This window comes from Selaginella moellendorffii, unplaced genomic scaffold (assembly GCF_000143415.4).
Source record: "Selaginella moellendorffii unplaced genomic scaffold, v1.0 SELMOscaffold_31, whole genome shotgun sequence".
Lineage (NCBI taxonomy): Eukaryota > Viridiplantae > Streptophyta > Lycopodiopsida > Selaginellales > Selaginellaceae > Selaginella > Selaginella moellendorffii.
This window is the reverse complement of record NW_003314292.1, coordinates 1,210,411-1,280,283: the sequence shown is the minus strand read 5'-3', so window position 1 is coordinate 1,280,283 and position 69,873 is coordinate 1,210,411. Positions and strand designations below refer to the sequence as shown.

At 42.6% G+C, this 69,873-nt stretch overlaps 6 protein-coding genes and 1 long non-coding RNA gene across 8 annotated transcripts in view; 4 read left to right on the top strand and 3 right to left on the bottom strand.

Annotated features, from left to right (window-relative positions):
• The window catches only part of LOC9649188 (aspartic proteinase-like protein 2), a 2,004-nt gene extending 118 nt beyond the window's left edge, over nucleotides 1–1,886 (bottom strand). The window contains exons 1-9 of the mRNA XM_002976531.2: nucleotides 1,419–1,886; nucleotides 1,235–1,364; nucleotides 942–1,174; nucleotides 673–888; nucleotides 442–616; nucleotides 325–395; nucleotides 166–271; nucleotides 63–120; nucleotides 1–11 (exon numbers count right to left, since the gene is read on the bottom strand). The exon at nucleotides 1–11 is cut by the window's left edge and continues 118 nt beyond it. Coding sequence (XP_002976577.1) covers nucleotides 1–11; nucleotides 63–120; nucleotides 166–271; nucleotides 325–395; nucleotides 442–616; nucleotides 673–888; nucleotides 942–1,174; nucleotides 1,235–1,364; nucleotides 1,419–1,660 — 1,242 coding nt within the window. The 5' untranslated portion in view covers nucleotides 1,661–1,886. The remainder of the gene's footprint in view (nucleotides 12–62; nucleotides 121–165; nucleotides 272–324; nucleotides 396–441; nucleotides 617–672; nucleotides 889–941; nucleotides 1,175–1,234; nucleotides 1,365–1,418) is intronic.
• A 43,769-nt stretch (nucleotides 1,887–45,655) lies between these two features.
• On the top strand, nucleotides 45,656–45,965 carry LOC112348658. The gene is made up of 3 exons (XR_002993127.1): nucleotides 45,656–45,675; nucleotides 45,730–45,812; nucleotides 45,870–45,965. It is a non-coding gene; the product is annotated as an uncharacterized LOC112348658 (long non-coding RNA).
• A 985-nt stretch (nucleotides 45,966–46,950) lies between these two features.
• Nucleotides 46,951–48,120, bottom strand: LOC9649186 (nicotinamidase 1). The gene is made up of 5 exons (XM_002976529.2): nucleotides 47,939–48,120; nucleotides 47,704–47,887; nucleotides 47,506–47,639; nucleotides 47,266–47,448; nucleotides 46,951–47,208 (listed from the first exon to the last, which is right to left on the bottom strand). Exons 1-5 carry the CDS (start codon nucleotides 48,077–48,079, stop codon nucleotides 47,098–47,100), a joined length of 753 nt encoding a protein of 250 aa, XP_002976575.2. The 5' UTR covers nucleotides 48,080–48,120; the 3' UTR covers nucleotides 46,951–47,097.
• Nucleotides 48,121–49,558: 1,438 nt separating this feature from the next.
• LOC9649558 (recQ-mediated genome instability protein 1) lies at nucleotides 49,559–51,483 on the bottom strand. 2 transcript variants are annotated; one of them, XM_024681404.1, is made up of 11 exons: nucleotides 51,365–51,453; nucleotides 51,233–51,282; nucleotides 51,006–51,179; nucleotides 50,800–50,945; nucleotides 50,603–50,757; nucleotides 50,441–50,509; nucleotides 50,247–50,375; nucleotides 50,100–50,194; nucleotides 49,940–50,050; nucleotides 49,771–49,890; nucleotides 49,559–49,723 (listed from the first exon to the last, which is right to left on the bottom strand). In XM_024681404.1, the coding sequence occupies exons 2-11, from the start codon at nucleotides 51,269–51,271 to the stop codon at nucleotides 49,574–49,576; spliced, it is 1,188 nt and encodes a 395-aa protein (XP_024537172.1). In that variant the 5' UTR covers nucleotides 51,272–51,282; nucleotides 51,365–51,453; the 3' UTR covers nucleotides 49,559–49,573. The 2 variants fall into 2 exon arrangements, with proteins under 2 accessions (XP_024537172.1, XP_024537171.1); XM_024681403.1 differs by having other exon boundaries at nucleotides 51,233–51,483.
• Nucleotides 51,484–52,621: 1,138 nt separating this feature from the next.
• Nucleotides 52,622–53,392, top strand: LOC9649185 (calcium-dependent protein kinase 23). The gene has a single exon (XM_024681463.1). It carries the CDS (start codon nucleotides 52,622–52,624, stop codon nucleotides 53,390–53,392), a length of 771 nt encoding a protein of 256 aa, XP_024537231.1.
• A 1,909-nt stretch (nucleotides 53,393–55,301) lies between these two features.
• On the top strand, nucleotides 55,302–56,498 carry LOC112348678 (protease 2-like). Its single transcript, XM_024681666.1, has 5 exons — nucleotides 55,302–55,562; nucleotides 55,627–55,781; nucleotides 55,839–56,061; nucleotides 56,111–56,252; nucleotides 56,311–56,498. Exons 1-5 carry the CDS (start codon nucleotides 55,315–55,317, stop codon nucleotides 56,434–56,436), a joined length of 894 nt encoding a protein of 297 aa, XP_024537434.1. The 5' UTR covers nucleotides 55,302–55,314; the 3' UTR covers nucleotides 56,437–56,498.
• A 275-nt stretch (nucleotides 56,499–56,773) lies between these two features.
• On the top strand, nucleotides 56,774–58,374 carry LOC9649184 (DNA repair protein RadA). Its single transcript, XM_024681667.1, has 9 exons — nucleotides 56,774–56,832; nucleotides 56,903–56,958; nucleotides 57,003–57,068; nucleotides 57,128–57,280; nucleotides 57,532–57,615; nucleotides 57,672–57,710; nucleotides 57,765–57,847; nucleotides 57,904–57,976; nucleotides 58,031–58,374. Exons 2-9 carry the CDS (start codon nucleotides 56,932–56,934, stop codon nucleotides 58,295–58,297), a joined length of 792 nt encoding a protein of 263 aa, XP_024537435.1. The 5' UTR covers nucleotides 56,774–56,832; nucleotides 56,903–56,931; the 3' UTR covers nucleotides 58,298–58,374.
• Nucleotides 58,375–69,873: the final 11,499 nt, after the last annotated feature.

The window sequence follows — 69,873 nt, the reverse complement described above, 5'->3', positions numbered from 1 at the left end:
TAAAACAATCTCTGCAAAGTTTCAATCCTAATCAGAATTAAGTTTCATATGAAAAACTTTACCTCCAAATATTGTCAGGCCATCAGCTGATGACCATGCGTAGCAGTATCCATTGCGCTTCTAAAATATCACTAAGAACTGGCATTAACTAGCAGAATAACGAACCTTTTTATACTCTGCCATCACCAGATAATTGTCTGGTTTTAGTTTCATTGTTGATCCTCCGCTGAAAGTAAGCGTCACATTTGGAAATGATGTTTCCATAGTTAATCTACACAAGAGAGAAACAAATGAGTTTAATTGTTCTTTCCATTCTCATTCTACCCTGATTTAAGGTAGAAGCATTCAAGTCCTTCCAGCTTAGGTCCCAGCTTTGCTGTAGTTAGGCTCTTAATCTGCGCATCATTAAACTCTGATAAAAGAGCCTTCTAGTATACTTACCTCCTGGAAAAGCATTCGGTTTGCTTTAGTCGTGAGAAGTACGAAAGTCGTGCCACTGTCAATGATAACACCAGTGTTATTCGTGCTGTTTCTAACATACGAAAACTCTTTTGGATCGATTGGAAGAACTTTTGAGTTGACCGAAATGCTGAGCAAGTCGACATTGTAGTGAGTCCTGATTGAGTGAATGAAAGCATCAGCAAAGATGGAAAAGATCATATACAATCTTACGTGACGTTTAAGAGGGGAGTGAAAACCATCTCTGTTGTGTTTGGTGCTTCCCCAAACTCGAGTATGCCGCCACCGTGTTTTTCACCCCCTAAGCAATGAGAGAAAACTCTCGACATGTTCCTCTGGGTCGCAATCTGGTTGGGAACAGTCTTAGAAATCAGGCCAAATCCCATGATTCCATCCACAGGCCAGCTTCCAGTAATGTTTGTTGCACACCTGAACAAATGTTGTGTGCTTAAAGAGAGAGAAAGGAAAGAAAAGCAACGAACCCGAAGAAAATGCGTGAAGTCGTAGCATTTCCACCGTGAAGGACGTAGTGCATGTCATCCCTCACGTACGCCCCGACCGAAGCTGACTTGTCCTGGTATGAACTGACGTAGGCACAAGCGCTGTTGTTTCCACTACGGGAACAGACTACTTCCTCCCCAGTGCATAGTGGATCCGAGCATGATGAAACGGAAGAAGTTGACGACGCGGAGAGATTGTAGATTGACAAAGGAGGCTGATCAGTTCAAACGCATTATTAGAACGCATAAACAAAAGCTTTCTTTTTCTAACTTACAATTATGTCCTGTTTTGACAAGCAGGAGCGACATGGCGAGCACTTTACCCAGAGTATGTCGCTCCCGGTATCAACAATGACTTTAAGCTTCTGGACTGGATTTCCAAGTCCTATTTCAGTGTAGTAGAGCCTGACAGTAGAGAAGGAAGATATGAATGAATGGATTTAAGTTCGAGGAGCTTACCCAAGATCAGAGTAGTTTCCTTTGAGAGGGAAGCTTATCCCTTGGAGAAATCTCCCACGCCTGTCATTGTGCTCCACAAGGTGTTGCAAGTGTTGCTTGCTCATGCCAAGGCCGAGCTTCTCATTCTGCTTGCTCGATCCTTCCAATCCAGAGTACCTGTGCTGGAGCTTGAGGATTCCAGCTCCTTCTCCAGCAGCCAGCAGAAGTGCGAGAAGGAAACACAAATTGAGGAAAGAGTTCATCTATAAAGCAAACACAAACAAAAATTCGAAGGCTACTTTGCAGAAAGTGATCGCTTTTCAAGCTCCTGCTTCCACAGTGGCTCACTGAGACGACCTGCTCACGAAGAGGCTTCAACCAAGCCTCCACTTCCCTGTCAGGATGCGCAAGCAGACGTGTGTAATTAGTCTTGCCCTTGGCCAAGTCTGAAGCGATTTGAGGCTGTGCTGATGAGATGATATGCTTCTGCCTGAATTAAGAACTTGTCCAACTGACTAAGTCACTATCACAGTAGTGACGCCGGAAAAAAGTGCCCGGCTTCAACGTGGAGAAGAAAAATTTGGAGAGATTCCTGTATTTTAGTAGTTGTTCAAGCAGCAAACGGGAAACTCCCCGGCTTAAAACGCGTTGTTGTATAGTTAATTTATCTGTTGAAACAAAAAATGGCCCTTGAAAACGTCCTAGCAGTAACTAGACTAGCCTGACTCGGAGAGACCTCAAGAGACAATAGAGTCCTGCTATGGAAAAAGAACCAAAGATTTCTTCTTAAGGTTCGAACTGCAGACCTTCAGTGTGTGAGACCATCATCTGCAAAAAATGGAGGTCATCTTGGGCATCAAGTTAAATGCTGCGCATCACCACAAGCCCAAGAGCTCCTGCCCTGGGCATTCTCCTCCGGACATCGATTTCGCCTGAAGGTAAGGTGACGTTCTGTTTGCGATCGATGATTGTCTCACGTCCATGAGCTGTAGAAAATGGAAAGGTTTTTGGGTAAAACTGCGCCCTTCTTTCTTGATGCATATTTTTGCTGAAAACGAGAAAATTCTTTTGCAGAACGAACTTCTTGATTTTTCAGAGTAAACACAGGTCAAGTCGTCTTTCCACCAAAAGTCCTTGTTCTTTTGGACTACGAGGGCTGCCATGTAACAAGGTTCCTTTGAACTTCGAAAGAACATTGAAGATTTCCACTTCAAGATGGACGGCTTGGTGAGTTACATCTAGAAGTCTTTGGAGGTATCGGTGTAGGTCCGATTTTCCGTTCTAACTTGGCAAGAAAACGGGATGGAGACTACGTACATGGTCTGCCTCTCTTCTGGGCAAGGGCAGCTGTGGCACGACTTTGAGTTCCAGATTCGTGCAGTATATTGGGAGTATACAATGCGACTTCCATGGAAGGTTGCTTATGTGAGAGTGGAATGACAACGCTTTATAGTCAATTTCGAGGAGGTCTCGAGGAGCTATCTCTGGTAGTCCCTCGGACGGCCATTTCAGCGATGCAAGAACCGTGACTTTAGAAGATGTACAGTGGAGACTTGCTCGAATTCATCGTAAGCATGTAGTTCTCAAGTTTTTTAGTGTGTATATTAACTTAGGTGGAAGAAGTGGTCACCAGATACTCCAGTTGCTACTATTGTCGACCAGGAGCTCTTGAGGTACCGAGTCATTTTTGTGGTTGGCACTTGTACAAGTCAATCGGATAAAAAGGCACACTTATCAGCCGGCTTTCACCATACCAGGCGAGGTTTACAGGCCCAGCTCACGTCCAGATCCCTGTAAATGTGTTCAGAGTTCGGCTGGGATCAATAAAGGCATGGTTTTGGTCAGATCAAAACTTGTAAGCCAGCACCATGCTGGAGATTGCGTCCATGAGCCATGAGCAAGAAAGAGACACAAGTCTTAGATTACTTATAACCTTGAATGCCAATCTTGATTAGTAAACAAAAGTGTATAAATCAATTGGGATATTCCTACGACAAGTCCAATTTAGGCTTACAATTAGAACAGGGTTATGCCTTTCTTATTAAAACGTTTAATAGTGTTTAACAATATTCATGTAGATTACAATAGCTCTAGGATAATAATCTTGAAGGCAACATGGTGCCTTTGAGCTTCTGAGAGCATCCCATAGTCAGCTAGTGGCAACACAATAATTATGAAAAAGTGATCTTGAATCTAAAAGTGTTCTTAAGAACCTTCAGTAAATCTAATCAATAGAAGAGTGTTTTGGTTTTTTTCTTGCAAAAGTGTGTGATAGTGGGGGAGTTCAGGGCAATTGTGCCTTGGAGCCTCCATCCTATGATGGCTTGTAGCTGACCAATAGAAACACAATGGCCTTAAGTGGTCCCTTTCCCTCCAAATGCACTTCATCATCCTCCCTTATGCAAGATTATTCCTGTGCAACACAACAAGGAATCAAGGCTCCCAGCTCAATTGATTAGTCTTTTAGCTATTAAGTGAGTTGATTATACTTGAATTTATGCAGCCTCACTTAATGCCATTAACAGTGAGTTTGTGGTAGAGTGGTTGAAGCCTCCAGACCTACACAGAATGATAAAAGGGCAGCAAGCAACCATGCAAAGTCGTTAAAATTCTACATATAAGAAATAACCAAACTAAACACTTCTAGGACACCAACACATCATGCTTTATGATTACCATACATCCTTCTACAAGGCCAAAGGTGGGATTTGAGAAAAGAAGTGTGTGGAATGCTGCAGAAAAAGATATTTACCTTAGGAGGTAAATGTGGAGTTTAGGCGGCCAAATTTGAACTTGAAGATTCCCAAGGCAAGCAAGATTATAGAATCAATAGATCAGAAGGAAGTTAAGGAGGATGTTGTAGTTGAAAAGTTGCAAGAAGAGGTCCAAGGGTCTGATCATGAACCCCAGTTAGAGGATTAAGGTTGAGTTTATCAAGATGGACCACCAGATGGTGGCCCTCTGTAAAATGGTGGCAAAATCAGGGTTAAACACTTGACAATCTAAATGTAAGTGACTACCCTTAATGATAGAATAATTCATTTACTAATATTGTTATGAGTAGAAGGTCAAAACTAGTAGTATGGAACCGAAAAAGAAGATTTACAGTTGCATTCTGTATAAGCTCAAAAGCAACATGCATCACTACACGTGATCTTGGGCTTTAAGATTCAAGGTGATTTGAATTAAGATTTGATCCAGGAATGCCCAAATTGGGGCCTTTCTAGCATCCAAAAACTTGACATATGTGCCTCAAGCAATCACAAAGGATGGTCAAAGGGAGAAATTCAAACATTCAAGTATATATAATACCTTATAGTGGCTATAAAGTCTTATAAAGGAAGAAGAAGAAGCTCCTTAAGTTGCATTTGCAAAAAGAGGTTATAAAATATGAGCAGGTGAGTGGTAAAATAAAAAAAAAATAAAAAACTTTTCCACAAGATTGCCAAGGGGGCTTATGGTCAAAATAGGACTAAGAATGGTAATAAATTAGAGTATGTAGGGGTTAAGGAGAGACTATAGAGAAAAACACTCTCTAAAAATTATATGTCTAAACCATCATATAGGTAATGGAGTTTGAGCTTAGAAATGTTCTTCAGAGATAAAGATTCCTTACAAGAGTAAACAAGTGAAATCTATGAACAAGACTGTGTGATTGCAACGCATATAGATAAAAAAAACAGATGATGATATAGGCATCTTAGGTGGTGGCAGTTGTACTATCGAAATAATTTTGTCCACCTTTTCACCATGAGGTTTTTCCAAAATATATATGGCAGATAGAAGAATGGATTTAGGGTGGAGGCCCTTTGAGGATCTAAGGGATATGTGGCTTAAGGAGTGTTGGCATATGGTGTTGTGATGAAATGGTTGGCAAGAAAATAAAGTGATACCCTTATATTAAGAATTAAGGAATTATAACTAGTAAGGTGAATTTCTCTATAGAGTAGAGTTGAAGGGAACCATTCCCTATAGTAGGTAGTAAAGTAGGAGCAAATGAGAGCAAAATCTATTGAACTAGCTGGACTAAAGGGCATTAATTATTATGGAGTCTAAGAGTAACAAAAGGATCACAAAAATTTAGAGTTGGATGGAAAATGTATATGTATCTTAAGAGGAGAGGGATATTTGTTACAAATGTAATTACGGGTATCAAAAATTACTTATTGGCAAATCCTTTTGGATATTTTTTCTTTACTGCCATGACTGCAGGAGGTTGGTATTGTTCCTTGGGTATGGATTTTGTTACCTCGTACTTTATGATGTCAGCTTGCTCTTGGGCTCATAGGATGGATTTGAGGTGTTCCATTTGCATGAGTTGCGCTTGGGCTCGTGAGTGAGGCACATTAGCAACTGAAAGCTATACTTTGAGTTGGTTTTCACGTGTGTACGTGCATAAGGACGGAATTCTTAAGTGCTATTAGTTAAGCATCCTTAACCTGGTTAAAGAAACTCAATTTGCTAGCTTACACTTACTAGTGTTGGGAACCCCCATAATATTGAGCTTAGTCCCTCAATATTCGCTATATGATAGCTTATTATGTTTGCCAAGAAACTCTCGCTATTATACTCTATATATTGGTCCCGTTTGGTCCTATGGCTATTTATGGAAAGTGTTTAGATTTCCAAGTTAGACATATTTATAGAATGTAGGGCTTGTCTTAAACATGATGGTGTTATTCCCGTGTCCAAATTTGTAATCTAATGCCATTCCATATTTAGTAATTTTTTGTGATGATCCCGAGTAATATCATGGCTGCACAACAGGAGTTTTTGCAGCTGGTTTCTCAGGTTTGGATTAGTAATTTGCCACTGGAAATGTAGAGTTTTTCAGGTTCAAAATGTGAGACACAAAATCCCTAGGCCCCAAAGTGGAGCTGGAAATGGTGCCACGTGGTAGTGGCCGAAGTGAAAGCCAAACGAGCGTAACACGTTTGGACTAAAAGCTCCGACTTGAAAGGTCGAGAGTGGGAGTGGAACTCCGAACAAAGTGCTCGAGGAACAAGCACGAAGCGAGCAATAAGCGAGGCTCCAAAAAGGGACCCAAAAAGGACCAACACATGACACGTGGAAGTATCCGAGATGGAGTCCGAGACGGACCCTAGTTGGAGTCCGAGATGGACCCGAAGTGGAGTCCGATATGGAGTCCGAAGTGGGGTCCGAGATGGAGTCCGATATGGAGTCCGAGATGGACCCAAAGTGGAGTCCGATATGGAGTCCGAAGTGGAGTCCGAGATGGAGTCCGAGATGGACCCGAGATGGAGTCCGAGATGGAGTCCGAGATGGACCCGAGATGGAGTCCGAGATGGAGTCCGAGGTGGACCGAGATGGAGTCCGAGATGGACCAGAGATGGAGTCCGAGATGGACCGAGACGGAGTCCGAGATGGACCCGAGATGGAGTCCGAGATGGACCGAGACGGAGTCCGAGATGGAGTCCGAGACGGAGTCCGAGATGGAGTCCGAGATGGAGCCCGAGATGGACCGAGACGGAGCCCGAGATGGAGTTCGAGATGGAGTCCGAGAAGGACCTGAGATGGAGTTTGAGGTCGAGACCGAGACCGAGACTAGGACCGAGACCGAGACCGAGACCGGGACCGAGACTGGGACCGAGACCAAGACCGAGGCCAAGGCTGAGACCGAGCCCGAGCCCGAGTCCGAGTCCGAGTCCAAGTCCGAGTCCGAGTCCGAGTTCGAGTCTGAGAGGGTGAAAGCCCAAAGCATTCGTCTCCCAGACCCTGGGGGGTTTGGTGAGCTCCAAAAGTATAGTAAGGGGGGAGGATTGCAGTGGAGCCAGTTTGGCCAGGAAAGGCCAGTTTGGCCCAGGAAGGCCAGACCCAGTGTTGGGTGATGAACTGACCACTGGGAAGTCCAAAACTAGAGTGAACACGGACCGACAAGTGGGGTAGCTTGGTGAAGTGTTCAAGAGCCGGCTTTAGTTCCCCCGGGAGATCGACTGGCCGATGCTCCCAGTCCAAGTGTGGGTGGCACTACCTACTTGGATACTAGGCGTGGCTTAACGGAACCTCGCTCTAAGCCCATGGCTAGAGCACCTAAAGGCGAAAGGCAGGGAGAGTACCCAGGTGGCTCGCGTGAGGCCACGGTGTTCCGAAATGTTGTCCCAAAGGCCTAAACTATGGAAAGGAAGAGGAGCAGTCCTCTGGGGTAGTGACCAAGGACACAGTCGTGTGGTGAGGAAGTCCCAGAGGACCATGGGACTTAGGGGTCAGGCCTGTGGGCCTCAATCCAGTGGCAGTGTTGGCAAACACGGCCAGGGGCAGAAAGGGACTTGGTAGGAACTGACAAAGGGACTTTGGGGAAGACAATTCCCCAGGTCTGTAGGCATTCTAAGGATGCTAAGGAGTGGATCTAAGATGACCACTTGGCCCAGTCTTGGAGAGATGGGATGGTGATGCAAGTGGTATTAGACCACTAGTGTAGCAAAGGTGAATGGGCATGGCCTTAGCGTAACGGGCCGAGATGTCAGTGGTACCTTTGGGTGTCGGTCTTGGGACCGGACACGTGGAGCACTTGGACCAGGTGCAAGTGTTGAGTGGCATGGATGCCATTCTTGGGGCTAGCAAGTCCCAAGTCCTGAATTGGACTGATGGAGGTTGTGAATGAGACTCCTCCAAGTGTTCGGAGGTGCGGTTAAGTGACTAAAGTAGAATGGAAAATTTAGTCGTTTACAACTTGGTATCAGAGCTGTTCCTTAGTCCGACTTTTATTGGTGCTCAAGTATATCACCATTGATGTTGGCATCGAAAGGTCCTAGAAGTGGGCCTATCTTTGAGGAGTAGCATGTCGAGAGGACATGGCTCTCCACTCAAGTTCATGCGTGAACTTGGGCACGATGTGGTGGATAGAAAAGGGCCAATAATGGAACGACTTTGGGATCTTGGGAACAGTATGTGGTTTTCCTCGGAGAGTTGAGGATGTGATCCAGACGAGCGTTTAACTTAGCAAATTGGCTAATGTAGTTGTGGTAAACAACTATAGTTGGGATCACGGGAAAGATAAAGACTCCAAAACAATAAAGGAGTCACAAGATTATCCTCACATAGTTGAGGTTGGTGCTCATGAATGTGAGACCAAAAGTAATGACCATGGGAGGTCAAATACAGAAGAGGACCCAAGTCCTTGAAATGGTAGTCGGGGCTACCTTTAATAAATGTTGGAAAAACCCAAGGAATTGGGGGGTGTACTTAGAGATGAGTTGGTATTTTCATCACATGGACAAGTAGTCCTAAGGGGCAAAGGTTGCCCCAGAGAACAAAATCAAGTGTCAGAGTAACACTTGTGAAAATAATCCTTGTGAGTGAGAACATGAATGCAAGAAGTGTATTCCAGTGAGCTAGTGCCCGACAAGTAGGACCTTACGGGTCTGTGGATTAACCAAGTCCAAAACTGCTGGATGACTCAAGTAGAGTCAAGGAATGGTCCTAAAGGACTGATGGAAGCATTTGGACTGAAGTGTGTGGTACCCCACAAAGGATGGGGGGGATCATAGGATTCAAGGATGAGAATAGAGGGTATCTCATCAATGGCAGAATGTGCCATACTAAAGTTGTGGGAAAGATATTCCCAGAAGAAAGCAACTTTGGCCCAGATTTGGGTGCAAACTCTATGGTGTGGTGCTAACGGATAGTTAGCATGAGGAACAACTATATTGGTCTTGGCAAAGACTTAGACACAAAGAAGAAGTGTCATAGAGGTAAGCACGTGGAGCCGATGGTGTGGAGACACCAAATGTGCCAAGGTGTGATACCTTGAGGCTATGTTGGTGGGTTCATGAGAACCCCTTGCCAAAGGAATCCCAATGGAAATGGGAATGGCATAGCCTAAGCTGCAGAGCATGCAGTTGGAGTGTGGTGACCCAGATAATGATGGAGGTGTGGAAGCACCAGCAATGAGTTGTAGGACTTGACAACTATGAGGCAACTAAGCAAGAGGTGCAAAATAATTGGTTAAACGGGTAGAAGGTAGCTACCCAAGCCTTCTTAATGGCATAAGGAAGTTGGATATACCCTTACGGGGGATAAGTTGCTTATGTTGCGATATAGTAAGTCAATGTCATGAAAGGAAATACTCATTGTCAAGGAAGCCGTCATTGGGACACCCGAACACTCTAGAACACCAGGAGGTGGTGTTTGATGTCGCGAGGGCAATAGATAAGGCCCAAGGGACTAAGTCCCTAATGAATGATGGATAGAAGGTGCTATCCAAATGTCCAAGGTGGCGGAGACAGGAGAAGACTATCTACTCGAATTGGACAAAGCCAAAAATGGAATTTTGGCAAGGCTAGCAATGGGCATGTAAGGGCCCATAACCAACAACGTAATCCCGGTGTGTGGGATTATAGGGTGAGCATACCTGGATTGAGGAACCACTCCCTAAGCTATCGGGTAGGTTCGTTCCTAAGAATACTTGCTAAGGCATGATAGAAAGTGCAAAACTATCCTCCTAATCGGGAGGAGAATGACCGAAGGAAAGGTGTGAAGCCAAAAGCAAATAGTAAGGGGATAGAACCAAACCATAGGAATCGAAGGGCATAACCAAAGGTAGTTATGCCAGCTGGGAGTGGAGAATCAAGTGGGGGCTCAAGGGTGTTGCCGCTAGCAACCGTGATGCCATGGAGAGTCTAAAATATGGAATTGTCCATGTTAGACTATATGGTAATTGGAAAGCTTGCAAAAAGGGAGGCCTTAGCAAGCTAAGGGACAAGGTTCCTTCAAGGTTCCCAAAGATGATTCTAGGTAGCTTAGTACCTAGAAAGGCCAAGTGTAAATGGTTCAAAGCACGCGCGAAATCAGAGTGGTGCAGCAGAAGCGTGGTCTTGAAGCTTGCCATGAGGCAAGGCTATCAAGGTTAGGGAAGTAGTTCCCGAGTGTTCAAAGAAAGGGCTTTGAACGAAAGTCGATGATCAAGGGCTTTCACGCTTGTGCAGGAACCATATTACAGTGAACAAATACCCTAGTTGAAGGTGATAACTTCAAAAAGGGTGGGCCATGGGGCCAAGCATGGAGGAGTCCATGCATGATCACAGACTTGTCAAGTGAGAGGACTTGGCAATGTGGAGGAACTAGGTTCCTAAGCTGTGATCTGTAGCGCGCTTTGAGTATAAGTTGGTGCATCGGCGTGGGGAGTCACGCCAGGCATCCTGGGTGATGCCATCCGTAGATGCATATACGGAGGTTGGGTTCGAGTCCCGACCCTCTAGTGCTTGGGTTCGAGTCCTAACTCACTAGGGCGTGGTGATGGTTTGGAATATGAGGACACTCATTTTTCGGTGGTCATGGACTCTCAGTGTGGAGACTGGTTTGGGCACACCGCCAAGCGAGGGATGCCTCAGAGTCGTGATGCACGGTTAGATTGCTTAGAGTGAAAGCTCGGCATATCTAACTTGAACACTTTGGTGCAAAGGGCACCAAGGACGTGGTGAATGAGATGGGGACACCCAGTCTCAGTTGCTATGGATCCTTGGCCGGAAGGGCTAGCTTGGGCGCACCGCCAAGTGTGGGGGATGCCCCCGGGGTCATAGTCAACAACTTAGTAAGGTCTGGAAGACCTAATTCCTATTGGTAGACCTATTAAGGGGTCAAGATGAGATCACTAGGTGATCTTATGGCTAAATAAGGACAAGGTCTTTGTTTGGGTTAAGGAATATGATTCTTAGTTCAAAGTGTTGATTTGAACTATTGATAAAGGTGTGGCTTGGTCAAGGTGACTAAGTGGGAAGGACACCTAAGGGAAATGAACTACTACAATACAATGGTATTATGAGTTCAAGAAAATAGTCTCCAGAGACAGGCCCATGGGAGGGTCACAAGGTTGGGCTAGGTAGAGAGCCTAGAACAGTTGGGGAGACTTACTAGGGGTGAACACCCTAGTCTGGGCAAAGCAGATCCTTTGCTATGGAACCAAAAGAATACCTCCAAGAGGGAGGTAATGATCCTATGTTACTTGGTGCAACAATCCAAGGATAGGAATAAAAGACGAGTGCCCAAGATAGGGCCGTGGAATCCATTGGATAAAATCCAAGTGGCAAAGTTAGCCAAGGAACACTAATGTGTTTGATGCTAACGGATTGCGGAAAAAGAAGTGGACTTCCAAGGACGGATTCCCAAGTGCTCCAATTTGGCAAAGAAAAGGCTCCAAGTGAGGGAGCAACTAAGGAGCCAAAAGATAGGGCCGTGGACAGCCCTAGCACAAATAATGATAAATGGAACATAATGCCAATGGTGGCACAAAAATAGAAAAGTTGATGAGGGTGCCCTCGAGTAGAGAACTTCTTAGGGGGGGAAATGGAGTTGCATAAAATGTGCAAGGCAAGGTGTCGGAGACACCTAGGAAATTGACTTCAAGAAGTCAAAAGTAAACGTTCGAATGTGCAAAGGTAGATCAATGGGATCTGTGACTACTCAAGAATGAGTAGTGGAATTGAGTTAGAGAGGGTGTCTCTAACGGGTTTAGCAAGAACTGAACCAATAAAAAGGAGCAACCCACCCCAGGTGGTCAAGTGAGTCTCTAAGTTGGAGAGACTATCCTCCTTAGAGGATGGGCAAGGCATGGTGAGCCTTCAATGTCAAACCATTGACAAATATTGGTTAGGTGCCAAAGATGGAAATGGTAACACATGCGGGTGTTACTTTATAAAATGGTTTACCATTCGATGAGGACATCGAACTTCGTCTATAGGTGGTGGAGTTGTGAGACACAAAATCCCTAGACCCCAAAGTGGAGCTGGAAATGGTGCCACGTGGTAGTGGCCGAAGTGAAAGCCAAACGAGCGTAACACGTTTGGACTAAAAGCTCCGACTTGAAAGGTCGAGAGTGGGAGTGGAACTCTGAACAAAGTGCTCGAGGAACAAGCACGAAGCGAGCAATAAGCGAGGCTCCAAAAAGGGACCCAAAAAGGACCAACACATGACACGTGGAAGTATCCGAGATGGAGTCCGAGACGGACCCTAGTTGGAGTCCGAGATGGACCCGAAGTGGAGTCCGATATGGAGTCCGAAGTGGGGTCCGAGATGGAGTCCGATATGGAGTTCGAGATGGACCCGAAGTGGAGTCTGATATGGAGTCCGAAGTGGAGTCCGAGATGGAGTCCGAGATGGACCCGAGATGGAGTCCGAGATGGAGTCCGAGGTGGACCGAGATGGAGTCCGAGATGGACCGAGACGGAGTCCGAGATGGACCCGAGATGGACCGAGACGGAGTCCGAGATGGACCCCAGATGGAGTCCGAGATGGACCGAGACGGAGTCCGAGATGGAGTCCGAGATGGAGCCCGAGATGGACCGAGACGGAGCCCGAGATGGAGTTCGAGATGGAGTCCGAGAAGGACCTGAGATGGAGTTCGAGGTCGAGACCGAGACCGAGACCGGGACCGAGACCGAGACCGAGATTGGGACCGAGACTGGGACCGAGACCAAGACCGAGGCCAAGGCTGAGACCGAGCCCGAGCCCGAGTCCGAGTCTGAGTCCGAGTCTGAGTCCGAGTCCGAGTCCGAGTCCGAGTTTGAGTCTGAGAGGGTGAAAGCCCAAAGCGTTCGTCTCCCAGACCCTAGGGGGTTTGGTGAGCTCCAAAAGTATAGTAAGGGGGGAGGATTGCAGTGGAGCCAGTTTGGCCAGGAAAGGCCAGTTTGGCCCAGGAAGGCCAAACCCAGTGTTGGGTGATGAACTGACCACTGGGAATTCCAAAACTAGAGTGAACACGGACCGACAAGCGGGGTAGCTTGGTGAAGTGTTCAAGAGCCGGCTTTAGTTGCCCCGGGAGATTGACTGGCCGATGCTCCCAGTCCAAGTGTGGGTGGCACTACCTACTTGGATACCAGGCGTGGCTCAACAGAACCTCGCTCTAAGCCCATGGCTAGAGCACCTAAAGGCGAAAGGCGGGGAGAGTACCCAAGTGGCTCGCGTGAGGCCACAGTGTTCCGAAATGTTGTCCCAAAGGCCTAGACTGTGGAAAGGAAGAGGAGAAGTCCTCTGGGGTAGTGACCAAGGACACAGTCGTGTGGTGAGGAAGTCCCAGAGGACCATGGGACTTAGGGGTCGGGCCTGTGGGCCTCGATCCAGTGACAGTGTTGGCAAACACGGCCAGGGGCAGAAAGGGACTTGGTAGGAACTGACAAAGGGACTTTGGGGAAGGCAATTCCCCAGGTCTGTGGGCATCCTAAGGATGCTAAGGAGTGGATCTAGGATGACCACTTGTGGACAGATGGCCCAGTCTTGGAGAGACGGGATGGTGATGCAAGTGGTATTGGACCACTAGTGTAGCAAAGGTGAATGGGCATGGCCTTAGCGTAACGGGCCGAGATGTCAGTGGTACCTTTAGGTGTCGGTCTTGGGACCGGACACGTGGAGCACTTGGACCAGGTGCAAGTGTTGAGTGGCATGGATGCCATTCTTGGGGCTAGCAAGTCCCAAGTCCTGAATTGGACTAATGGAGGTTGTGAATGAGACTCCTCCAAGTGTTCAGAGGTGTGGTTAAGTGACTAAAGTAGAATGGAAAATTTAGTCGTTTACACAAAAATTGTACCAGAGCATACAAATGTAGGGGACAATGGTGTCCCAAATCCTGTGAGACAACAGCTCCTCCAGTGCCTTCAAAGATTGTAGGGGGTTCCAAATGTATAGTAGGGATAGGGATAGTGGGTGGCTGACCAACCTAATACATAGTCTAACTCTTGCTTGCACCTTTGTCCTTATTCTATATTTGGCTTGGGTCTAAGCCTAAACTCTATACCATGCTAGCTAGTAGAGTATGTATATCTTTGCTTTAGGCAATTGGTATGTTGAAATAACACAAGACTGAATTTGGCTCTGTTTTGCATGTTAGTTCTAGCATTGAGATGTTAGATACTTTAGGACTATTTCTATGTTATTGTTCCTTCGCTCCTTGGGCTGTACGTTCAAGAGTCGTTTTGTACTTTGCTTCCTTCACTCCTAGGCTCTATGCTCAAGAGTTTGGCTCCGTCCCTTCGTTTAGCAACTCAAAACCCTGAAACTTGGGTTCTACTCCATTGTCCTTGGACACGTGGCATGTGGCATGTGGTATGGGGAGGGTTAAAGTTTCACTTTGTGGTTATTCTACAGTAAACCACCAATGGTAGAGGTAGTTTTTCAGGATGGTGGATTATTCCTTTAATGATAATTATGCATCTCTCTAGTGATGAAATGATTGATGATCTTTCATGATGGTTAATTATTATCTTGATAACTTTTGGCTTTCTGTATTACCACATGTTCCTTGTGGTTTACTCTAGATTAGTATTTTAGGTTTGAGATATTGATTGGATATTCCTAATGTTTATTTAAGCAACTTAAGTTCTTTAGTATTGTTAACCAAGATCTATTCAGATTAACTAATTTGATAGTTATCTATTGATTTTTGGGTTTGGGCTAGTATAGGTAGATTGGCTTTAGCACTTTATGTACATAGTAAAATATTTAGTTATGAGGTAGCTACTGTTGACTAATCGCATCACCTACCTCTTTTCAATGTTCTTTATTCTGTTAAAAAGGGTGTGACTATGTAAACTACTCTAACTGCCTATTTACAATAGTTTATTTAAACTTTATTGACAAGTTTAGTTTGTTTTCTTAAAAGGGTTGGGGCCTGTAGCTTCTCTCTTTATTTCATTTGCAAGTAGTATATCATCTTTTGTAAGCTAGGTGACACCCAGAATAGCAAAGGTGACTAATTCCATTAGTCATTTTTTTGTCGGTGACGGTCAGAAGGTGTTTGATGTAAGCGACTAAATTTTTTATTCTACTTTAGTCATTTAACCACACTTCCAACCACTTAGAAGAGTTTCACTCACCATCTTCATAAGTCCTATTCTGAACTTGGGGACTTTTTTGGCTCTAAAAATGACATCCATACCACTCAACCTTTACACTTAGTCCAAGTGCTCCACGTGTCCAATTCTATAACCAATACCTAAAGGTACTACCGACATATCAGCCCGTTACACTAAGGCCATGCCCATTCACCTTTGTCACACCAGTAATCTAACACCACCTACATCACAATCCCATCTCTCAAGATTGGGCTATCCATTTCTAAGTGGTCATCCCAGATCCACTCTTTAGCATGCTTAGGATGCCCATAGATATAGAGAATAGCCTTCCCTAATATCTCTTTTTTGGTCCCCACCAAGTCCCTTTTTGTCTATGGCTGTGTTCGCCAACATTACTACTAGTTCAAGGCTCACAGGCCTGACCACTAAGTCTTTCTATCCTTTGGGACTTCCTCACCATATGACTGTATCCCTATGTGAGCCTCATTAGTACTCTCCCCACCTTCCGCCTTTGGGTGTTTTAGCCATGGGACTAGAGCAAGATTCTGTTGAGCCACGCCAAGTATCCAAGTAGGTAGTGCCACCCACGCTTGGACTGAGAGCATCGACCATTTGATCTCACAGAGGAGCTAGAGCCGGCTCTTGAACACTTCACTAAGTTACCCCGCTTGTTTATCTGTATTCACTCTAGCTTTGGACTCCTTAGTGGATATATCATCACCCAACATGTGGGCATAGCCTTCCTGAGTCACACTAGCCTTTCCTAGCCAAACTGGCTCCACTAGGGTCCAAGCCCCATACTCTCTCTACTATACTTTTAAAACCCCTGCACCCCCCCTTGCCCCCTAGGGAATGATTGCTTTGGGCTTTCACCCAATGTGCCTGCGGGGAGTGTAGCCGAACCTTAAGTCCAGTCTAACCCGGGGAGGGAGAGATTTGGGAATCTATAGATGGATGGCTAACACTCCATGGCTCGTGCAGTGAGTAGCTGAAACCAAGTAAGACCAAGTAGGAGCTGGTACAATAGGCGGGAACCTTGGCGAGGGAACTTAGCACAAGCCAAGGCAGTGTTGGTCGGATAGACGAGGTAAGCTGGCAAATTGGAAAGGAAAAATTTATGGCTTACAATTTGGTATCGGAGCCTTTTCCTCAGTTCTAGCGAAGGATAGAGGCGGATTGCTGGGAGATGGCAAAGGCAGGCGTAAGCGAACCCAGGCGGAGATGGAACCTCCGCCAGAGCTGGAGCCTCCGGTCGAACAAGAGGCTATGGATGAGGAATCCTTGCATGAGGAGGACTCCAGTGAGGAAACTTCCAAACAGGAGTCCAGTGGCGAGGTTTGGTCATCCAAGGCTCGATTGGACGTTCTAGAAGGACAATTGGCACAGACCAATGCTCTGCTAGAGACTCTCGTACGCAAGCTAAAGCATGACGAGAAGTGAAAGAAAAAGCGAAAGACTGCAAATGCTGGCAGCGTAGAAGGTGCGGATCCTTCGGCAGGGACTAAGGCAAAACTAGACAAGGTCGAACAGACCAAAGTGGAATCAGTCCCTCAAGTAGTTCCCAAGTACAAACCAAAGCCCCCACCGGTCTTCAAGGGAGTGAACAACTATAAGGTGGTGGAGGATTGGTTTTATGATATGGAGGACTACTTCCGAGCGTTGCGGTTACTGAGCTCGAAGAAGGTCCCATGTGCAAAACCATACTTGGCAGATAATGCTAAGTCTTGGTGGAGAACGACAAAGGCCAACGAAGGACCGGTGGCCACTTGGGAAATGATGAAGGCAAGGATCTGTGCGACTTACGTTCCTCCAAATGCTACTCTGCATCTAAAGGACGAGCTGAGTAGGCTGAAGCAGACTGGAACCATTTAGGAGTATGTGAATGGGTTTATAGCAAAGAGGATACTTGTCACGGACATGGGGGATATGGATGCGTTCCATGCCTTCATATTAGGTTTGCAAACCTGGCTCGCGGTGAGGTGATGTGGTGGAACCCGACCAACTATAAAGAAGTGTTGGATGTGGCCATAAAGGTGCATTTCAACAATAACCTATGAAAGGGGAACACGACGGGGTTGGGGTCCACGTTTAGCAAAGGGGCCAAACTAAGGGGAACGTATAGCCGAGGGAAATTCAAGAAGAGTTTCTCTAAGAATGAGTCCTCTGGGTTCCGAAAAGGCAAATCCGGTGGCCAACGATGGAGCACGTGAGGGAGTCAAGTGAAAAGAGACAAACCCACGGATAAGAAGGTCAAGTCGTATAGCAGTGCGGGAAACAACGTATGCTACAACTGCGGTGAAGCGGGACACTTTTCGAGGGAATGTCCTTACCCGAAGAAGGCCAGAGCCAATATGGCCATTAAGTCGAGTGAAGTCCAAACTGAGGTATGTGATCTAGTCCCTAACTTTACACGAGCAACTTTGGTAGAGAGTCGTTCGCGACATCTACTAGCCCTCCGAGGGAAGCTCGGAGGTAGCTTTGTTAAGATCCTTATTGACACGGGTGCTTCAGATAATTTTGTGGCTGCAGACATAGTCCGGCAAGCTAGACTAACAGTGCAGTGGCTAGGCGAACCAAGGACTATAGAGTTTGTTCAAGGTAGCCAAAGCACCGATGAGGTACTTCGACAAGCGAGAGTCGAAGTAGGGACTTGGAAAGTAGATATGGATTCACCATGTTGGACATGGCGGGATTTGATGTGATCTTCGGAATGGATTGGTTCAATCGATTCGTGGTAGCCCTGCATGGACAAGGTAGGAACCTTGTGGTACTAGCGAATGCCTAAGGAAGAAGATCTAGGGTGGAGGCCCAAGATCTAAAGGTAGGGCAAAGCAAGGCCAAAGAATCCTGCTTAAACCTGGTGTCCACGAGAGGACAACTCACTAAAGGAACTAAGGCAGCCTTTTTGTGCTTACTCTCGGTGAAGAGTGACAAAAAGACAGGAACGGAAGAAGTACTTTTAGTGATCCAGCGAGTGTTGGACCAATTCCAGGATACCATGCCGGAGGAGCTACCGGCGGGGTTGCCCCCCACACGACCGATAGAACATAAGATTGAGCTGGTCGAGGGTGCTGAGGCGGTGGTTTTTCCCCCCTATTGTTTGAACGAAAAAGAACTCAAGGAGCTCAAATGCCAACTAGAGGAATTGGTGGACAAAAGGTATGTTAGGTTGAGCAAGTCACCGTATGGGGCGCCGGTGTTATTTGTGAAAAATAAAGATGGATCTATGCGCATGTGCATAGACTACCGGTTTCTCAACAAGTATACAAAGAAGAACAAGTACCCTTTGCCAAGAATTGAGGACCTATTCGATAGGTTGGGAAAGGCAAAATACTTCTCGAGGATTGACCTCAGGTCAGGATACTACCAGATAAGGGTAGCAGAGGAAGATGTCGAGAAGACAACCTGTCGAATGAGGTATGGGAGCTTTGAGTTTTTGGTGATGCCCTTCGAGCTATGCAATGCACCGACAACATTTTCGGCGCTGATGAACCACACCTTTGTACCCTATCTGGATCACTTCGTGGTTGTTTATATCGACGACATCCTGATCTATAGCAAGACACTAGAGGAGCATGCCGAACACTTGGCGAAGGTGTTTGAGAAACTAAAGGAACACAAACTGTATGCTAAAGAGAGCAAATGTGACTTTTCTCAACAAAAGGTAAAGTTTCTTGGGCATGTGGTGGGCCAGGACGGGCTCAAGGTGGACCCAGAGAAGGTCCAAGTGATCCAGGAATGGGAGCGACTATCGAATGTACATGAGTTGAGGGCGTTCTTGGGGCTATGCAACTACTACCGAAAGTTTATCAGACACTATTTGAGAGTAGCCCTGCCCTTAACGAACCAAATAGGAAAAGGGAAGATGGTATGGATAGTAGAATGTGAGGCGGCATTCGTCCACCTCAAAGGGAAGTTGAGGAAGGCTCCTGTGTGGCATTACCAGACTTTGGTAAGGACTTTGAGGTAGAAACATATGCTTCGGACTTTGCGTTGGGTGCAGTTTTGAAGCAAGACAACCATCCAGTAGCGTTCTTCTCGAAGAAGTTGGACAAGGCTCAATGGAAGTGGCCTGCCCACGAGAAGGAATTGTTTGTGGTGGTCAAGGCGCTCAAGGAGTGGCGACACTACCTTGGGAGACACTTCAAGGTTTACACGGACAATGTGGCAACGAAACACTTCTTGTCACAGCCCGACCTGAGAGGGAAACAAGGTCGGTGGGCCAATGCCTTGGCCGAGTTTGATTGCGAGATTCTGTACAAGCCTGGGAAGAGCAACATCGTGGCGGATGTGCTAAGTCGAAAAGCGAGCTTGAGGTTGGTGATATCCAGCGCAACAGCGACCTTCTAGGACAATGTGTGGACAGCATATGAGAACGATGGTTTAGCACAAGAAGTGTTGCTGAGGAATCTAGAGGCACGGGAAGCTCACCAGAGAGGTGAGCTACCAATGGAAGAGAAAACGGGCTATGCAGAACGCAACAAACTCATCTATTACAAACAAACGAGGGTGTATGTTTCAGAAGGGGAACTAAGGAAGGTATCCTTAGAAGAGTGTCATGACAGACCTCTTGCGGGACACGGCGGAGTGCCCAAGACGATGGGCTTACTCAAGAGGGAGTACCATTGGCCAGATATAGCTAAGGACATCCAAGACTATGTAAAGACATGTCCAACATGTCAGCAGGTCAAAGCCGTGACTAAGGCTAGTGGGGGCTTATTGCAAAGCATCCCAATTCCAGATCGTCCATGGAAATGTCTTACGATGGACTTCATCACGGGACTTCCCCCAAGCCAGGGGTTTGATGCGATATTCATGGTGGTGGACCGATTTTCGAAAATGGCACATTTCATACCCACCACAACGGAAGTGGATGTGGAAGGTGTGGCGAAGCTGTTCTTCGAACAAGTGGTTCGAGTGTAGGGAAGGCCGGAAGAGATCATCTCAGATCGAGATAAGATCTTCACTAGTAGGTTCTGGAGGACTCTCCTGGAACAGTATCGCACCAAGTTGAAATTCAGCACAGCCTATCACCCACAGACAGGTATGGGGTATTAAGTCAAGTTTGGTGGCACTAACACTTCTTAACAGATGGATAAACGGAAAGGGTGAATAGGCAGCTGGAGGATTATTTGCGATGCTATGTCTCGGGAGACCAGACCGATTGGGTAAGTCATTTGGGACTTGCGGAAATGTGTTATAACAAATCACCACATTCGAGTATCGGGGTGAGTCCATGGGAAGTCATCAATGGGCGAGCTATTGAAGGTCTTGTGGAACTCGGCGTGGCCGAGTATCATGGAGAGCTACCCACAGTGGAGGCATTCACGGCGAAAAGACTCAACATTTGGAATCTAGTGAGGGATTCCTTGGAATGGGCTCAACAAAGGTAAACCAAGTACGCAAACCAGAAGCACCGGGACGTAGAGTTCCAAGCTAGGGAGAAGGTGTGGCTGAACACCAAGAACCTCAGGCTACCAAGTGGGATCAGCCGAAAGTTGACCCAAAGGGAAAAACGCATGTATTCCTGTAAATGAATTGATCTTGAGTTCCTTAAGTAGGTTCGTGGGGCCTTACGAGATTGAGGCACGAATCGGTAAAGTGGCTTACCGACTCCGACTTCCTCGAGAGATGGAAAAGATGCACCCAGTGTTCCACGTGAACTTACTCAAGCTGTACTTTGAGGATCTACTTCGCAAGGACCAAGTAAGACCTTTACCTAAGGTTATCCAAGGGGAAGAGGAATACGAAGTCGAGGCCATCCTCAATGTGCGCAAGAGCAAGCGACAAGGACGCAAGGTGAGAGAGTTCCATGTGAAGTGGAAAGGATTTCCACATTGCGAAGCAACATGGGAACTAGAGGAGAACCTAGCAAACGCGCGAGATCTAGTAGAGGAATTTCTGCAAGGCAGAACTCTATGTACTTATGCAAAGTTCAATTAAAGTATCAATTTGTGAAGTTGAGCAATGGTATATGTTGGGACCTGAAGGCAAGCTAAAGGTAAGCTAATTAGCATGGGTTAGCTAGGTCGACCAGGCATAGGGCACTACGTTCGACTCCCCGCAGGGATGTCGAATCCATAAACGTATTCTACGGAGGTTGGGTTCGAGTCCCAACCCCCTAGTAAAGCAAGGCTGGGTTCAAGTCCCGACCCCATACTAGGGCGTGGTGAGGTGAGGGGTATAGGGACACCTATACTCCGTTATCATGGGCTTTTGGCCGGGGAGGCTGACTTAGGCACACCGCTAAGTGGGGGGATGCCCCCGGAGACATGGTCAACAAGTCGTAGGATAAAAAGAGACGTTCGATGTGGGCATCGAACTTCTTCTATAGGTGGTGGAGTTGTAAGAAACTGACTCCCCGAAGTGTTGTAGGCTAAAGGATCCCCGAAAGCATGATCGAAATGACAAAGAGTTCATCAGATGGGACCAAGTCGAAGATCGAGTCCAAGACCGACTCTGAGACCGAGTTCGAGATAGAGTCCAGGATCGAGCCGAGGCTGAATCGGAGACCAAGTTCGAGACCTAGTTTGAGACAGAGTCCAAGATCCAAATCGGGTCCAAGACCGAGTCCGAGGTCGAGTTCGAAGTCAAGTCCGAGATCGGGTCCGAGATCAAGTCCGAGACTGAGTCCAAAGTCGGGTCCGAGATCGAATCTGAGACTAAGTCCAAATACTAATACAGGTCAAGGGGTGAAAGCCCAAAGCGTGCATCTCCCGGGGGGGGGGCTGTAGAGGGTTCCAAAAGTATAGTAGGGATAGTGAGGTCTAGGAACCAGTCTTGAAGGAACTCTCTAGTGGGGCTTCCAAACCGACTTGAGGTTGAGATTGGGGCCGAGGGGCCTTGGGTGGGAGTGAGCATGGGCTTGGGTGGTGCCGGAGGGGCCACCCAGGGAAGTGCTTAAGAGCAGCTCCCACTCCCGAAAGGGAAACCAACTGCAGTGCTCCCGGCTCATGTGGAGTAGTGCCCCACTTGAGTACCTTGTGGCTCATTGGTCCTCGCCCTTCCTAGGGGCTTGGGCCTTCCCTTCGGGATGGAAGTGGGGGGGTAGAGGTACCCATACCGGGCCGTTAGGCCACAATGTTTCGCCCCGACGTCCCGAAGCAAGTGTTGCACCCAAGGCTTGGGATTTAGAGGGTCCCATGATCAAGTCTTGTTGTACCAAGGGGTGTTAGGAACCTGGAGGCTTGGTATGCTTGGCTGCTTGTGCCTGCGGGGAGTGTAGCCGAACCTTAAGTCCAGTCTAACCCGGGGAGGGGGATTGGGAGAGATTTGGGAATCTGTAGATGGATGGCTAACACTCCGTGGCTCGTGTAGTGAGTAGCTAAAACCAAGTAGGACCAAGTAGGAGCTGGTACAATAGGTGGGAACCTTGGCGAGGGAACTTAGCACAAGCCAAGGCAGTGTTGGTCGGATAGATGAGGTAAGCTGGCAAATTGGAAAGGAAAAATTTGTGGCTTACAACATGATCACAAAGTTGTCAAATAAGAGAACTTACCAAGCCTCCAGGTTCCTAACACCCCTTGGTATAACAAGACTTGATCATGGGACCCTCTAAATCCCAAGCCTTGGGTGCAACACTTGCTTCGGGACATCGGGGCGAAACAACGTGGCCTAATGGCCCGGTATGGGTACCTCTACCCCCCCACTTCCATCCCGAAGGGAAGGCCCAAGCCCCTAGGAAGGGCGAGGACCAATGAGCCACAAGGTACTCAAGTGGGGCACCACTCCACATGAGTTGGGAGCACCGCAGTCGGTTTCCCTTTCGGGAGTGGGAGCTGCTCTTGAGCACTTCCCTGGGTGGCCCCTCTGGCACCACCCAAGCCCATGCTCACTCCCACCCAAGGCCCCTCGGCCCCAATCTCAACCTCAAGTCGGTTTGGAAGCCCCACTGGTTCCTAGACCTCACTATGGTTTGGAAGCCCCCCCCCCCCCCCCCCGGGAGACGCATGCTTTGGGCTTTCACCCCTTGACCCGTATTAGTATTTGGACTTAGTCTCAGATTCGATCTCGGACTCGATCTCGGACCCGACTTCGGACTCGGTCTCGGACTCAATCTCGGACTCGATCTCGGACCTGATCTCGGACTCAACTTCGGACTCGACCTCGGACTCGGTCTCAGACCCGATTTGGATCTCGGACTCTATCTCGAACTCGGTCTCGAACTCGGTCTCCAATTCGGCCTCGGCTCGATCCCGGACTCTATCTCGAACTCGGTCTCAGAGTCGGTCTTGGACTCGATCTTCGACTCGGTCCCGTCCGATGAACTCTTTGTCATTTCGGTCATGCTTTTAGGGATCCTTTAGCCTACGACACTTCGGGGAGTCGGTTGATTACACATGCATGGACTCCTCAATGTTTGGCCCCATGGGCCACCCTTTTTGAAGTTAGCACTTACCACTAAATTATTTGTTCCCCCGACTTGCCATATTCACCTAGCAAGTCATCCAACCACTGTAACATGGTTTCATGCATAAGCGTGAAAGTCCTTAACCATCAACTTTCATTCAAAGCCTTCTCTTTGAACACTCGAGAACTACTTCCCTTACTTTGATACCCTCGCCTCATGGCAAGCTTCAAGACCACGCTTTTGCTATGCCACTTTGATTTCACGCGCTTTACGAACCATTGACATTTGGCTTTCTAGGTACTTATCTACTTAGAATTGTCTTTGGGAACCTTCAAGGAACTCTGTTCCTTAGCTTGTTAAGGCCTCTCCTTTTTGCAAGCTTTCTAATTACCATATGGTCTAACATGGATAATTCCATAATTTAGACTCTCCATAACATCATGGTTGCTAATAACAACCCACTCAAACACCCATTTGATGCTCCACTCCTAACTTGCATAGCCACCCTTGATTATGCCCTTCGATTCCTATGGTTTGGTTCTATCCTTTTACTATTTGTTTTTTGGCCTCATACGTTTCCTTCGGTTATTCTCCTCTAGATCAGGAGGATAATTTTGCACTTTCTACCATGCCTTAGCAAGTATTCATAAGGATGAACCTACCCAATAACCTAGGGAGTGGTTCCTCAATCTGGGTATGCTCACCTTGTAATCCCACATACCAGGATTAACGTTGCTACTTTTGGGTCTTTATATGCCCATCATTAGCCTTGCCAAAATCCCTTTTTGGCTTTGTCTAATTTGGGTAAACGAACTTCTCCGGTCTCTGCAACTTTAGATGTTTGGATAGCACCTCCTATCTATCATTCGTTAGAGACTTAATTCTTTAGACCTTATCTAATGCCCTCACGACACCAAACACCACTTCTTGGTGTTTTAGAGTGTTTGGGTGTTCCAATGATGGCCTTTTTTGACAATGAGCATTCTTTTTATGACATTGCCTTACTATATTGCAATCCCCATAAGGGTATATCTAACTTCTTCATCCTAATAAAAAGTCTTAGGTAGTTACCTTTTACCAATTCAATCAATTATTTTGCACCTTTTGTTTAGTTGCCTTATAGTTGTCAAGTCTTACAACTCATTGCTACCACACTCTAACCACATGCCTTCCAGTTTAGGCTATGCCATTCCCATTTCCATTAGAATTCCTTTAGGAAGGGGTTCTCATGAACCCACCAACTTGACCTTAAGGCATCACGCCTTTGCATATTCGGTGTCTCTATACTATCAGTTCCATGAGCCTACCTTTATGATATTCCTTATTTGTGTCTACGTCTTTGCTAAAACTAATACAGTCATTTCTCACGCCAACTATCCATTAGCACTGCACCATATAGTTTACACACAACTTTGTGTCAAAGTTGCTTTCTTTTGAGAACTTTTTTCCCATAACTTTAGTATGGCACATTTCGCCATCAATGAGATACCCACTGTTCTCACACTTGGATTTTATGATCCTCCCCATCCTTTGTGGGGTACAACACACTTCAGTCCAAATGCTTTCACCAGTCCTCTAGGACTATTCTTTGACTCCACTCAAATCATTTAGCTTTTTGGACTTTACTAATCTAATGACCTATAAGGTCCCATTTTTGAGGTGTCAGCTTGTTAGAATACAACTTCTTGTATTCATGTCCTACCTATAAGAACCATTCTTGCAAATGTTACTTCGACTCTTGATTATTCGTTATTCAATATGGGCTAGTTTTGCCCCTTTGGACTATTTGTCCATGTGATGAGAATACCAACTTATCTTTTAAGTACACCGATCCCTTGGGTTGTTCTAGCATTTATTAAGGGTAGCCTTGGCTACTATTTCAAGGACTTGTGTCCTCTTCTATATTTAACCTCCCATGGTCCTTAATTTTAGTCTTCAATTTATGAGCACCAACCTCAACTATATGAGAATAATCTTGTGACTCCTTTATTATTTTGGAGGCTCTATCTTTCTTGTGATCCCAAATATAGTTGTTTACCACAACTACATTAGCCAATTTGTTGAGTCAAACGCTCATCTGGATCACATCCTCAATTCTCTGAGGAAAACCTTATATTATTCCCAAAATCCCAAAGTCATTCCCTTATTGGCCCTTCTCTATCCACCACCTTGCCTACAAGTTCACACATGAACTGTAGTGTAGAGCCTTGTCCTCCCAACCTGCTACTTCTCAAGGATAGGCCCACTCCTCAGACCTTCCAATGCCAATACAAGTGGCAATATACTTGAGCACCAATAAAAGTCGAACTAAGGAACAGCTTTAATACCAAATTGTAAGCAACTAATTTTTCCATTTTACTTTAGTCATTTCACCACACCTTAGACCACTTGGAGGAGTCTCATTCACAACCTCTATAAGTCCAATTCAGGACTTGGGGCTTGCTAGCCCCGAGAATGGCATCCATGCCACTCAACCTTTGCACTTGGTCCAAATGCTCCACCTGTCGAATCCCTTAACTGACACTCAAAGGTACCACCAACATATCAGCCTATTATGCTAAGGCCATGCCCATTCACCTTTGCCGCACTAGTGGTCCAATACCACTTGCATCACAATCCTATCTTTCCAAGACTTGGCTATCTATCCATGAGTGGTCATCCCAAATCCATTCCTTAGCATCCTTAGGATGCCCACAGACATGAAGAACAACCTTCTCCTATATCCCTTTTTCAGTCCTTATTAAATCCCTTTTTGTCCATGGCCGTGTTCGCTAACACTGCCACTGGAACAAGGCCCGTAGGCCCAACCTCTAAGTCCTACTGTCCTCTAGGACTTCCTCACCATGTGACCATATCTTTAGTCACTGCACTAAAGGATTGCTCCTCTTCCTTTTCACAGTTTAGGACTTTGGGACAATATTTCGGAATACCATGGCCTTACGCGAGCCTCATGGGTACTCTCCCCTCCTTATGCCTGTGGGTGCTCTAGCCATGGGCTTAGAGCGAGGTTCAATTGAGCCACACTAGGTATCCAAGTAGGTAGTGCCACCCATGCTTGGACTGGGAGCATCAACCATTCGATCTCCTAGGGGAATTAGAACCGGCTCTTGAACACTTCACCAAGCTACCCCGCTTGTCAATTTAAATTTACTCTAGCCTTGGACTTTCTAGTGGTTATTTCATCACCCAACACCTGGGTATAGTCTTCTTGGGCCAAACTAGCCTTTCTTGGCCAAATTGGCTCCACTAGGATCCAACCCCCACATCCTCCCTACTATACTTTTGGAACCCCTTGCAACCCCTCTCGGGGACGATCACTTTGGGCTTTCACCGAACAGCCTATATTCCTATTCAGACTCGGACTCGAACTCAGACTTAGACTCGGTCTCGGTCTCGGTCTCGGTCTCGGTCTCGTCTTGGTCTCAATCTTGGTTCCATCTCGGACTCTATCTCGGGTCCATCTCAGACTCCATCTCAGGCTCCATCTCGGCTCCATCTTAGATCCATCTCGAACTCCATCTCGGACTCCATCTCAGATCCATCTCGGGTCCATCTCGGGTCCATCTCGAACTCCATCTTGGGCTCTATCTCGGCTCCATCTCAGGTCTATCTTGGACTCCATCTCGGATCCATCTTGGGTCCATCTCAAACTCTATCTCAGACTCCATCTCGGGCTCCATCTCGGATCCATCTCGGGTCCATCTTGAACTCCATCTCAGACTCCATCTCGGATCTATCTCGGACTCCATCTCGGATCTATCTTGGACTCCATCTCAGACTCCATCTCAGGTCTATCTCGGACTCCTCCCACATGTCATGTGTTGGTCCTCTTGTCCCTTTTCTAGAGACTCACTTGTTGCTCTCTTCATGCTCATTCTTCGAGCACTTCATTGGGAGTTCCACTCCCGCTTTCGACTTTTTAAGTCAGAGTTTTTAGTTCAAATGCGTTATGCTCGTTTGGCTTTCGCTTTGGCCAATACCACATGACACCCTTTTGGCTCCACTTTGGGGCTTAGGGATTTGTGTTTCACATGTTGGTCCTCTTGTGTTCCTTTTCTAGAAACTCACTTATTGCTCCCTTCGTGCTCATTCCTTGAGCACTTCGTTGAGAGTTCCACTTCTGCTCTTGACCTTTAAGTCGGAGCTTTTAGTCCCAACACGTTACGCTCATTTAGCTTCTGCTTCAGCCACTAGAGTTCCTCACTGAGGCAAGGTGTGTCTTTGACAACATGCAGCTTCATGACGCCGTGTCCTGGAACTCCATGATCCTGGGATATGCAGAGGCTAGAGAGCACGAGATGGCTTTGAAGCTGTATCAACGCATGCAAAAAAAAGCAGCAGCAGTAGTAGTAGATGAAACTGAAAATGAAACAAACATAGAATGAAAGCAAGTTTAAGGAACAGCCAAGTAAACAAAAGCAAAAAAAGAGAGAGAAAGAGAAAAAAAAGAACTCATTTTCTTTCAGTAAGCATCTTTATGCAGTCAAGAAAAAAAAAAGCATTGTAGCACACTTTATCTCTTTCCCCTTAAGTCAATTGGAAAAAGGGCAATTGCTTGATGAAAGAGCCCTTAGTGACTATTTTATCTCTATTTATCCCCCAAGGTTCCAAGGATCCACGGTGATAGTATATCCAAACTTTATCCCATGATCACATGCGTTACACTCATCCCCCTTCAGAGATGTCAATGTCTTCATTGATTATTGATTAACAACCCCTACTAAGCCAAGGGGAACCAGATGTCAATGTCCTCATTTATCCCCCAAGGGAACTTGCAGGGAAGCGTGGTGGATTGTAAGTAACCAAAGAGAACGACTTGAGAGATGATCTATGGGGTTCAAATATAGAGGGAAAAGGCACATGAATAAGAATGCACCCCCTTTTCCAATCGATTAAAGGTTTTGGGATACTTAGGGTTAATGTTTTCATTGACTATTGACTAACAACCCCTATTAAGCCAAGGGGAACCACTACTAAGCCAAGGGGAACCAGATGTTAATGTCCTCATTTATCCCCCAAGGTTTCAAGGATCCACAGTAACAGTATATCTAAACTTTATCCCATGATCACATGCGCTATACTCATCCCCCCTTCAGAGACGTCAATGTCTTCATTGATTATTGACTAACAACCCCTACTAAGCTAAGGGGAACCAGATGTCAATGTCCTCATTGACCCCTACTAAGCCAAGGGGAACCACTACTAAGCCAAAGGGAACCAACATCTCTATTTCCGCACTGAATCTACCAATCCTTCCATAATATTAGACTAGCTATTCCAACACCTCTATTTCCACACTACCCCTATTAAGCCAAGGGGAACCAGATGTCAATGTCCTCATTTATCCCCCAAGGTTCCAAGGATCTACAGTGACAGTATATCCAAAATTTATCCCATGATCACATATGCTATACTCATCCCCCCTTCAGAAATGTCAATGTCTTCATTGACTATTGACTAATAACCCCTATTAAGCCAAGGGGAACCAGATGTCAATGTCCTCATTGACCCCTACTAAGCCAAGGGGAACCACTACTAAACCAAGGGGAACCAACACCTCTATTTCTGCACTGAATCTACCAATCCTTCCATGATATTAGACCAGCTATTCCAACACCTCTATTTCCACACTGAATCTACCAATCCTTCCATAATATTAGACTAACTATTCCATGTGAGGTAATTAGTCATTTACCCGTACCGCAGTCCCATGGTGGATACCTTTGTCCATGGATACTCCACACAAGAGGAAGTGGATACCTTTGTCCGTGGATGCCCACACAAGAGGAAGTGGATACCTTTGTCCGTGGATGCCCACACCATGGGATACTTGGTGGATACCTTTGTCCGTGGATGCCCACACAAGAGGAAGTGGATACCTTTGTCCCTGGATACTCCACACAAGAGGAAGTGGATACCTTTGTCCCTGGATGCCCACACCATGGGATACTTGGTGGATACCTTTGTCCATGGATACTCCACACAAGAGGAAGTGGATACCTTTGTCCGTGGATGCCCACACCATGGGATACTTTTGTCATGGATGCCCACTACGTACAATTTCAAATTTAGGGGTAGGAATATACCTTATTCAAGGGTATATTATATTTTTAAGTAGCTACTAATCAATGGGAATCAAACCCATGCCATTTGCTCCGATACCAACTGTAGCACACCTTATCTCTCTCCCCTTAAGCCAACTGGAAAAGGGGCAATTGCTTGATAAGAGAGCCCTTAGTGGCTATTTTATCCCTATTTATCCCCCAAAGTTCCAAAGATCCATGGTGACAATATATCTAAATCTCATCCCATGATCACATGCGCTACAAGCATCAAAAGAAAGAAAGAAAAACGAGAAATAAAATGTACTCCATCATATGAAAAGTAAATGCACACTCTCTACTGCTGCTCTTCTGTTGTTGAAGTGAGAGGAATAGATAAAATATAAAGAAGTATGAGACAAAGAAGAGAAGTCTCAAAGTCACATTTAACATAATTGCGTTGCAACCAATCCATATCAAGGATGAAGTCAAAAGTTTGACTCAGCACCACCCGCAATGACTGTAACCCAAGGTCGAGATTGTCTGTATGCACAACTAGATCCGCTTCATCCCGTGCATATGCATGTGTACAGCTATTGCCATAAAGAATAAAAACTGGCTCTGCCACACAACGCAAGTGTAGATGGTAATGTGTAGCAATATGTCAAGCAATAGAAGATAAACTCGAACCTATATCAACCAATACGGAGAGAATGATATGAGATCTCTTATTATAAAAACGAACTTGGAAAGTAAATATTGGATGAACTGGTGTTGAGTGAACCCCTTAATAATACTCCCGAAAGAAAGATTGAGGAGTCACTAATTTACTCGCGCAAGGTCCCTTTGTTACTCGCGCCACTCCTCATTTCCCAAATGCATCTCGGTGTCTAGATCTTCCACTATAGCAGCATCAACAGAACGTTGTTGACACCAAAGTCTCCACTTAGGAAATGGAGGAACCATTGCAAAGCCTTTGCACCCAAATATATACCCACTCGGAGGTTGCTAATCCGGAAAATGCTGACAACACTAATAAGTGTGACTAACTTCATTACACGCTCAGCAGCCACAACATTCTTAGCTTGATTCGCTCTAACATATTTGATTCCTCATGAAACAAGAGGTTTTGAAAACAAATGCCAAATTGCATCACCAACTTAGATGACCCCTAACGAAAATGATGCAATTGTTGGAAGGCATTATTACAATCATTGGCATATTTGAATGGACGTTTGAAAACATCCAGGAGAACATTCTAATCCCTATGAGTGATTGTGTTTAAACCATTGTACCACTGTAACACTGTCCCTTGGAAACACGTGGGGAACTCATGCAAATATCAAACATCATTCCAAGAATGATATGTGGCAATCACCATGAAGTGATCAAACCAATGGTACACATCATCCCTAAGATTCCCACGAAAGAACTTTGGCTAAACATGAGGATTGACACTAAGAGCAAGAGGAGTTGTACCACATGCCATGAATGCCACGATCAACTGAGTTTTGTTGTTCAATTGCAATCACATAGCATCAAGTAATTGCACCAAATGCTGCTCCAGAGTCAAAAGAGGAGGAGATTGCTACTCTGCCATGAAAATGAATGAATAGGAAAAAGCAAAAGAAGATAAATGAAAAAAAGTTAGGGAGATCTAGATAATGCAAAAGTTAGATTTAAACCAAAATCCTAAAAAGAAAGAACAAAAGAAAGAAAATGGAAAAAACTAAATCTAAATGATGCAAAAGTTAAATTTAAATCAAAATCCCAAATCCAAACACTCATTAGGGACAATCAAAACTACCTTTCATCTCCACTAATGTGAATGTATGAAATATAGAAAGGGAATACAAAAAATGTGCATATCAATTAACCCAAAAACCTTAGTTTATATATAGAAGTCAACAGCTACTATGCTAATATTAATATACAACATTATAACCATACACTTGGACCACACATCATATATATATTACCTTGCTTGGGAATTATAATAGCATAGCATATAGATTGTTCAATTGGGCATGAATCTATTTACCATTTTCTAGTGGTATTAGCCATGAAGGTTTACCCTAACCTTTGCATTATTTTATTTTAAATGTCTTTTAAACCATTATCATATATGACTTATTTCTATCCTCTCAAGATAAAATTATCCCTTCAAAATATTCTCGACTGGAAAAGGAGGTCTGTTGCTCCAACATGATACATACCAATCATAATCCAAAAATGCAAGGAGGTCTGTTGTAGCTACCTAGGCTCTCCAGGTGGGTTCGTCCTTTATCACAAAGTGAACCTACAATTTTAACAGAATAACAAAGGCATGTCTAAGCCAGGTTACCTCAATGGACGCTTCAGCACTTTTGAGTGCCTTTTGTACGCATTCTACAGCAATATGTGCAGCTTTATCCACAGGAAACCTGAAACACAATGCAAACTCAGTATATACAAGAGGTAAGGTGTGAGTACAAACCCGCCAGATCCACACGAGATAGCTGGGAGTGCTATATGCTTAACGCCCTCCTTGCAAGCAAATGTTATAGCGTTCCTGTAATCATGTACTGCTAAATTTGCAATTGGCCCCTTTCATTTGTAATCCTTTTGACTGGGACAATCCAGCAAAAGCACAATGTATCAAATTTTCTACACGCTCTGACATACCCGTAAGTGAGACCAAGTTGTCTGGCAGCTTCCGTCTCCCTGTCTTTGGAGTATCTTGTGCCTAGAGTAGCAATGATTTTAGATGCTGGCAGTCCCTCTGAAGGGCTGAGAAACAAGTCAGTTCAAAAGTTCAAAAATAAGGAAAGACAGTTACATGATCTCCAAGGCAGTAAACCTCGAACCAGTAGTAGCAAACATATTTCTGAAAAAAGAAAAGTCAAAAGCTCTAAACACCCCTTTGCCTTACCCTGGTGTATCTGACCTCCAACAGGAATTACGATAGCATCATTCTTTCCGTTCACAAACCACTCTAGTATGTCTCCACTTTTAATCACAAACTTGCAAGAGCCGACTTTACGAACAAGCTTGAGAAAATCAAAAAAAAAGAAGAGAGGTAAATTTGAAGCATTATTACCTTGAGGTCCATCACCCTTATGCAGGGGTCCCTGGGACGTTGGGGCTCGCGAGAGGTAACAGGTTTGGGTACTTGAGGGTTCCCATTGACTGAGAACAGTAACATCGTTATATAGCTATAATTAGTTTACTGTACGTACCTAGGGGGCGCAAACCATGGGGTCTAACACCATATAACTCTACCATCTCTTCCTCGTCTTCAGTCTCATCTTCGTCTTCAGACTCAGATTCATAGGGAGGCTCAGAATATATATCGATTGGGCCTTCCTCTTTGTCCCTTGCGGCACTGTGTAGCTGTCCACTCCCCTCAAGAGTCATTCCAGAGGCCACTTTCTGTCGCAGCAGCTCTGCAACAGGAACTACTGCAAATGTCCTGCATTCATCGGTCCCTACATCGAGCTTCCTCGAGGCCCTGTACTAGTTCGCACGTTACAAGCTCGTTTGCGGATCAAAAGTATACAATACTCACAGCTGAAAACGCTAGTATAATCGCTATCCATGTGACACTCTAGGTGTCTTGATGCAACAATAAGATAGGAGTCTGCTGTAGTCAGCCGCTCCTGCGTGCACAGGCTTCCAGAATAACAAATTTCAACGAAAGGGTGAGTACCTTGTGGTAGTAAAAAGGTAGACTGCTGCTTTGCGGGGGACTAGCATTTTTGAGACGGTAGAGAGAACTTGGACGGGTCAGCCTCTCGTCCTTCCCACTTCGGCACAGTATCACCGTCGCAAGGGCCTCGCCAAACACATACACATGTGCGTCTCCAAGCACCACCACCAAGGACCTGGTTTGTGCACACCAATCCTATAACCAAAACCAAACCAAACATTCACAGCAACAGCAATAATCAGACAAGAAGAGAGATTACCACATACCCAGCAATCTGATGTTCCCACCAGAGCCCGCAGCTCGTAATTCATGCTGCAAAAGAACCGCCCATCTTTTTAAAAAGTACAACGCACATATTCTTACTTTCGGAATGCGAGCTCCAGAGCTTGTGGCGTACGGCACGTTGACAGCTCCAGAGATCCATGAGTCGATATCGGCGTAACTTGAGAAGTTCGAGATGTACAGAATACAGGTGCGTATCTCTTACGTCCGGGTAAGCTGCATGGAAAGTTACCACAACGCGCTCCTGCACTCTCCCTATCTCTGCCAAGCACACCACACAACTAGTCATATCCTGGGCCGGCTCGACCATCACTGCCTCCATCGCCAGCTCTATAGCCCTAACCCAACATAAGGGTTTTCGATCAGGACATATTTTGGGAACTTCCAAAGGCGCGGTTGAAGGATGCAAGCAGCTGTACGGAAATTTGTTTCTCCGTTCATGCGATTTATTTTCTTTCTCGTCCAGGCAACACTCTGCAGGACTTTCAAGCAGTCCAGAAGAAAGAATAGTGTATACACCCTTCGTCCCTGAAGCCTTCGAGGTACTTGCTTGATCACGTAAATCAAGTTCCTGATTTCCAGCTTCTTATCTCATATAGTTACACGGCTGCTGAGCTAAACCTTACTTCAGTCGAGAAGATCGTACATCAAACAGCCCACCTTCCATAGCAACAGCAAATACCAGGCCTTGTTGATCATACGCCATAGACGGCCTTCCCCGGACTGTAAGGAGATCCTTGCTTTCCAGCCGCAGAGGTTATCAAAGGGCGTGCTATTGGAGAAATGCTTACAGTCACGTACGTAAATCTTGCTGGCCACAAACTTTGCGTGCTTTCCAGCCATCCAGGAATCGAACGGCAATCAATCGCGAAAGCCACCAGTACCAGAGGACGCATCAGAATGTGCAAAGATTTCTTGCAGCAGTGCTTTCACTTGAAAGACCGACTGCGAGCCAAGTACAATCCCAGTCCCGTGCTAGGCTGGCGAAACCTTGCGCGTTCGTTGGGTACACAAAACTGACAAGAACACAGCGATTTCGCTAAAGAAACTCTGCAAAATTGCAGAGTAAAATACATCGCTTCCAAGTGGTTCTCTCTGACAATCTTACTCTCGTTCTCCACAACCGATCAGGAGTGATTTCCATCTCAAGTTCTTGAACAAGTACATGAAGTAGGCGAGGCACTACCTTGGATGTAAGTTCTGCCCAAGTAAAAGAACGTTAAAAGTGGAGAATATTTATGGAGTGACTTATGGCAACAATCAGATTGAATTGAGATGGATCCACTCCAGTGACCAAGTTCAAGACCAAAATTGAAGTTTGAAACCAAGTCCAAAACCAAGAATGAGTTTGAGGGTGAAAGCCCAAAGCAATCATCTCTAAAACCTAGGTTGTGGGATTAATATTTGATGAACATTCTTCCATTTGTCCAAATAAAGTTTGCCAAACATTTAGGCCATGTAATGGGATTATTTATTTTAAGAAAGAGATGACTTTTACTTGTACATGGCTTTAGCATAATAGGTTAATATGTCAATAGTGTTTTTGAGTGTCAGTTATAAGATTGGATATGTGGAGCATTTAACCCCAAGTCTAGAATAAAATTTATGAAGGTTGTGAGTGAGATTTTTCCAAGTGGTTGAATGTGTGGTTAAATGATTAAAGTAAAATGAAAAATTTAATCACTTACAGAATGTTGCCATAATGGACTTTCAAATTACTTATACACTCCATGATCTTGCCACTCCACTTGTACCTATATGTGAGGCTTGACGCTGTGATGCCAGGTTTTACTCAAACAAATGCACTTGAGACTTGCAAGACAGATGCATTCTATACTTCGTGATGGCAAAAGTTCTTATGCTGAAATACTGCTCTAGGATATTTTTGTTAATGTCTTTGGAGGCTTTAGTTTGGAAGAGCCTGCCACAGATATTGCTGTTGCCGTCGCTATTGCCAGCGGGTACTTTCTCTCAACTAGCTGGGCATACCAACTCATGAGCTTCGTCTTGCTTGCAGCTATATAGAAAGGCCGGTTCCTCGGGACACAGTCTTCGTTGGTGAGCTAGGACTCGGGGGAGAGCTGCACTTTGTAAGTTCTTACGTGGTTTCTCACTTTTCAATGCTGGAAATTCTGTCCATGCAGGTAGCTCAACTCAAAAGGCGACTGTTTGAGGCATCCAAGCTGGGTTTCAAGAAATGCATCGTCCCACAAGAGCTTGCCCCAGCAGCGAAAGAGTGGAGCCACGGTTCATCTGGATGCGTTTTCGGAAGAAGACGGGGTGTGTGGTGAGGCCCAAGTCGGTCAGGACACTCTTGACGATGATCTTGCTAATGGGTATAAGCTTTTGCATCGTAAAATTTTTATCTCACAGGTGTACATATAATTTAGCAGCTTATACGAATTTTAAATGTTCCAAGGCTAGATCTAGCAATATGATTGGCGGTCTTGATTGTTCTCTTAGCCTCAACAAGCATCACCCAGAAGAGGGTGGAGGGGCTGTGATTGTCTCCTACCTTGGACAGTGCTCGTGTGATCCCTTCCTTGTCGTGCAGAGCTAGAACATTGCAATGCTGGAGTGGCTGCTTGGAACCAGTGGCATGTAGAGGATTGAGCCACAAGAAGAAGAGTGAATCTTTCATTGGAAATGGAGCTTGATCCAAGGAGAGGCAGGTGAGGACAATCCATCCTTCACCGACTTTAAAGCAACAAGGAATATGCTTGTTATTAATAATGTAAAGTACATTAGATTCATATAAAAATAAGATATTAAAGATAACATTATTTTAATTAAGATTGTAGTTACAATTATTCCTCCACATTATTTTCTTAAAATCATTTTTATAAAATGTTACTATTAATTGTCCGGTGCAGTTTGAGCAAAATACATTATTTTTCCATATATTATTATTATTATTATCTATTATAATTCCCCCAGTTGAAGGTGAAGATAACAAAATATATTTGATCTTTCTGATATACTTTTGTTTATTTCAATATTATCAATAACTAAATTACAATGTTCTAATATAGCTCGAAATTTATTATTAAAAAAACTATTACTATTTATTATATGTATGCCATAAAAATTTAGAGGACCGTTAATTAGTTGTGCTCAATATGGCCAACATTGTGAAGAAAAAGCATCAATTTTAGCATCTAAAATATTAAGAGATGGATTATTATCATCAGGTAAATCTTTTGGATAACCTTTATCAGAATATGGCTCATGAGGATCTCTTACAGAATTTATTCCAAGTGCATTAAAATCAATAGAAAAATATCTATATACAGTTCCCATTCCTAGACCATGTAATCTTGCATGATATTATACTTAGCATTTCTAAGAAGGTTCCTCTAACATAGTCACCAGAAAACTAATAATATGAGGAAGTCCAGGTGGAGCTTCAAACCCTGATAAGGGCCACAAAGAGGTGACAAAACCAAGCACATCCGCTGCATGTCTTGCTTATCCACAACAATGTCAATGCCCTTCAATGGCTCCTTGGCCAGATCCTTGAGATCATGGTGTAGTCAAACTTTCCATGACGGCGTTGCGGATTGCAGTTAATAAAATTTCTAAAACCTAAAGGAGTGATATGAACCCTAATCATAATTTGTTGAAAGCCAAACGTAATAAAATCTTAAAGAATAAATTCAGCATTATTAACTATCATTGGTCAATAGTTTCAATTAATCATCTAAGCTGATATATAATTTTATAATATGTCAATTACTAAAATGACCAAACATTCTAGATTCAATTCACTCACATTAGTGGAGATGAAAAATAGCTTTGATTGTCCATGAGAAGTGCTTAGATTTGTGTTTGTTTAATTTAGATCACTGTTTTTGTAAGTCTTCTATTTCTTCTATTTTTTTCTTTTTTTAATTAATTTTCATGGAAGAGTAATATATTCCTCATTTGCAGCAATATAACTTTATATAAAACACAAATCTCTATATCCTAAAGTAGAGCTGCTGACCAGTCAAAACAATTTACAGCCAACCTGGCTTTGGGTTTTCACACTCCCATTGCCCAGATCATTTTTCAGTTTGACATGATAGCCATATTTCATGGTATTTATTACGAAAGTCATATGAACTTAATAGAATTTCTCAAAATAAGTCTCTGATAGCAACTGTTCAAGTTCCTAATTTTTGCTGCAAGACCTTAGTGTCACGAGAAGCTCATTGGTGTTGCACAATTTTTTCTCTTTGTTGAATGATAGTTGATCATCCAAAGTATAAGTTGCAAGGTTATATTCCTGCTTCTATGACGGTTAGAGAGAGCATTGGAATGGTTTTCTGTCAGTGATACATCTAGGAAAGAACAAGAAAACATGCTTATCCAGCATTGTTTCCCTGGTTTTTCTTCAAGGTATTCAAGGGAAATAAAATCCCAACTTCCATACAAGCAGTAGCTTATCTGGAAGTCAACGAAATTTTCTTGAGAGGTAAAGCTTTTAAATTTGATAAAGCTCTAGTACTCTCCAACATAGTTCTAAATGGCAATTAAGGCAGAAATACATTGATTTGCTGATTCAGGTTTTCTTTTTTATATAAGTTTTCAAGTAGCTCAATATAGTTTGAATAAAATAAAACTGGTTTTTCAACTATGCATATAGTTTACATAGGTGTGATTCATAGTTATAAAACTGGAATTAAACATAATTATCTATATGAACCTTATTATGCAACTAAAAATGAACCATAGATAACATATGATTTGTTTGAGCATCATTTTAAAACTATAAATTGATATAATTCTTTATCTATCTATCTACCTATCTATCTATTTATCTATCTATTTACATCTATCTATCTATCTATCTATCTGTGTGTGTATGTGTGGTTTAAGTGTATAGCTATGATATTATATATTAATATTAGTATAGTGGGATTTTGATAGTTATTGAATTAGTTTCAATTTGGACCATTTACTCTTGTATATAAGGTATAGTTTTTGGGCTAATTGATATGTACATTTTGTATATTTTCTTTTTATATTCCATACACTCACATTGGTGGAGGTGAAAAGCAATTTTGATTGTCTTTGACCAGTGAAATAATAGTGGCCAATCTAGATACCCAATGAGTGTAACATGTTTAAATAATAAGTTATAAAAAAGAGGGTTTAATAAATCCCTATGGGGGGAATCTAGGGAAACTACTATGGCTAGTGGTGGGTGATGATATCAATATTATAAAGGCTAAGGCTTGGGTGAATATAGATGAACAAATAAGATGATTTAGTGAAATGTTCAAGAGTTAATTTTAGTTCCTCTAGACGATTGAATGCCCAATCTAAGTGTGGGTGGCACTATCTATTTAGATACTTTGCTTGGCTTATTGGACTTTTATTTTAGCCACATGGCTAAGGTATTCTAGTGGTAAAAGGTGGGGAGAGTACCTATAAAGCTCACATTGTGGTGTTTTGAAATGTCGTTACAAAATCTCTAACTATAGAAAGGAAGAAGAATAGTCTTTTTGTTTACTAACCAAAGGTATAGTCATGTGGTGAGGAATTCTTAGAGGCTAGTAGGACTTAGTTATGGTGTTGGTGAGCATCTTTCTACATCATGAGAATGTCGACTTATCCTTTAAATATACCCCTAACTCCTTAAACATTTATAAAAGGTTCTTGTAGCATATGTAATCATAGAATGAAATTTGGATATATTATTACTATAAATCTTTAGAACTTTAGGGGATAAATTAGGTTGAAATGATCACTAAGGGTTCTCTTATTAAGTAATTACCTTTTTTCCAGTTGGAGAGATAAAGTGTGTTATAGTAGTGTAGGCTTCAAATATATATCCTGATTTATATTTGACTATCCATGGTTAAGTACTTTCTTCAACTATATAAGGATAATTTTATGATTCTTCATTCTTTATCTTTTAAATGATCCCCACTATAATTGTTTACCACAATTATATTAAAGCTAGTTCGTTAGGTTAAACTCTTATATATATCACATCCTCAACCCTTTATCTATGGTTCCCAAGATCCCAAAGTCATTCCCTTATCAACCCCTTTTCTATCCACCACACTATTTATGAATTCATGTTTGGACACTATGAAAGGCATTAAGGAAATAAATCCTAAGTTATCATTAAGTCAAACATACTTGATATGGTAATAAAAAATTTATGTTATTAGCTTGTATATATTAGTGTTGGAATGCTTATGATATTGAGTCTAGTTTTTTAATATTGCTACATAATAACTTACCATGTTCACTAGACACTCTTACTATCATGTCTCATGTGTTCGTCCCATTCTAGTCCCTTGTGCTATTTATGGTAAGTGTTTAGATTTGCTTGATAAGCATATCTATAAAATGTAGAAAGTGTCTTAAAGACCATCATGTTATTCTTACGTCTCGATTCACAATCTAACACTATTCCATATTTAATAAATTTTCAAGCTTGTTCTAGAGATTAACTCTTAGGACTGGGTGAAAGCATAAAGCATGTATTTATATGAGGTGGTTCCAAATGTATAGTAGGGATAATGGTTAGAAGTATGTAGTCAATTTCCTAAGATATTAGTTTGACTTCTATTGGAGTGTATCACTCTTTGTTTTATGTCTAACTTGGGCCTAACCTTAAGTTCCATATTGCTTTAATCGGTGGGGTATTCACTTTTTCGCATTAGGCCACCAATATGCTAAAATTATGCTAAACATTGTTTGACCATGTAAAAGCTAGATACGGGGCACTATATAAGCAACCAAAGGAAACGACTCGAGAAATGATTCATTGGAGTTCAAATATAGAGAGAAAGGGCCCATGAATAACAGTGCACCCTTTTTTCCAATTGGTTAAAGATCTTGGGATATTTAAACCAAATTCAAGAGCTTACACATTACTGCTTGTAAAAGATTTGAGAGTATATCAGACCCTCATTTTGTAGTGTAATAGAATTAAAGTTCAACTGTAAATATTCTAAGCCCAAGCTCTATACCATGTTAATTGGTGGAGTACTATAATTGTTTTGTGCTTTAGTTCTTTTAGTCTTGAACTGTATACTCACGAATTTGGTTTTATTCATTCATTTAGTGGCCTAAGGCTTTGAAACTCAAGTTTTGCTTTATTGCCTTTGGCCTAACTGTCAAAGGGTTAGGTTTTACTCTATGGTTATCCTATGGGTGAAAATTATATGTATTACATCAATCTTTACTACATTCTTTTCTTTTACCATGCCACACCATTATTAATCAAGGAATATCTCAGCTAAGACTGGTGATGCTATGATCATGTTGATATTGTGTTTGTCTATGGTATATTGCTATTACTACTTCTATAGAACATGATTATATAGTGTCTCCTATTCTTGATGTCCTATTGTCTCCCACTAATATAGGGTATTAATTGCAACATCAATTAGAGAGCTATGGATAATGCATTTTAGTTTTTGGAGGATGTTTCATGATCAAGCTTATAAAAAGATGATATGTAATTTGACAAAATAGGTGTCAATTTTTAAATATATCATATGATTCTTTCTCTTTGCTTTTTTCTCTTTCCTAACCTTTTTGCTTTTCTCGAAATCTACCACCTCCTTAGATTTTTAATGTGTTTTCCTGATTTGCAACACTTCCTTTTCTTAACATGTCAATCATTTATGACTCTTATGATTCTCATTCGCAATTTAGTGTTGAGTTAAGTATTTTCTATCAATAATTTTGATATTGAGCATATGTGTAAAGCCAAAAATTTTACTTTTGTTTCATTAGCAAATCATTTTTGGTGTTGCTTTTATTCTAATGGTTGAGTTACTTTTGCCAGGAATTTAAATTAAGTGTATTTTAATGTAATTGCCATTGAGAGTTTTTACATTATTGTTATTAGTAAGAAGTTTCTTCATTCTCTTCAGAGTATGGAGTTTTTCTTTAATTTTTCTGTCTCAAGGATTGAGTTTATAGAGTCCTTTACTTATCTCACATCAGCTAAAATATTTTATAATAAGATATCCCTTGTTATCCAACTTAGATAGAGTCTATATATATGGATGTCCCTTGTTATCCAAGATTTCTTTCTTATTATTTCTTTATTTCCATCTTGACAACTATTAAAAATTCTCCATTTGATGCTTCTTCATCCATTTTTTCTTTAGAAAAGAGGGTAGAGGGGATGGATAAAAGTTTGGTCTTGATAATGAAGTGAGGATGAGTAACTATAGTAATGGAGCAAAGATAAATGACATATATTATGGAGTGAGGATAAATGTAATAGATTTAAATGAAATGTTTAAAACCCTAATACAATGAGGTTAACAAAATATCATAGTTAGGATAAACATAATAAATCTAAATGAAATTAGTGCTTTAGAACTTTTCTTTCGAGCACAACATGATCACATGCATTACAAATATGGGATAAATATCATCCAATTATGTAATTTTGAAGAGCTTATCCCATTTCTAAATCTGCTTACTAACCATAATTTAAGATTACCATTAATTCAGACTTATGACTTAAACTCATCATGACCTTGATCCTTGAAACCTTAGGGGACAAATAGGGATAAAATAACCATTAAGGGCTCTTTTATTAAATAATTGCCCATTTTCTAGTTACTTAAAATATAATATACCCTTGAGCAAAGTATATTCCTACCCCTAAATTTAAAATCATACATATATACGTTGTCCTTTCTTTATAGAGCATTCACGGATGAAGGTATCACCGTAGGATTGTGGTAAGTGGAGCATTCATAAATGAAGGTATCCACTATAGGACTGTAGTATAGGTGGATAACTAATTGCTTCATATGGAATAACTAATTTACACAATGGAAGAATTAATAAATATAATATGGATGAAACTATCTACTATAGGACTATGGTAAGATGACTGCTTGCTTCATATAGAATAATTGGTTTATACAATGGAAAGATTAGTAAATATAATATGGATGAAAGTATTCACTATGAGACTGTGGTACAGGTGGATGACTAGTTATCTCATATGGAATAGTTAATCTATACAATGGAAGTATTGGTAAATATAGTAAGGGTTATTAGTCAATAGTCAATAGAGACATTGATATCTTTAAAGGGTGGGTGAATGTAGTGCATATAATCATGGGATAAGATTTGAATATATTATTATTATGGATTCTTGAAACCTTAGAAGATAAATAGGGATAAAATAACCATTCAAAGTTCTCTCATCAAACAATTGTTCATTTTCCAATTGATTTGGGAGTACAATAACCACTAAAAGCTCTCTCATCAAGTAATTACCCCTTTTTTTAGTTGGTTTAAGAGGATAGAGATAGAATGCACTACAATAGTTTTGGATTCTATTTCTACCATAATTGTCAATAATTACATTATATAGGTCAATGGTCCTATAAAAGTTTTAGGTTCTTGTGGTAGTGTACAACAGCCTGACAAAAGTTTTAAATGTTATATCAAACTTAACTTCATCAAAATTTCTCGTCGTAGTGTAAAGCTTATAATATATGTATTATAAGCTTTATGGATTGTTTAATTGGGAGTTAATCTAGTCCATCCATTCATGTATATAAGTAGGGGTCTAAACCCCATTTAATATACTTATATCTCAAAACTTTATATTTTTAATTTATTAAATAGCTTATTTTCTCAAATTTAATTCAAATAGAGTGGAGATAGTAAAATATTTCTTCTTTATTTGCACATTTATTTACCATTTTCCAGTGGTAGTGATAGAAAACCACCACCATTGATATTAAACATGGAGGTTTACCCTAACCTTTGCATTATTTTATTTTAAAGATTTATAAATGTCTTCAAAGACTTATTTCTAAACCAAGATAAAAGTATCCCTTCAAAATATTCTCATTGATCTTCACTAAACAAAGCCTTCGGGAGTGACTGGAAAAGGAGGTCTGTTGGTCCGACAAGATACGTAGCAATCATAATCCAGAAACGCAAGGAGGTCTGTTGCAGCTACCCAGGCTCTCCAGGTGGGTTCGTCCTTTATCACAAAGTGAACCTACAATTAGCAAAGGCATGTCTAAGCCAGGCAAGTTACCTCAACGGACGCTTCAGCACTTTTGAGTGCCTTTTGTACGCATTCTACAGCAATCCGTGCGGCTTTATCCACAGGAAACCTGAAACACAATGCAAACTCAGTACATACAACAGGTAAGGTGGAGTACAAACCCGCCGAAAAACCCGCACGAGATAGCTGGGAGCGCTATATGCTTAACGCCCTCCTTGCAAGCAAATGTTATAGCGTTCCTGTAATAGCAAAAGCACAATGTATCAAATTTTCTACACACTCTGACATACCCGTAAGTGAGACCAAGTTGTCTGGCAGCTTCCGTCTCCCTGTCTTTGGAGTATCTTGTGCCTAGAGTAGCAATGATTTTAGATGCTGGCAGTCCCTCTGAAGGGCTGAGAAACAAGTCAGTTAAAAAGTTTAAAAAAATAAGGAAAGACAGTTACATGATCTCCAAGGCAGTAAACCTCGAACCAGTAGTAGCAAAACATATTTCTGAAAAAAGAAAAGTCAAAAGCTCTAAACACCCCTTTGCCTTACCCTGGTGTATCTGACCTCCAGCAGGAATTACGATAGCATCATTCTTTCCGTCCACAAACCACTCTAGTATGTCCCCACTTTTAATCACAAACTTGCAAGAGCCGACTTTACAAACAAGCTTGAGGTCCTTTTCCTGATCAAAAGCCACTATATCTATTTGGAAAAACAAAAAAAGAAGAGAGGTAAATTTGAAGCATTATTACCTTGAGGTCCATCACCCTTATGCAGGGGTCCCTGGGACGTCGGGGCTCGCAAGAGGTAATGGGTTTGGGTACTTGAGGGTTCCCATTGACTGAAAACAACAATATCGTTATATAGCTATAATTAGTTTACTGTACGTACCTAGGGGGCGCAAACCATGGGGTCTAACACCATATAACTCTACCATCTCTTCCTCGTCTTCAGGCTCATCTTCGTCTTCAGACTCAGATTCATGGGGAGGCTCGGAATATATATCGATTGGGCCTTCCTCTTTGTCCTCTGCGGCACTGTGTAGCTGTCCACTCACCTCTAGAGTCATTCCAGAGGCCACTTTCTGTCGCAGAAGCTCTCCAACAGGAACTACTGCGAATGTCCTGCATTCGTCGGTCCCTACATCGGCAATCTGGCAGCAAGCTTCCTCGAGGCCCTGTACTAGTTCGCACGTTACAAGCTCGTTTGCGGATCAAAAGTATACAATACTCACAAGTGCGTCAATCCGAGTGCTGAAAACGCTAGTATAATCGCTATCCATGTGACACTCTAGGTGTCTTGATGCAACAATAAGATAGGAGTCTGCTGTAGTCAGCCGCTCCTGCGTGCACAGGCTTCCAGAATAACAAATTTCAACGAAAGGGTGAGTACCCTGTGGTAGTAAAAAGGTAGACTGCTGCTTTGCGGGGGACTAGCATTTTTGAGACGGTAGAGAGAACTTGGACGGGTCAGCCTCTCGTCCTTCCCACTTCGGCACAGTATCACCGTCGCAAGGGCCTCGCCAAACACATACACATGTGCGTCTCCAAGCACCACCACCAAGGACCTGGTTTGTGCACACCAATCCTATAACCAAAACCAAACCAAACATTCACAGCAACAGCAATAATCAGACAAGAAGAGAGATTACCACATACCCAGCAATCTGATGTTCCCACCAGAGCCCGCAGCTCGTAATTCATGCTGCAAAAGAACCGCCCATATTTTTAAAAAGTAGAATGTGCACATATTCTTACTTTCTGAATGCGAGCTCCAGAGCTTGTGGCGTACCGCACGTTGACAGCTCCAGAGATGCCCGAATGTGATCCATGAGTCGATATCGGCGTAACTTGAGAAGTTCGAGATGTACAGAATACAGGTGCGTATCTCTTACGTCCGGGTAAGCTGCATGGAAAATTACCACAACGCGCTCCTGCACTCTCCCTATCTCTGCCAAGCACACCACACAACTAGTCATATCCTGGGCCGGCTCGACCATCACTGCCTCCATCGCCAGCTCTATAACCCTAACCCAACAAAAGGGTTTTCGATCAGGACATAAAATCTAATGCGTTTGATTAATTTGGGACCTTCCAAAGGCGCGGTTGAAGGACGCAAGCAGCTGTACAGAATTTTGTTTCTCCGTTCATGCTGTGATTTATTTTCTTTCTCGTCCAGGCAACACTCTGCAGGACTTTCAAGCAGTCCAGAAGAAAGAATTGGAAGCAGTGTATACACCCTTCGTCCCTGAAGCCTTCGAGGTACTTGCTTGATCACGTAAATCAAGTTCCTGATTTCCAGCTTCTTATCTCATATAGTTACACAAACCTTACTTCAGTCGAGAAGATCGTACGTCAAACAGCTTGATTGATCCGCCTTCCATAGCAACAGCAAATACCAGGCCTTGTTGATCATACGCCATAGACGGCCTTCCCCGGACTCTAAGAAGATCCTCGCTTTCCAGCCGCAGAGGTTATCAAAGGCGCGTGCTATGGGAGAAATGCTTACAGCCACGTACGTAAATCTTGCTGGCCACAAACTTCGCGTGCTTTCCAGACATCCAGGAATCGAATGGCAATCAATCGCGAAAGCCACCAGTACCAGCGGACGCATCAGAATGTGCAAAGATTTCTTGCAGCAGTGCTTTCACTTGAAAGACCGACTGCGAGCCAAGTACAATCCCAGTCCCATGCTAGGCTGGCGAAACCTTGCGCGTTCGTGGGGTACACAAAACTGACAAGAACACAGCGATTTCGCTAAAGAAACTCTGCAAAATTGCAGAGTAAAATACATCGCTTCCAAGTGGTTCTCTCTGAAAATCTTACTCTCGCTCTCCACAACGAACTTACATCCAAGGTAGTTCCTCGCCTACTTCATGTACTTGTTCAAGAACTTGCGATGGAAATCACTCCTGATCGTATCGTTGATGAAGCGCTTCACCTACTTGGTAGCCTGGTGCTTGAACACCACATCGTCGTCCCACCTCCTCTACACGGCAGACGAGCCGCCGCCACCACCGCGGCGACGTCGGTGCCAACTTGCTCTTGCGAGCTTGAATCTTCGGCATCTGGCCCAAGATGGTTAACGTGGACAAAGTTCGCAACCAACCGCTTCTAGGAACTGTCGTGGTTTGATACCGAGCTGAAGATTGGAGAAGAGCCTCTCCAGCTTGTCAAGAGGTCCCTCAAGCAGTGCTGTGGTGTTGTGCTCGAAGATGATGGCATGTCAGGTACGATGAAAACTACGGTTGTAATGCACGCTGCAGTGACAGAATCAAGATTCAACTTCTGCAAAGCTCGAGCAATCCAAACGAGCTCGAAGGGAAGGTTGAAGGAGAAGGGGAGCACATAGCTCCACTCAAGATGACCTCTAGCAACTCCTCTAAGCTCAAGAATCCTAACTTACAACACTATGCTTTTCAATATCCATTTATCAACTGAGGGAAGTGAAAAATTTCAACAATGCAAGAACTTCCTTTGCAAGTTGTAGGTGTGAGTGAATACTGTCTAGACTAGGAGGGTTGGAATAGCTGGAAAAAAAACGGCTTTACACCTTCTTGACGCCATTTGGATGGATCTCTGCCGCGAACTGGACGCTGTCGACGATCTTCGCCCCGCGTGCGGCAGTGAGATATAATCCCATATGGTGCGCGAGATCCTGCGCATCAATTCACCAAATCAATCACGGTAGGATATTTGAGGGAATGTTTCATACTTGTGGATGCGCCACAGCGCCAATTTCCTTCGCAACTGCCAGAGGCAAATCATAGGTGGAGCATCCTTGAGCGTAGACCACGATTTCTTCCAGCGGTGGCGAGATCCCGTGGTTCCTGACCGAGGTCATCGTCGCCACGAAATCTAGCACACAAATGTCCGTGCAAACCCCCACCACCAAGATCTGGAAGAATTTTAATGCAAGCCTTTCTTCTTGGACAAAGAAAGAATTTTTCCTTACCCGTTGAATCTTGTTTGCGTTGATCCAGTCCACGACCGTGTTGGATCCATCTGGTCTCATCGCTCCCACAAATCCATTAATGCAATCCTTTCGCACGAGCACAACCTCGTCATCGTCCTCGAACCACTTAAGGTCTGATCCAAGCGAAGAATCACTAGATAGCGATCGAAATCGACGAGATTTTTCGAGGGCACCGACCTGGGACGAGTTCTTCCTCTCCAGAGCCCACAAGGCAATGCGGGGGATACGGATTCTCCGGCTTGTTTGGGTCGTGGCAATCCAGAAACGCGAGAACAGGCAAGTGCCTGGATCGAAATTCTCTGGCGATCCTCACGGTCTCGTCGACCATGCGCTCCACTTGAGCATCTGGGGCCCGAGGAGCCTGCATAGATCAATAAGAAAGTCGAGCGAGAGAGTGGATTCCTCTACTGACCAGATTTCCGTGACCAACGGTGCAGAATCCGTTGACTTCGTCGAGGACGACGAGCCCAGTTCGCTCGTCATCCCCAATTCTAATGCACAAGTGCTCCATCCGGACAGGGAGCTCCGCCTTCACCCACGAAATCAAATCCATGGTGCAGCGATGACGGTGACGAACCCTAAATATGTATACAAGCAAAGCATGAAAGTTTGACTCTTTTAACCACTATTATCTGATCTGGACCATTATCAAATGGAGGGTAGGGATTGCACAACAGCACAACATGAAATGTTGTCATTAAGCATTTGTTTTAGTTTATAACTACGTTAGAGTTTTTGTAATTTTTGCTAATGGTTAAGTACCCTGGAAAAATGTTCTTGAAAAATGAATTTTAATAATGTTATGTATACTCAATAAGTGCTATAAAAGGTTGACATGTGTTGTTTGATGACTTTTATGATTATTTAAAAACCTATCTAAATATTTGAATTTATAGCTCAATTTTGTAAAATGTGCTACTAAGATGTTGATAATGGGGATACAATTGGATAATTCTAACAATATATTATGAGTTGTTTTTGCTAGTTACTATAGTAATACCGAACCTGTAGTAATTATTAATAGAATATTAGGTTTTTAAAGCTTTCATATATTAGATGGTCATTTACTTATAATAATAATAATAATAATAATAATAAATAAGAAAATTATATATTTTTCCTAAATTGCATAATATTTGTATGATACCAGAAAATTATATTACAATTTATAAAATTAATGTGGAGGAATAATTTTAATTATAATCTTAATTAAAATATATTTAATTTAATTTCTAGTGTGAGTGCATAGAATATAAAAATGGAATACAAAAATGTGCATATCAATTAGCCCAAAAACCTTAGATTATATACATGAGCAAATAATCTAGATTGAAATCAATTCAACAACTATCAAAATCCCACTATATTAATATTAGTATATGGCATTATAATTGTATACTTGGACTTCACATCATCCCTTCCTCTCATAATGATGAAAAAAAATTAAGGTTCTCTAGTAGAAGGGTTGGAATCTAGAAGAATATTAGGAAGAGGCATCAGTGAATCTGTAAATAATGCCATTTATTCCTACTCCCTTGTATAAAGTGGTTTAAATGTTACATATTCATAATTTTTGGAGGATCAACCTATTAAATGTCATGTCAAATTTTATAAATTTGCAATCTAACTTGCTAGAGCACTTAATATTAAACAAATTACATATGATAAAATTGGGAAAATAAATTAACTCTAAATAATTTATTTTATACTTTGCAAGGGGATGATAATAGGAGTTATAATGCCATTCTTGTTCCACTTGTAGGCAGCCCAATGTCAAATTCAATTCATTTGCATTTTTATTTAAAGTAATTCTTATGTATTATAATGATTTACTTTGTGATAGCAAACATAATATATAATATTTTTTAAATGTTATTCCTAGAATCAAACATTGAACACTTAATTAGTTTTAATGGAAAAAATTATGTATAAAATTCAACTGTGTTTAAAACTTTTAATTGTACTTTATTGAATGCCAAATTAATTTCATCATTTAGATTTAAGGACATTAATACTATTTATTAGAGTGATATAATAATAATATCTTCTAATTAATATTAAACAAGTCCATCTCCATACTACTTGAGCTTTGGGCCTCAACTCGGGCGAGAAGGGTCCATCCATCTCCAGATGCATGTAGGCATTCATTCACGGCCACAACCCTCACGATGTCCCCAAATTCTATGTCCATGTATCCCTGAAGAAAATAACCAGTCAAAAGTACAAGAAGAAAAACAATAATACCTGGTATCTCTTGAGAAAAGCTTGAAGTTCTCTCATCTTTGATTTCATTCGCGCGTGTTCGTTGCTCGCTATAGCGGCACTTACTTCCAAAGGGGAGTGTCCGATCATCCTCTCAACCAGCTGCAAAATCGGAGACCGTAGTCTTGACTAAACAGAATTGAAGCTTTACCTCGTGGTTCACTAAAGCTTCTGTTAAAAGGCTCCCATCTTCGATGTATATCGCCAGCCGGTATGCATTGCGATCCTTGAAAAGGAACTCTTTCACGGCTGTAAGGAAACACTGTATCCAGAAAACGAATCGTGCTTTCTTTTTTCTTTTCTTTTGTTACCTTAACTCGGCCTGATTGAACTACACCGGACTCCATAAACCGCCTCTGTAGAACCGCCAGATACGTAAAGGGAGGGGACTCCAGGCTGTCTGCGGCTGAAAAATGGACGGGCATATGTCACGAAAATCTGAAGATCATAAAACTTACTGCGCAGTTGTCTTCTACTCCTGGTTTCATTGGATTGGAGGGAAAGCATACGAATACGCGAAGTTCCCAGGCCGATAGAAGTCTCGGAAGGTGTGCCAGACAAGGTCCGATGCGTAGTTTCGTCCTGTCCTGGAGGTGAACATCAAAAGCATTAGGCAGGGAGAGAAAACCTGAAAGGCCTTCTTTGTGTTTACTTGGTGTTTGTTCACTGTAGGAATATGAACCGCGAGAAAAATCTTCTATAGAAACAGGTGCTTGCCTTCCTGAAGACAAAAAAGTAGAGACAGAAAATCAAAATACAAGGATAGAAGAACGAAAGAAAGAAGGCAAACACAGTCACTGTGCAAAAGTTAGACCTGTATATGGATGATCACGAACAGTCGAAGAAGGTTGCTGCTCACTTCCAGGATTGGCTGCAGCACCATTGTTTTCTTGGACGTCAGGAGTTCGGGGCCAGGCAGCTTGTGTAAGTTGCTCTTCCAACGATGGTGGAGTAGTACCACGCGGGTGCCTGCAAATATCCTTAACTAGTACACGAAGAAGAAAACTTTACCTGTTTCCCCGAGGAGGTTTGTTTACTTGATGTACCACTCTCTGTCGAGCCTCTTCAAGCTCTTGGACAACACCTCCTAGAACAGTAACAATTTCCGGGACAAGAAGAAACATCCCTCTCCGGATGCAGACATTCCTTACGCAAATCTGCGGTTGGGAGAAAGAAAAATCATGGAAAAGACTTTAAAGGATTTCTTGAACGTGTACCTTCAAACCAGCTGGTTGTAAGACTTTGAGCTGTGGGATAGGACGATACTCAATGCCAAAAACTCGTTGAGCACCGTCGGTCATGGATAGCTTCAAGCATCGACTTCCAATTCCAGCATTTCTTTCCTGGTAGCGATCCTTGAGGCCGCAGCAAATGTCCACCGTTTCATCTACCTGTGTGCCATGCTCCCGTCGATAAAAAAAAATATAGAAAAACTTTCACTTACTTGTAGAACGAAAGGGCCCGCTAGCTCCACTTTGTGCATCGCCTGGACCCCTGGAGGAAGCACAGCATCGGTGACGAGATTGAAATCGGCAGCGAGGAGCTGCGCAAAGCATTTCTCGGCGCACAAGTCTACCGGCAACTGTGACGCTCCGATCTGCTCGCGCAGGCAAGAAGAAAGCCACTGCGCCTTAGGCCGCATTCCGCGAGAAGCCATAATCTCCACAACCCGCTCCTCCATCGAAATCCCAAAACCCTACTAGGGTTCTAAGCATCCCGCCATTTTGCTAGCTTGAAAGGTTCCAGGAATATGCTTGCCAAGCAAGGGCTTTATGGTGTTTTGCCGCGCGCACTCTCTTCTCTTCCAGATCGCGCATTGCGGCAATTCGATCCTGCCGTGCCGAGGATATCGTTCCCCAAGACGCGCCACGGCGTGACATGGGACGATCCCTGCCACTGGCTGCGAAATTCGGACGAATCAGCACGCGCAATCGACCATGGCTGGGACAAGGGAGCTGCAGCGCCAGATCCGCCAGGAAATGGCGAGTAGGATGGAGAAGGAGCTCGCGTCGCTGCCAGAGCGCTGGGGGCATTGGTGAGTTCTTCCCGTTTGAACTTTTTAGTTTTTGGCTTAGACGAAAAGCTTAATGACAATGTAGGAACTATTTCGTGCAGATCCCACAAGGGAAAGAGTTTCCCATCTACTCGAGACGAAGAGCCCGCAAAGGTGGAAGGCTGAAGGCTTTCTTGACAAAATTTTCTCGACAAGAAGCAGAGTGAAGTGATGATCGACATCAATGCGCTTGCTGCGAAGCACGATAAAGTTTTGAGGATCTATCCTTCGTTCTCTCGTCGTAGCTATCATGAGGATGATCGATCGAAAGGACCTGCATTGCGATGAATGAGATTCACAAAATTCGGCACTCTGAGACCAGGAAAGGAAACAAAGCGACTAGAACAAAAATCAGGGAAGAGCTCACCACAGGCCACCGCCAACGGCCTGTGGCAACAAGTTTAATAATCCAACACATGATTCAACACAGCAATCCAGGAACATATAACTCGTCTTTGAAAGCATCGAGCTCATAAGACCAAACGTTTTGTGACGACTTAGTTTATAGCAGAACTTAGAGAAATTTTTGTCACTGCCTCGTATAACTCAGGTTTTTCCATGGTGAAGCGCAGCTGGTGTAGTGGTAGTATCCTCCCACCTCATCCGGATGGCTTATCTCCAAACAGATAGAGTCCAATGTTTTGGGCGAGAAGACACTAGCGTCACTACTTGGCCTTGTCCCATGAAATCGCCACCGTCCATCAAACATCATCCCAGCCGTCGATATAAACCCGTTTTGAAGAAGCTAGGTCTTCCATTCAGCAAGAAGGTCTGGGAGCGATGGCGCGTGACACCGGTGAGTTGAGCGAGGATGACTGTAGTGAGCTTCTCAAGTTTTACATGAGGGGCAAGCGGCTGGGATGTGGAGGGCAAGGGCAGGTTTTCATGATCCATAATGGCCGCAACACATATGCTGGAAAGTTGTTTCGATCGGGGAGTGATGCCGAGAGAGAAGCTCGGCTCATGTCCAAGCTTCATGCCTGCCCTGGGGTCGTCTCCTTCAAGGGCTTTGTCCGGGAGAGAGATGGTGCCAAGTGCTATGGCACCATCGTCATGGAGCTGTGCGGCCCAAACCTATGCGAGGGATTGATCAACTGTGGGCCGATGAGGGAGGAGGATGCAGCGAAGACCATCAAGAAGTTGGCTGAAACGCTCAAGGAGATCCACTCCAGGGGAATTATCCACCGGGATCTCAAGCCGGAGAACATTCTTGTCAAGCTCAATGCCACTGGTGTGCACGATGTTCTGATTGGAGACTTCGGGATAGCCACAGACCTGCACAGGGAGATGTCAAAGTACTGTGGCACGGAAAAGTATATGGCACCAGAGGTGATGGCGAGGAAGGGCCGCAAGGGAGAATCACAGAACTTCTACACGGCAGCCATTGATGTGTGGGGTTTGGGAGTCATTGCGTACGAGCTGTTGAAAGGTCACAAATCGAGAATGGAAATCGATTTCTTGAGAGCGGGAGCATTTCCAACTGGTTTTGGCTCGGACCAGGCGGAGGATCTTCTCCAGGGGATGTTAGCTGTCGAACCGAGCAAGAGGTAACGCTGGACCGTGTGCTTGCACATCCCTGGATCGTGAAGCATTGCAGCAGCAGTAGCAAGATCGAGACGACGACACGCAGCAGGCGCTGTGGAATGAAGAGGAGTCTTCCCAGCGGCAGCGACTTGATCGTGAAAAAAGCTCGTGCAGCTTAAGAACAAAAGCCAGCACCAGTTCGGTAAGCATCGTTTTTGATTGAAGAGTACAGGTACTAACTTTGCTTGCTTGGTCACCGGGTGGAATTTTTTTTGTGAGACAATGATCTTCTTGTCGAGAAAGATTTTCTATAGCAATGCAAGTACTGTCTTTGCAAGTTATGAAGTTTCTTTTCTATTCTCTTGATGGGAACAGTCAAATTCAATATAGTGGAAGGGATCGCTGATGATCCTGGCGGCAAATTGGAAGAGCTTCAACTCGCGCAAGAAGCCTCCATCCATTTCCGGATAGTCGTTCACGGCCACAACCCTATGCTGGAGAACATAAAAGATCACCACACGCTTAAGAAGAGAATATCTCATGTGTGCCTTTGTAGAAAACACCTGGTATCTCTTGAGAAAAGCTTGACGTTCTATAGCAGCACTTACATCCAACGGGGAGTGTCCGATCATCCTCTCAACCAGCTGCATAATCGGCGACCATTCTTGATTAAACAGAATTGCTCGTGGTTCACTAGAGCTTCCATTAAAAGGCTTTCATCTTCGAGCTGGTATGCATCCTTGCTCAGAAAACAATTTCTTTTCTTTTCTTTTATTACCTTAACTCGGCCTGATTGAACTACACCGGACTCCAAAAACCGCCTCTGTAGAACTGCCAGACGTAAAGGGAGGGGACTCCAGGCTGTCTGCGGCTGAAAAATGGACGTGAAGATCATAAAACTTACTGCGAAGTTTTCTTCTACTCCTGGTTTCCTGATTGGATTGGAGGAAAAGCATACGAATACGCGAAGTTCCCAGGCCGACAGGTCCGATGCTGTTCTGAAGTGAAGATAACAAGAACTACGCATGGAGAGAAAACTTGAAAGGCCTTCTTTGTGTTTACTTGGTGTTTGTTCACTGTAGGAATCCGAACCGCGAGAAAAATCTTCTATAGAAACAGGTGCTTGCCTAGAGCCAGAAAATCAAAATAAGCAAACGCAGTCACTGCGCAAAGTTAGACCTGTATATGGATGATCACGAACAGTCGAAGAAGGTTGCTGCTCATTCCAGGATTGGCTGCAGCGCCATTGTTTTCTTGGAGTTCGGGGCCAGGCAGCTTGTGTAAGCTGCTCTTCCAAGTAGTACCACGCGGGTGCCTGCAAATATCCTTAACTAGTACTTGAAGAAGAAAACTTTACCTGTTTCCCCGAGGAGGTTTGTGTACTTTATGTACCACGCTCTGTCGAGCCTCTTCAAGGTCCTCCAAGAACAGTAACAATTTCCGGGACGAGAAGAAACATCCCCCGACATTCCTTTCGCATTGGAAGAAAAGAAAATTCAAGGCAAAGACTTGTAATACTTTGAGCTGTGGGGTAGGACGATACTCAATGCCAAAAACTCGTTGAGCATCATCGGTCATGGATAGCTTCAAGCTTCGACTTCCAATTCCTTCCTGGTAGTGATCCTTGAAAATGTCCACCGCTTCATCTACCTGTGTGCTATGCTTCCATCGATGAAAAGCTATAGAAACCTTCCACTTACTTGTAGAACATAAGTGCATCGCCTGGACCTCTGGAGCGTCGGAGGAGCTGCGCGAAGCATTTCTCGGCGCGAGAGTCTACCGGTAACTGAGACGCTCCGATCTGCTCGCACAGGCAAGAAGAGAGCCACTGCGCCTTAGGCGAGAACCGTGGAGAAATTCCAAAACCCTACTATGGTTCTAAACATCCCGCCATTTTGCGAGCTTGAAAGGTTCCAGGAATATGCTTGCCAAGCAGGGTCTAGGGTTTTATGGCGCTTTGCCGCTTCTCTCGCGCACTCTCTTCTCTTCCAGATCGCGCATTGCGGCAATTCGCTCCTGCGGCGCTGAGGAGATCGTTCCCCAAGACGCGCCACGGCGTGACATGGGACGATCCCTACCACTGGCACGCGCAGTCGACCATGGCTGGGACAAGGGAGCTCCAGTGCCAGATCCGCCAGGAAATGGCGAGCAGGATGGAGAAGGAGCTCGCATCGCCTCCAGAGCGCTGGGGGGATTGGTGAGTTCTTCCTTGCTCGTTTTGATTTTTTTTTGCCTAGCTGAGGAACTTAGAAACAATGTAGGTACTATTTTGTGCATATCCCGCAAGGGAAACAGTTTCCCATCTACTCGAGACGAAGAGCCCGCCAAGGTGGAAGGCTGAAGGCTTTCTTTACAAGTTTTTTTGACAAGAACAGTGAAGTTATGATCGACATCAATGAGCTTGCTGCCGAGCACGGTAAAGTTTTGAGGATCTTTCCTTGTTTCTCTCTTCTTCCTAATTACACAAGTGTAGGCCATGCGCAGCTTGGAGTTTTTAAACTATCCAGAGACCACAAACTGTTAGCATACACGATCGACTTGGGTGGCAACGAGATGTTCACATTGTTTATCAAAGACTTGGAAACTGATAGCCTCCTCCTGGAGCACAAAACCGATGGTGTAGTAAGCGTGGAGTGGTCTGATACTGGAGAATATCTTTACTACACTTGTAGTGATGTGGCACATCGACCTCACAGGTTTCTAGTTGAAGTTTCTTCTAGAATCATTTTTTCTCGATCTCGACAGGGTTTTGTTGTGGAACTTGCGATCTAAAGATGATGACATTGCAATTTATCACGACGACAATCCAAAGAACTTTGTTGATGTTACAAGAACCAAAAACTGGCAGTACGTTTTGATTAATGTCAACTCGAAGACGTCCTCTGAGGTAATTGGGTTTCACAAATGTGTTGCTCGAGCCTCTACAGGACAGGTTTTTCTGGTAGATCCGAAAACTTCAGCCACAACATTGCGGAAAGTTGCAGATAGAGTTGATGGCATCCAGTATTTCGTGGAACACCATGAAGAGCACCTGTATATTCTTACCAATTTTTTGGGCGACAAGAAGCTAGCGTCGCTAGGAAACAACTATCGGCTTGTCCGCTGCAAGACAGATAGCTTGACCTCGAAGGCGTGGGAGGTAAGTCAATTCTCGTTTTTTTCACAGCAAATACTGAAACACTTTAAGAGGTTGTCCCAGTCGAGAGCGAAAATTGGATAGAGGATATGGATATTTTTGCGAAGCATTTGATCTTATACAGACGACAAAATGGTCTTCCCATTGTGCATGTTTTCAACCTGGATGTAAGCATATGGTAAAAGTTTTGGTCTCACTAATCTCTTTCCTTTCAGAGCCTGAAAACTCCTCCTTGGACTGTAAACCTTCCCTCTGGGATAACAGTTCTTACTCCTGGAGCAAACTGTGACTTCAATTCGTCTACTCTACGGTGTCGATATCTTCACTGGTGGTAAGCTCTCTTTCTTTCTTGCATTAGATGTTCGGCAATATAAAGATTGGGCATGTAACGAAATCTGGAGAAATAGCGGGGCCACGTACATTGGAGCACATGGTTGATGTTTATCTTCACTTGGAGGTAAGAGGTTTCTATCTTTGTTCGTTTATATTTCTTGTCTCTAGGGAGACCGTCTTTTGTCTCAACGGCTTCTAAGATCACTAAAAAATCGCTTCGCTTCTACGAAAGAGGTGACTGTCTTTCAGCATTTGCTTTTAAATTGAATCTCGCTGTTTTATCTTTATTACAGGTCGGCGTGTTTGAGATGGTCGACAACGGTTTACGAGCGGTAGAAAATCCCAGTTTGATGTTTCTTTCTGATAGAACTGGGGAGGACACTAATGCATCAGCCACCGTTGGGGTGGCTTTGGAAGGATCTCGGCCGCTGCTGGTTGAAATCCAGGTAAGCGACTTCTAGGATTTACGCTGGATGATGATACTTTTAGCCAAATCTGAGCGTTGTCTGGCTGCTCTAGCTTTCCAGGTTCAACGAGAGACCGGTGGTAGATTCTTTGGAATTTCCCGAGTTTCGAGTGAGCTGGACTGCCAACAACAGTTTCTCTGACTTGCCATGATCTGACTTTAAAACCGAGACGCGTATCTGACAACGATCAAAAGCTAAAGTTTTCTCCGGCATGAACGCGCGTTTTGCAGGTCTTATGCTCTCCTGCCACTTCACTGCCAAGTAAAAGAACGTTCACTGGAGTGGATCCATCTCGATTCAATCTGATTGTTGCCATAAGTCACTCCATAAATATTCTCCACTTTTGTGAGGCTTGACGCTGTGATGCCAGGTCTTACTCAAACAAGCGCGCTTGAGACTTGCAAGACAGGTGCGTTCTATACTTTGTGATAGCAAAAGTTCTTATGCTGAAATATTGCTCTAGGATATTTTTGTTAATGTCGTTGGAGGCTTTCGTTTGGAAGAGCCCGCCACAGATATTGCTGTTGCCGTCGCTATTGCCAGCAGGTACTTTCTCTCGGCTAGCTGGGCATACCAACTCACGAGCTTCGTCTTGCTTGCAGCTATATAGAAAGGCCGGTTCCTCGGGACACAGTCTTCATTGGTGAGCTAGGACTCGGGGGAGAGCTGCGCTTTGTAAGTTCTTACGTGGTTTCTCACTTTTCAATGCTGGAAATTCCGTCCATGCAGGTAGCTCAACTCGAAAGGCGACTGTTTGAGGCATCCAAGCTGGGTTTCAAGAAATGCATCGTCCCACAGGGTGCTAAAGGAGTCGAGGTGGACGGAATGGAGCTTATTCTTTGCTCGAGCCTCAAGGACTTTCTAGAGAAAGTCGTCAACTACATGCCCCAGCAGCGAAAGAGTGGAGCCACGGTTCATTTGGATGCGTTTCCGGAAGAAGACGGGGTGTGTGGTGAGGTCCAGGATGCTCTTGACGATGATCTTGCTAATGGGTAATAAGCTTTTGCATCGTAAAATTTTAATCTCACAGGTGTACATATAATCTAGCAGCTTATACGAATTTTAAATAACCATATCGTTCCAAGGCTATAGATCTAGCAATACGATTGGCGGTCTTGATTGTTCTCTTAGCCTCAACAGGCATCACCCAGAAAAGGGGCTGTGATTGTCTCCTACCTTGGACAGTGCTTGGAGCAATCGCGCGTGTGATCCCCTTCCTCGTCGTGCAGTGGCTGCTTGGAACCAGTGGCACGTAGAGGATTGAGCCACAAGAAGAAGAGTGAATCTTTCCGAGATGACCTCTAAAGCAATAAAATGCTTGTTATTAATAATGTAAAACGAATTAACCTAGAAATTAATGAAAACATGATTTAATTAAGATTATTATTCCTCCAGATTATCTTCTTAAAAACTTTTTCATAAAATGTTACTATTAATTGTCCAGTATCTTCTATTTTTAAAATTGCAAATACTATGCAGTTTGAGCAAAATATATTATTTTTCCATATAATGTTATTGTTATTATCTATTATAAGTAAATGACCATCTAGTTGAAGATGAAGATAACAAAATATATTTGATCTTTCTGATATTGTAGACCATATACTTTTGATTTTTTCAATATCATCAATAACAAAATTACAATTTTCTAATTTAGCTCGAAATTTATTATTAGAAGAAATTAAACTATTACTATTTATTATAAATGTGCCATAAAAATTTAGAGGACTGTTAAGTAGTTGTGTTCAATATGGCCAACATTGTAAAAAAAAACATCAAATCTACTATATAAAATATTAAGAGATAGATTAGGATAACCTATATCAGAATATGGCTCATGAGGATCTCTCACAGAATTTATTCCAAGTGCAATAAAATCAATAGAAAATTATCTATATACGGTTTCAATCATTCCTAGACCATGTAATCTTGCATGATATTCTACTAATCTTAGCATTTCTAAAAAAGTTCTTCTAACACAGAAAACTGATAATTATCAGGAAGTGAAAAATTTCTAAAACCTAAAGGAGTGATATAAACCATAATCATAACTTGTTGAAAATATGTTGATTACCAAAAAGACCAAACAGTCCAATCCATCTAGTTTGAGGTGGTTGCGCATTCGATAAATTAACAATTATATATAATAACAAGAGACTAAATTTTCTTTACATACATTTAAACACCTTTCTTCATTGACCTAGTATAGTAAATTTCTAAAAACTTCTTATTGAATCTGAAATGATCTAGACTATGGATAAAGTGAATTTTCTTAATTAAAAAATAATGACTACCTAAACTTTATTATATAATATTTAATCTATAAATCATTAAAGGCATAATTATATTTAGTTTTAAAAATTATAATAAATTATTATTTTTTTAGTATCTTAATTATATTAAATGAAATCATTAGTATATTTTAATTGATAAATAACATTTAAATTTAAAACTAGTACAAGTATTTAATTAATAAATTAATCATTATCTTCTGTGAGGTTCAGATATACAGCTATGATGCTAAATGCTATTATTAGCATAGTAGGATTCAGATTAGACTAAATAATTTAATAATTTTAGGCTTTTATATTTCATTCACTCATTGATCCTTAAGGAGTGCTTAGATTTATGTTTTCTAATTTAAATCTAACTTGTCCATCACCTAGATCTCTCTTTTTTGTAAGTTTTTCTTTTTTTATTTCTTTTTTTTTTCTTCTTTTCATTCATTTTCTTGGTAGAGTAATTTACTCCTCCTTTGTAGCAGCATAATTCTATATAATATAAGAATCCTTAAACCCCAAAGTGGAGCTGAATGTGATTCATGTGGTAGTGGCCAAGGTAGAAGTTTAACAAGCGTAACACATTGCATCAACTCGGAAAGTCAAAAACATAAGTGGAAATTTTAAAGAAATGCTTAAGGAATAAACACAAAATCATTAGTAAGTGAGTCTCAAATAAAAGACGAAAAAATTACCAACATGTAGCAAGTGTTGTGATGTGTAAAAGTGTCAAGACCAAACTTGAGATAGAGTCCAAAACTGAGACCAAGATTGAGATTGAAACTAAAACCAAAACTTAGTCCAAAACTAAATTTAAGACCAAGCTCAAGTTTGAGGTGAAAGCCCAAATGATTGTTTCTCAAACCCTAAAGGGTTTGATAAATCCTTATATAATCCAAACTTTCCTCAAGGACAATCAAAAGTGCCCCCTTCCACCAATGTGAGTGCATAAAATATAAAAAAGGAATATAGAAAATGTGCATATCAATTAGCTCAAAAACCATAATTTATATATAGGTGCAAATGGTCCAGATTAAAACAAATCCCATAGCTACCAAAATCCAATTATGTTAATATTAGTATATAACATCATAACTGTACATTTGGATGTGGTAAAATCCTTTCCTTTCAATTTGCATTCTCCTAATTTATGGGCTCTAGAGCTATGTTTCCAGTATGATAAAGTTTTTGCCAAATGGCCATACAGGATTGTGTCGAGATCTCTTGAGGTGGACCGAACACTCACACTCACACTCTCTCTCTCTCTCTCTCTCTCTCTCTTATAAATAGGGAGATAAAATTTAAAAAAATATATTTGTGAGGTTGTGGTCAAGTATAAAAATTTTCTTTAAGGATAGCTTTTGAGATTATTTTGTTTCCGCAAAGGGCACGCGATTTAAATTTATAAACTAGTTCCAGTAGAACATGTTTGTATTTCTCATCCATGAAGCCGCCGCTGAGAACAAGGGCAAGGGTAGCAGAGACAGTTCCATCATGAATTTCTGGAAGGTCCTCACTTCTGATCTGCAACCCCTTCCAGATCATGCAATCTAGAGCATTCTAGTTTTTCCTGCATTGGTGGAACAAGCAATGAAGACAATATTATTAAATGGGGGATGCGGGGGTGGGGGGTGGGCAGTCAAGGATGCCCAAGAGAAATATCTCCCTCAGTACTTAACCGGCGGGTGGAGTTTTCTAAGCTGTGAAGGCTGAGATACCATGTCTCATCAACATTAGTGACTGGAGTCCACATTCTGATTTGCAGGCTCGTGCTCATGGGGTCAGACGAGCAAAGTAGGTATTAAAACTTGTTCCAGATGCTGTTACTCAAATTTTTTCATTTGTCCAGGTGATGATCTATATAGGCTCTGCTAATTAGTGCTAGCGGAACTATTGAGGAGAGGATGATGCAGTTAACCAAGAAGAACATGGTGGTTGAGCATCTCGTGGTATTCGCTCAAAATTCTTGGAAATGAGGGCTCATGTCTAAATCAAGTTTCCCACAAAAGACCTCAGCATAACTTCCATGCACTTTGGGGTGTGAATGCCTGAGCTGTATAATCTAACAGTTGAAGCTTTGGCTTTGCGGTGATATGGATGTCAAGAACCGGACCTGGTGCCACTGCTGCCAGTGGGGTAAGATGATATGATCTAGGGCTTGATGTCGTGGAGGCGCGACAAATCACGGTTTGATCAGGGTTTTTTGGTCTACAAAGATGATCAGATCAAATTGGTGCTTCAACAGGTGCGTGAGAACAAACAATTTGACTAGTTCATCACTGCTTTTGACCCGTTTTCTCCTGTGCACATCCTTGGCCTATCAGCACACTGAGCAAGAATTGATTGAGCAGTACTGGTGGGGATGACAATATAGGCAAAGTCTGGTAAGAACATTATGAATCTCTTGCATCAAACACTGTCACCTCTCAGCATCATTGCTACCAAACTCCATGGACCAGAACCTCCTCCAGATCAACAACGACAACAAGCAACCCAGCAAGAGATGATAAAGTTTTTTTCTCTGTTTTTTATTTTATTTTTTATTTTTAGAATAAAATAAAGATGCTTAGTACATAAAACTTGAAAAATTATATCGATACAATGTTAGCGCGGAGGCCCTCCAAGGGTAATAAGGTCCAAGAGTGACCAGAGGTTTAAATTCAGTATTGACATGATATAACACAAATTTGTTTTAAAACAACAAATACAAGAATTAAAATTTAAGACCACCTTAGCCATGAAAATGTCGCTCTGTCAGATGATGGCATTCCAAGATACACATTTCTCACATGCATCTTCTGAAACTGTTCTATATGGAGCCTAAAACGCCCCTCAAAGTACCTATTCAGTGATTAGATCGATAATACTGTTGTCCAGGCATTGCAATTGCATCATTGCCTGCTGCAAGTGCCCATTCCAGGCAAGCGCTACAAGCATGCCATTCCCTGAAACAACAGTCAGCTGCTGAATTCTGGCGAAGCACTGCCACGCATGTTGAATGCTGCCATTCTGTCCATACATCTTTGTTGGATTGTGGAACTATGGACACTAGAGAAATGTATATTCTACATTCAATTCATAAGAAGCATGCCATACTTCATAGAATATAACAAACCAGCTCCTCTTTATTTACGTATATGAATCCATGTCAGAGGAGCATAAGCTTACATGATTCCATAGCTAGACATTGGGTTGAAGCCCACAGGCACAACAGCAGCACTGAAGATCTGAACCTCCTTGAGTTCACCATGAAAGTAGCGTTTGTTGTCACGGGGGTCATAACCAATGAAGACAGGTAGGCTGGAATTGAGGTTGACTATCTTGGAGCCGTTCTGTGACTTATCAAGTTTAGAATCAACGTAGATAGACCCAACAGTGCCATTTCGGACTGCAGCAACATGGTGCCAAGTTCCATCAGTGACTGGCACTGTTCCCTTAATGTTGAACTGGTACTCACGATTGTACACCGTAAACCATAGATTGCCATTGAGGATCCATAGCCACCACTCACCATAGATATCAGAGCGTTGCTGGATGACGCACAGTTGCTGCTTGATGTGGGGTGGGACCTTCACCCAAGCATGAACAGCAAAATCAGTCTGCCCAGAGAGAGAGGGCGTGGTGCCCATGGAAATGTATGTTGCACCATCAAACACAATACCATCAGTTGTGTGAGCAAGTTGGGACCCGGCCTGCTTCACAAGCCCAGTTGCCTTGTTCCCAGACGAGTCTGCGACCAGGAAGCCTATCTTCTCATCCAGCTTCCACCATGCAAACAGTGACTTAGAGATGCCCACAGCCTCATCTGATGTCGAAGAAATGGAATTCGAAGCATCCACCACAGTGGCCAGAAGAACAGCAAGAGCAAAGTAGAAAGAGAGATGGGAAGCCATTGTGTTATGATTTTCACTTGCTGCTGCATTCTTATATATCCTTCTTGTGGCCACGTACTTATGGAGAACTCCAGAATGCCTTAATGCATTAATTAACAAGGAAAACCTGAAAATTTAGAACAAACAACAGTTCGTACATAGACCATTGTGGAGCGCGTGGGAAGGTATAACAACCTATGGTACATAATATTGAATGTCTCAAGACTTTAGGAATTGCCTCAATTAACACGAGACATGAATATCTGGCCAGACCTCTAGAAATATTCCACGTGGCAGCTGTGCCTTATCCATGCCACCTGGATGGCCAGGTCAATGCCTATGTGACAGGCAGGTTGGCTCTGAGCTGCAGGAGATGCACGTTTTGCATTGTGGCTAGTAGGTCAGACTCAGTGTTCCTCCTTATCCTTCATCTAGAAGTCTGCCATGGGATTCCTGCATGGGCCTGACTGTAGAATGATAGCATGAGGTGGTGTGGTCACAAACTATTATCACATATGTCTTTTGTAGCAACTTGTTCCCAAGTCCATTGTCATCATCAAAACAGATATAGACAGAGGTCTATAGCTTGATTGATCCATTTGATCATACTACTACCATGGGATATGCTATAATTTCACAAGTATTTACATGAGTAAATATATGAGTATTTCACAGTAAGATAGTTTGGTGGAATGGCTCATTTGGACATTCAAAGAGATGATTGTGAAGTATGTGAACTTTTAGCATTTAGATTGAGATGGTTATTTGCTATCTCTTCGGTATGCATATATTATAGCAATGTGGAGTTTTGTTAGTGCTTCACCATATAAACTCTTTTATAGTCATGATTCAATATTACTAATAGAGTTGAGTTTACCTTTGTGATTGCTATGAGTTGCCGATGTTAGGTCATGGGATTAGTATTTGATGAGCATTCTTCCACTTGTTAGGGTAGAGTCTACCGAACACTTAGGCTATGTACAAGTGTGACAACAACAGTGCTATAACTCCTATCATTATCCACCTACAAAGTCCAAAGTGAATGACTTGGTGTTAATTCTTTTTCCCATCTTATGGTACATGGTTTATGTAAGGGGCTTTTTGCTTAGTGGAAAGGATTGTATTAGGTGTTGTGGCAAGTTGGACTGCAAGTTTATGAGATTCGGCATAACGTCCACCAGGTTGATCCTCTAGAAATTGTGCATGTGCAGTGGTTGAAACGATTTGTATAAGGGGATCAAGAATAATTGATACCACCTACAAATCCACTGATGCTTCCTAATATTCCTCCAGATCCTAGCCCATCTATGAGAGAACCCTGATGGTCTTCTATCATTCTGAGAGGAGGGGATGATGTGAGGTCGAAGTGATGTTGTATACTAATATTAATGTAGTGGGATTTTGGTAGCTGTTGGATTGGCTTATATATATTAGCTTGCTGACAACCATAGTAGAAATAGAACTTAAGACTATGGCATAAATATCATCCAACTATGAAATTTTGAAGAGCCAACTACAGCCTTATTTGCAACTAATAAATGCTCAAACCAATCTCAAAACCATAACTTTGAACCGAAGCAAGGGAATTTAAGAACTATTGCAGTCCATAACATACCATAATAATAAATGATACATCCCATTTCTAAATCTGTCTACTAGCTAAAGACTCCATAAACGTATGAGTCTCAAAGGTTGACCAAAGGGAAGACATAGAGACAAGTTTTACTGATGGTCGTAGATTTGAGTTAATGGTAGTCTTAGATTATTACTTATTTTATGTTGGCTGAAATAGTTTATAATAAGATATTCTTTGTTATCCAGCCTTTTTTCTTGGACAAAGTCTTATATACAAGGAGGTCTATTGTTATCCAAGATTTCTTTCTTATTATTTCTCCATTTCTATTTTGACAACTATTAAAAAGTTTCCATTTAATGCTTTTTTATCCACTTTTTCTTCAAAGAAGGGGGTAAAAGAGATAAATGTAATGAGTCCAAATGAAACATTTATAGCTCCAATGCAATAAGGATAAATAAATATAATAGAGGACAAACATAACAAACCCAAATAAAATCAGTATTTTCCTTTGAGGAGGGGATAACGAAGATGCAAAAGAGAAATAAAGTGAGAGCAACCTCCTAGATGTAGTGTTGGACAAAAACAAAAGTAATAAGTCCAATTTAATATAATTACTACTGAAGTAAGGAGTTCTTCATTCTCTTGAGAGCATTAAAATTTTCTTTAATTTTCCCATGTCAAGTATTGTTAGGGAAAATGCACTCAACTTGAAATTTTAGCAAAAGTTACTCCAACCCTTAAAACAAAAGCATACTCAACACCAGAAATAATCTACTAATGAAACAAAAATAAGATTTTTGGTTTCACATATATGCTCCATATTACTTAGCCCAACATCACATTGAGAATAAGAATCATAAGAGTCATAAATAATTGACGTATTATGAAAAAGAAATGTTGCAAATGAGGAAAGTATATTAGAAATCTGAAAAGATGGCATAGGCCAAGAAATAATAAAAAGGTTAGGAAAGAGAGAAATGCAAAAGAAAGAATCACATGGCAGATTTAAAGATTGATACTTATTTTGTGAAATCTCTAGCTTGTCCTCACATCCATCTTTAAAACAATTAAATTCCTCATTAATGCTAGGAATCCTACATTTCTATGTCTTTTGAAATTAATGTGTGCTTCTTTATGTATTCATAGAGGCTTGACATGAAATTAGAATGTAAATGATTTACTTGAGCTTGTACACATCATCTTTCTATAAGCTTGATCATTAAACATCCTCTAAGAACTAAACTGTATTATCCATAACTCTCTAATTGATATCATGATCACAATCCATGTTAGTGGGAAATAATAGGACATCAAGAACAAAAAACATTGTGTAATCATATCCTATGGAAGTTAGTATTGGCAATATATCATGGACAAACATAACATTAATATGATCACACTTTACATGACTAAAAGCTTGATTTAACATTAGAATAGTTCTAGAGTATTCAGCATCCCAATACTAAGACTAATATACAAAACGAAGCCAAATAGAGTTTGGCACTATTTCACTATATTGGTGGCCTAATAAAAGGATATAGAAACTCCACTAGCTAGTATGGTATAGAGTTTGAGCTTAAACTGTAGTATACATAAAGTTGGAGCCAAACTTCAATTTTGTTGCACTATAAAACAAAGCTCTAATATGCATTTATATCCCTTACAAACATTAGCTCTCTGTATTCAACTCTTGTATGCAAAACAATATCAAATGGTGTCTAATACAATTTCAATATACTAATGGCTTAATATGAGGAGATGGGTACCCCATTAATTAGAGCAATTGCCCAAGCTAGATAATAAAAAGCAATATAGCCTAATGAAAGTCAAACTAATGTCTCAGATGGTCAACTATACTTTTAACCACTCCCTATTATACATTTAAAACCCCCTTAGCTCCCCCTTCCATATGAATGCATGCTTTAGCTTTCACCTCAATCCAAGGAGTTAAGGATGTACCTAAAGGAGGAATTAACATTTTTATAATACAAAAAGATGCTTATCAACACCACCACTAGGTCAAAGCCCCAAAGCCCATTTATCCACTAAGTCCTATTAACTTCTGAGACTTCCTCACCATATAATTATACCCTTGGTTACTAAGTAAGAGGACCACTCCTTTTTGGGAATTTGGGATGACATTTCAAAACATTATAGCCTAATGCAAGTTTTATAAATACTCTCCCCACCTTTTGCCACCAAAATGCTCTAATCATATGGCTAAAGCAAAGTTCTAATGAGTCAAGTAAGATATCCAAGTAGACAGTGCTACCCACACTTAGATTGAGAGCATTAACCATTTGATCTCCCAAAAGAGGTAGAATAACTTTTTGAATATTTCACTAAGTTATTTCACTTATCCATTCATGTTCACCTTAGCCTTGAACTCTCTAACATTCATATTATCACTCATCATATGGCATAGCCTTCTTGAGTCATACTAGCCTTCCCTGGCCACACTAGTTCTTTAGAGTTATACCCTAGGATTTTAGTTTAGATCTAGTTTTTTCCATTTTCTTTTTTTTGTTCTTTCCTTTTGGGATTTTGGTTTAGATTTAGCTTTTACATTGTTTAGATCTCCCTTTCCTTTTAGTTTTTTTTTTCTCCCTTCTTTTGCTTCTTCCTTTTTCATTTATTTTCATGGCAGAGCAGTAGTCTCCTCTTCCATTAACTCTAGAGCAGCAGTTGATGCAATTGCTTGATGCTATGCAATTGCAATTGAACAACCAAATTCAATTGATGGTGGCATTCATAGCACGTGGTACAACTCTTTTTGCTCTTGGTGCCAATCCTTGCGTTCGGCCAGAGTTCTTTCATGGGAATTCTGGGGATGATGTGTACCATTGGTTCGATCACTTCACGGTGATTGCCACATATCATTTCTGGGATGATACTCAATATTTGCATGAGTTTCCCATGTATCTCCAAGGGATGGTGCTACAGTGGTACAATAGTTTGAGTGTAACCACTCATGGGGATTGGAATGTTCTCCCAGACATCTTCAAATGCACATTCGGACATGCCGATGATTGTGATAATGCCTTCCAACAATTGCATTATCTTTGTCAAAGCTCATATGAGTTAGTGATGTAATTTAGCATTCGTTTTCGAAGCCTTTTGTGATAAAGTGGATTTTTGGCAGTTTTTCAACAAAAATTGTGATCTGGAGATTTAAAATGACCCAAAAACACAAGCTTTTTATTATTAATTATGTATATTTTTTTAACAAAATATAAGGTATTGGTGTGAATATGGAAACAAGATGCTCGTGATGTTAGGCACTAGCTTTGACCACGTAGTCAACATCGGTCAAAGGGAGGCTCAAGGGTATATTAAGGCATGTTAGGCTAAGGGACTTAACCTACTCTAAGGCTCACAGTGGAATGGTGGCACAATGGAGTTTTTGAGGTAGTTCGGGGGTGGTTGGGTGGTGAGTGTCACGAATGTGACTTCGGGTATCAAAAGTTACCTATCGACCAGTCCTTACGGACACTCTTACCTTACTGCCACGATGGCAGGAGGTCAGTATTGCTGGACCCTTTATCAATCCCTCTTGTGCTAGTGGAGTTAACTAGGCATTTCGAGTGTACTTAGACCGGACGAGCATAAAGACGGAATTCCTACGTGTTATTAGCTAAGCATACTTAGCCCGGTAAGGAGTTCCTGTCTCGTTTTGTCTTGCACTTGCTAGTGACAAGAACCCTTGTATATTGAGATTAGTCCCTCAATATCGCTACATGATAGCTTACCATGTCTGCCAAACACCCTCGCTATCATGCCCTTTGTTTTAGTCTCATTTCGGTCCCAAATGCTATTTATGGAAAGTGTCCAGATTTGCTCATTTGGCATATCTACGGAATGTAGAGATTGGTTTGAACACAATAGTGTTCGTCCCATATCCAAATTCACAATCTAGAGACATTCCATATTTAGTAAATTTCGAGCTTGTCCCAGAGACTAACTCCTGATACTAAGGGAAGCTTGGGGTGAAAGCCCAAAGCATGTGTTCCTCAAGGGGGGGGGGGGGGGGGGGGCTATAGGGGGTTCCAAATGGTATAGTAGGGATAGTGGGTAGGTCGGGCATGGCTGACCAACCTGAGGCATAGTCTAGCTCTCGCTTGTGTGCCTGTCCTTGTTCTGCGTCCGGCTTGGGTCTAAGCCCATGCTAGTTGGTGGAGTACCCATATTCTCGCGTTAGGCCACCGGTATGCCGAAATAGTGCCAGACTCTGTTTGGCTCCGTTTTGCGTGCTACTCCTGGCATTGGGATGCTGGTTACTCTAGGACTGTTCCAAGTCGCTCCGGGCTCCTGTCCCTTCGCTCCTCGGGCTTAATGCTCGGGAGTTGCTCCGTGGTTCGGTTCCATCACTCTTTGGCTTCACGCTTGGGAGTTATGCACTGTTCCTTCGTTCAGTGGCCCAAGGCCTTGAACTTCAGGTTCCTATGGACACGTGGCATATGACCGTGGCATCTATCACATGGCACATAGAGGGTTTAGGTTCCGCTTCGTGGTGTTATCCTATGGTAAATCACCATAGGATAAAGGGTCAAAACCACATGCGCTACAGTGAGTAACTTCAAGAGATGGCATAGCATAGTCCAAAGTGACTAGATCTTTGTTTTTTTTCACCAAATCATAACATTAATATTAGAGGGGTTGGTTCTAATGGCCAACCAAGCTAAATGCTGGAATCCTATTGTCGATGGTGGTGCCGAAGATAGTGCTTATGGAGTTGCGGAGGTTTGGACCATTCAAGATGTTGTTCATGAACTACAAACCTTTAATCGAAATCAACAAGAAATGCAAGACGAGATGCAAGACGAGATGCATGGCATGATGGATACC

Bases quoted from the DNA above. Each gene is read 5' to 3' on its own strand.
- LOC9649186 (XM_002976529.2), bottom strand. From the start codon at position 48,079: ATGGATTTGATTTCGTGGGTGAAGGCGGAGCTCCCTGTCCGGATGGAG. The intron at 47,449-47,505 runs GTAAGGAAAAAT...AAATTCTTCCAG, and splicing joins ACGCAAACAAGATTCAACGG to ATCTTGGTGGTGGGGGTTTG. The intron at 47,209-47,265 runs GTATGAAACATT...ATTGATGCGCAG, and splicing joins GCGCTGTGGCGCATCCACAA to GATCTCGCGCACCATATGGG.
- LOC9649558 (XM_024681403.1), bottom strand. From the start codon at position 51,469: ATGGAGGAGCGGGTTGTGGAGATTATGGCTTCTCGCGGAATGCGGCCT. The intron at 51,180-51,232 runs GTAAGTGAAAGT...CATGGCACACAG, and splicing joins CGGGCCCTTTCGTTCTACAA to GTAGATGAAACGGTGGACAT. The intron at 50,946-51,005 runs GTACACGTTCAA...TCCCAACCGCAG, and splicing joins TACAACCAGCTGGTTTGAAG to ATTTGCGTAAGGAATGTCTG.
- LOC9649185 (XM_024681463.1), top strand. From the start codon at position 52,622: ATGGCGCGTGACACCGGTGAGTTGAGCGAGGATGACTGTAGTGAGCTT.
- LOC112348678 (XM_024681666.1), top strand. From the start codon at position 55,315: ATGGCGCTTTGCCGCTTCTCTCGCGCACTCTCTTCTCTTCCAGATCGC. The intron at 55,563-55,626 runs GTGAGTTCTTCC...GAAACAATGTAG, and splicing joins CCAGAGCGCTGGGGGGATTG to GTACTATTTTGTGCATATCC. The intron at 55,782-55,838 runs GTAAAGTTTTGA...ACACAAGTGTAG, and splicing joins TGAGCTTGCTGCCGAGCACG to GCCATGCGCAGCTTGGAGTT.
- LOC9649184 (XM_024681667.1), top strand. From the start codon at position 56,932: ATGGTTGATGTTTATCTTCACTTGGAG. The intron at 57,281-57,531 runs GTAAGCGACTTC...CGCGTTTTGCAG, and splicing joins CGCTGCTGGTTGAAATCCAG to GTCTTATGCTCTCCTGCCAC. The intron at 57,848-57,903 runs GTACTTTCTCTC...TCTTGCTTGCAG, and splicing joins GCCGTCGCTATTGCCAGCAG to CTATATAGAAAGGCCGGTTC.